Genomic DNA, 72,089 nt, shown 5'->3' with positions numbered 1-72,089 from the left:
GAGGCCAGTGCCATCGTTCAAGGGTCAGTTAAACAGTCAGTGGCACAGCCTTCTGGTTCTAAGACCCCAGGCTCTTCTTCAATGAGTGCAGCAACCTCAGGTAGCAAGAAGTGGGACAGAGGTCCCAGGAAGTCTAAGAAGAACAAGTTTTGGAACAAGGTTAAGTCCAGTCTGGGACTAGGGAGTGGCTCAAGCTCTGGTGTTGATAATGCAGTTTGTGCAAGGTGTGGTAAGCCACACAGAGGAGTATGTCGGTTTGGGACGACGGCCTGTTACAGATGTGGTCAGGAGGGGCATATGTCTCGTGATTGTCCAAGAGCAGCCCCGATGGCACAGTCCCAGCAGACAGCTTCAGGAAGTGTAGCACAGCCAGCAGCTCCAGCCATGACGCAGGCCAGTGGCAGAGGCAGAGGGAGAGGGGCAGCCTCTTCTTCAGCGGGTTTCAGAGGTGAAGGTCCATCAGCTCCAGCACGGATCTTCACGATGACTCAGCAGGAGGCAGATGCATCTAACACCGTGGTGGCAGGTAACTTAGTCATTGGTTGTTCAGATGTGTATGCCTTGATGGACCCTGGTGCATCTCATTCTTTTGTTACACCTAGAGCCGTCCAGAGGTTGGGGTTGATGATATCTGAGTTAGAGTGTCCTCTCTGGGTTAGTGGACCCAAGTGTGATCCATCAGTGGCAGAGTCAGTCTGCCAGTGTAGTCCTGTGTTTGTTGAGGGAAGATGCTTGTCCGCCGACCTTGTGGTTCTAGATTTGACAGACTTTGACGTCATTCTAGGGATGGACTGGTTATCTGTAATACCCGGCTAGACCCCGGTATCGGAATTCCTACTTTCCGGCGGATTTTCCGTTGGAAGTCGGGATTCGAGGATGTCGGAGCTTGCCCTAAGGGTATTTTAGTGTTTTTATCATGTTTACATGTTTTGAGTTAAGAAAATTGAGTTTTGAAATGAAAAGGCCAAGGGGACAAAAGCCAGGTTCGGCCGCCGAAGGTGAAGTTCGGCCGCCGAAAGTTGCATGGTTTCGCATGCACGTTAGGCCGCCGAAGGAAGGGTCGGTTGGCCACTACAAAAGCCCCTTTTGCCCGAGACTTGAGTGTTAAACACTCTGTTTTTGGGTCAAAGGTAGGTTCAAGCTCTCCTTGGTGTGATTTCTCATGTTTTCCTCAAATCTTGCATGTTTTAACTTGATTTGAGCTTTGTTTTAGAGATTTGAGCAAAAGGAAGCAAAGTTGAGCACTTGGAGAGTTTGATTGAGTTTTTTCCCCATCTCCAAGCTTGGATCATCAATCCTCTAGTTCTTCAAGAGGTAAGCATGGATCCTCACCTCCCCTTATGTTTAAAGCAAGTTTTAGAAGTTTTGGAGAGGTTTATGGCATGTTATGGGGTATAAGCATGAGTTTGAGCATATGTTGCTCATATGCGTTTTGTTGTGGTTTTTGGGGCTTGAACTAGTTTTTAGGCCTCTATATGCATGAGTTATGTTATATGTTAGTTGAGAAGTGTTGGTATGCATGTTATGGGTGTTTGCTAGGAGTTTGGAGGCTGAGAGCATGAGTTGTGCTCGGATTCTGCCTTTCTGGAGAATCCAGGTTCGGCCGCCGAAGCAAGGTTCGGCCGCCGAACCCCTTGTGGAGGCAGTTTCGGCTGCCAAACCTTGCCCCCGAAAGCTAGGCTTTTGGGTGAGAAAGAGACTTTCGGCCGCCGAAAGAGGGAGTTCGGCCGCCGAAAGTGCATGAGTTTCGTCTTTGGACGAGGCTTTCGGCCGCCGAAGGTGCCGCCGAACATGCATGAGTTTCGTCTCTGGAGGGAGGTTTCGGCCGCCGAACCAGCCGCCGAAAGTGCCCAGTCCAGCCTTCTTTTACCCATTTTTCCATGCATGCCTATGATGTTTTAGAGGGGTTTTGGGGAGATAGTAAGAGTTATGTTTAAGTAAGGTTGGTCCTCATTTGAGTCCACCTGTGTAGGTACGGACCCGAGAGACCAAGGAGGCCCACAGAGTTAGAGTTACAGAGACTGCTCAGCAATTGACAGAGGTGAGTGGAACAGAACTTTATTTTAAAAGTTAAGAACTGTTTTAGCATGATTCATGCATCATTAATGCCATGTTTATGTAGGATGTTTTGCATTAGTATACACCAAGTTGATGCATTGCATTATTACTTGTATATGGGGATTGGACCGAGGCGATCTCAATAGCCCATAAGTCTGTCATTCTTGTATGACCTGTGTGAGCTCCTTTGGGGCCGGGCATTTACCTTGGATGAGTCCTGTGTGAGCCCTTATAGGGTCGGGCACCATGAGTAGTTAGTGAAAGACCTGTGTGAGCTCCTGGCATGTTTGAGTATGCTTGAAGTGTTGTAGTTGGGGTATTTGATGTTTTGAGGCCCCTAGGAACTTGTATGCATGATTTGGTTGAGGTATATGCATGATTGGTGAGTTTGGAGGCGAAAATGCACAAAGGAGCCAAGTTTCTGCCCTTTGGCAGAAACCAGGTTCGGCAGCCGAAGGCACTTTCGGCAGCCGAACATGGCTGGGGAGGCAGGCCTTTCGGCTGCCGAAGTTGCCCCCGAAAAGAGACTTTCGTCTCTGCCTGGCACTTTCGGCCGCCGAAGGTGCCGCCGAACCTACCTGAGTTTCGTCTCTGTCCAGGACTTTCGGCCGCCGAAGGTGCCGCCGAAAGTGCCCTGTTCAGCCACTTCATGCATATCTCTATGTGATATTTTCAGGATGTTTTAGGGGGTTTTTGGGGTATATATTAGAGTTATGTTTTTGTATGTTTGGTCCCTCATTGGAGTCCACCTGTGTAGGTTCGGACCCGAGGAACCAAGGACCCCAGCAGTGAGCCAGCTGCTACAGAGTTTGTCAGAGTCAGCCAGAGGTGAGTGGAACTAAACTTAACCTTTTTAAATTAAGAAATGAAATGCTTTTATCATGCTTCATGCATCATGATCATATTATAGGTTGTTTGCATTAGAATTCACGACTATGCCGCATTGTATTGTTGTGATAGATGATAGTGGATGGACATTAGGATGATTCATTAGCCTTCTGTATACGAAGTCCTGTGGTGCCCATAATAGGGCCGGGCATTACGAAGTCCTGTGGTGCCCATAATAGGGCCGGGCAATAACTCCGAATACGAAGTCCTGTGGTGCCCATAATAGGGCCGGGCAATACGAAGTCCTGTGGTGCCCATAATAGGGCCGGGCATGGAGTTGAGGGATTTTTGAATCAGTCCATCTGTGGTGTGATTTGTTTGTGCAGTGACGCATCTCATGATAGCATGTTTTAAGTATTCTTTTTATAGTTCTACTCACTGGGCATCTAGCTCACCCCTCTCCCCTAACCCCCAGGCTTGCAGGTACGGGATAGATAGAGAAGGCAAGACGAGAAAAAGTCATATGTATGTAATAGTTAGTTTGTGGACATGACATTTGTATTATGATGATATGTAAAAGATTACAGTATGTATGTAATGAGGTTATTGAGGATAGAGTTGTGCCTGACCATAGTATATTGTTAATCCCTTTTGTATATACATGATCTTATGTTATGATGTTTATGTAAACTAACTCAACACAGGTTGTTTTGCCTTTAAGGCTTGATGAGATCCCACAGAGGGACTATGTTATGTATATGTTCAGAGTATGCACAGGTTGAGTTAGTTGATGATAGTATGCATGAAGAAAAGTTTTAAATTTTTATGCATGTTGTTGATCATGTATGGGATTATACAGGTTTACAGGTTATATGTCAGGCTTGCTACGGGTCCCGGCGGCCTTAAGTCGACCCGGATCCTAGCGCCGGTAGCGGTCTGATTTTCGGGTCGTTACAGAATGGTATCAGAGCCCTAGGTTCATATGGTCGGACCTAGAGTGTCGGGCTCATAGAGGTTATAGAAGGTCAAGCACAATAGGAAGGTCATGTCCACTAGGATAGGATGTTGAGTCCTGTCTTGTATGATGGTGTGAAATGCCATGATTTTGTACATGTGCATTGATGATATGTTATGTATGCTATACTATGTGATATATGTGATGAGGGTTCATGTGTGCCCACATGAACCATATGATACTAATGTTTGCTTGATATGAGCTGTTTTTCAGAAAATAGGATTAGAGAAACTCGTCGATCTGCGCGATTGACTGGAGTGCCACCTGAGGATGAGGGCACGAGCGCCCGTCCTCCTACATTGCCTAGGGCAATGTCTTGTAGAGCCAACAGAGAGAGAGTGTCAAGGGACCCTAGAAGGTCTTTTGATGCTAGCAGAAGGGGGACTGATAGAGGAGGAAGTTCTTCAGATGTGAGGGAGGCTATGGAAGAGGATCAGAGGAGGGATGGGAACCTGGATGTGAGCATGCAGGAAGAAGGGACAGGGGAGTCACAGGGAGGCGTTCAGGCCTCGGGGTATGGTTTTCCACCCCATTATCCACCCTTCCCACAGGGTTCAGGGTATCCGATGGGAGGCACATCGGATTACTCCAGCTTTAACCCCTACCCTACCTACATGCCTTATCCACCTTTCTATCCACCCTATACACAGTACCCAGCTTATCCACCCTCACCCTTCTATCCAAACCCGGCAAACCCCACCTCGGGGAATGCTGCACCTCCACCTCCACCACCTACAGAACCAGCAGCCCCAGTTACTCAACCTCCTAGACCTAGCTCAGTCGATGGGAGCAAGGTAAAGATGACAGACTACCTCAAGCTGGATGCTCCCAAATACAAGTCAGGGGATGACCCCTTTGAGTATCTGAGAGTAGTGAAGACAATAACGGATGAGCTAGGGGCAAGCGACAGCAGGGCCATTCAGATGGCAGGGTTCACTTTAAAGTGCAAGAAGGCACGGGAATGGTTCAAGTGTTATATGGACCCGAGACTAGACGGTATGACATGGGAGGAATTTGCGAATGAGTTCGCTGGATGGGCTTTTCCAGACAGTTCTAGAGAACTGAAGATGATTGAGTTTGAGCAACTGAGGCAGTCAGAGCACATGGGTGTAGAGGAGTTCACGGATAAATTCTTGGAGCTATTGCCTTTTTCAGGGCAAGCTCTAGATTCAGATATGAAGAAAGCCAAGAAATATGTCATGAAGCTGCATTCCAGGTACTCCTCGTTGGTTCAGTCAGCTGAGAGAGAAAGTTTCCACACTGTGGTGGATATGGCTCGAAGAATGGAAGCAAGTGCTATAGTTGAGGGGTCAGTGAGGCAGTCAGTGACCCAGTCTTCAGGGGTTAAGACCCCAAGCAGAGGAGGACCAGGTTTCTCTTCTCAGAGCTCAGGTAAGAAGAGGTGGGATAGCACCACCAAGAAGCCGAAGAAGAATAAGTTTTGGAACAAGTTGAAATCCGGTCTGGGATTTGGCGGTGGCTCGAGCTCAGGCTCAGATGGTACAGAATGCCAGAGATGTGGAAGACCACACAGGGGAGTGTGTCGAGCTGGGACTAATGCATGTTTCAGATGTGGACAGGAGGGACACATAGCTCGGGATTGTCCTAGAGCGCCTTTTATGGGCCAGCCCCAGCAGACAGCTTCTGGTAGTGTGGCACAGCCAGCAGTTCCAGCCACAACTCAGGGCAGTGGCAGAGGTAGAGGGAGAGGGGCAGCCTCTTCTTCTGGTTCCCGAGGTGAAGGTCCATCAGCTCCAGCCAGGATCTTCACCATGACACAGCAGGAGGCTAACACATCCAACACCGTGGTGTCAGGTAATCTCGTCATTGGGTGTTCTGATGTGTATGCATTAATGGACCCGGGTGCATCTCATTCATTTATTGCTCCGAGAGCCGTTGAGAGGTTGGGTCTGATAGTCTCTGGGTTAGAGTGTCCCCTATGGGTCAGTGGACCCAAGTGTGACCCGTCAGTGGCAGTGTCAGTCTGCCAGTACAGTCCAGTTTTTATTGAGGGAAGATGCCTCTCCGCCGACCTTGTGGTTCTAGATTTGACAGACTTTGACGTCATTCTAGGGATGGATTGGCTATCTACCCATGGTGCTACCTTGGACTGCAGGGATAAGGTAGTCAGGTTCAGAGATCAGAACGGGTCAGAGGTCGTCTTCAGAGGAGACAAGAGGGGCACACCTAGAGGTCTGATATCAGCTCTTCAGGCTCGTAGGTTGCTTAGGAAGGGATGTCAGGGGTACTTAGCTCATGTGAGAGAGCTAGACAGTCAGGTCAGGGAGCCGGCCTCGGTGCCAGTTGTCAGAGAGTTTCAGGATGTCTTTCCTGATGAGCTTCCAGGTTTACCACCTGCTAGGGAAATAGAGTTCGAGATAGAGTTGATGCCTGGAACTAGACCGATCTCTATCCCTCCCTACAGGATGGCTCCAGCCGAGTTAAAGGAGTTGAAAGAGCAATTGCAAGAGCTGGTAGAAAAGGGTTTCATCCGACAAAGTACCTCACCTTGGGGTGCTCCGGTCTTGTTTGTGAGGAAGAAGGATGGATCCCTTAGACTTTGTATCGACTACAGGCAGTTGAACAAAGTCACTACCAAGAATAGGTACCCATTGCCTAGGATCGATGATCTATTCGACCAGCTAGCCGGAGCGGGTTGTTTCTCCAAAATAGATCTGAGATCGGGGTACCATCAGCTAAGGATAAGGGATGAGGATGTGCCGAAGACAGCCTTCAGGACCAGATATGGGCATTTTGAGTTCCTTGTGATGCCGTTCGGGTTAACCAACGCCCCTGCAGCATTCATGGATCTCATGAACCGAGTGTTTAGCCAGTACCTGGATCACTTCGTTATTGTCTTCATAGATGATATCTTAGTGTATTCCAGGAATGCAGAGGAGCATGCCCATCATCTGAGGTTGGTCTTGCAGACTATGAGGGAACATGGCTTGTATGCCAAGTTCTCTAAATGTGAGTTCTGGCTGAGGAGCATTTCGTTCTTGGGGCATGTAGTGTCAGAGAATGGTATTGAGGTAGATCCCAAGAAGACAGAAATTGTGGCTAACTGGCCTAGACCCACTTCAGTGACAGAGATTAGAAGTTTCTTGGGTTTGGCAGGTTACTACAGGAGGTTCGTTCAGGACTTCTCAAAGATAGCAGCTCCTCTGACCAGACTAACCAGGAAGAATCAGAAGTTTCTGTGGACCGACCAGTGCGAGGAGAGTTTCGAAGAGCTTAAGAAGAGGTTGACTTCAGCACCAGTTTTAGCTCTGCCATCTAGTGATGAGGACTTTACAGTCTTTTGTGATGCGTCCCGTGTGGGACTGGGTTGTGTACTGATGCAGAATGAGAGGGTGATCGCTTATGCTTCTAGGCAGCTGAAGAAGCATGAGTTGAATTACCCCACACATGACCTTGAGATGGCAGCAGTAATCTTTGCACTCAAGATGTGGAGGCACTACCTCTATGGGGTAAAATGTGAGATCTTCACAGATCATAAGAGCCTGCAGTACATCCTGAGTCAAAGAGATTTGAACTTGAGACAGAGGAGATGGGTGGAGCTGCTGAGTGACTATGATTGCAAGATTCAGTATCATCCGGGTAAGGCGAATGTCGTGGCAGACGCCCTAAGCCGGAAGTCACTAGGCAGTTTATCCCACATATCGGCAGAAAGGAGACCAGTGGTGAAGGAGTTTTACAAGCTTATTGAGGAAGGTCTACAGTTGGAGTTGTCTGGTACAGGTGCCTTAGTGGCCCAGATGAGAGTAGCACCCGTGTTTCTGGAGCAGGTGGCTCAGAAACAGCATGAGGACCCGGAGTTAGTGAAGATTGCCAGGACTGTTCAGTCAGGCAATGATAGCGAGTTCAGATTCGACAGTAAGGGGATCCTCCGCTATGGGAGCAGAATATGTGTACCATATGACATTGGGCTAAAAGGAGACATTATGAGAGAGGCTCATAATGCAAGATACAGCATTCACCCCGGAGCCACCAAGATGTATCAAGATTTGAAGAAAGTTTATTGGTGGCCAGCGATGAAGAAAGAAGTGGCACAGTTTGTGTCCGCCTGCGAAGTATGTCAGAGGGTGAAGCTGGAACATCAGAAGCCGGCTGGAATGCTTAACCCGCTACCTATTCCAGAGTGGAAATGGGAAAATATAGCTATGGACTTCGTAGTGGGGTTACCGGCGACGTCCAACAGGTTGGACTCCATATGGGTGATTGTGGACAGACTCACCAAATCTGCTCACTTCATCCCTGTCAGGAGTGGTTATTCTGTGGACAAGTTGGCGCAGGTGTATGTAGATGAGATAGTCAGACTGCATGGGGTTCCTGTTTCTATAGTGTCAGATAGAGGGCCCCAGTTCACCTCCAGGTTTTGGCGGAGTCTGCAGAATGCCATGGGTACTAGATTGGACTTCAGTACTGCCTTCCACCCCCAGACTGATGGACAGTCAGAAAGGACCATCCAGACTATCGAGGATATGCTCAGAATGTGTGTGCTAGACTTTGGCGGTTCTTGGAGGCAGCATCTACCTTTGGTGGAGTTTGCCTACAACAACAGCCATCATGCTAGCATCGGGATGGCTCCATATGAAGCTTTGTACGGAAGGAAGTGCAGATCACCCGTTTGCTGGGAGGAAGTTGGGGAAAAGGCCTTGGCAGGGCCTGAGTTAGTAGAGATCACCAGCAGGGTGGTACCCATAATCAGAGAAAGAATCAAGACTGTTGCAAGCAGACAGAAGAGCTATGCAGACGTCCGCAGAAGACAGTTGGAGTTTCAGGAGGGGGATCTGGTATTGCTCAAGGTGTCTCCAATGAAGGGAGTGGTTCGCTTCGGGAAGAAAGGTAAACTAGCCCCACGATACATCGGACCCTTTGAAATCTTGCAAAAGATTGGGAATGTGTCGTATAAGCTGGATTTACCTGCTTCGATGGAAAGAATCCATCCGGTTTTCCATGTTTCAATGTTGAGGAAGTTTGTGTCAGATCCGAGCAAGGTCCTTAGTGAGCCTGATGTGGAGGTCCAAGAGGATCTCACCTATGTTGAACAGCCAGTGCGGATCATAGACACCCAGATCAGAAAGTTAAGAAACAAGGAAATCCCGATGGTGAAAGTCCTGTGGAACCACCACAATTTAGAGGAATGCACTTGGGAGACACGGGAGTCTATGCTCCAGCAGTACCCTCATCTCTTTTAAGGTTAGATCCCTATGTGTTTATGTGCCTTGTATATGTGTTATGTTCTTTGCCATGCTATGTGTGCTAGTGAGGAACATTCGGGGACGAATGTTCTTAAGGGGGGGAGAATGTAATACCCGGTTAGACTCCGGTATCAGAATTCCTACCGTCCGGTGGAATCTCGGATGTCGGAGACCCCTAGAAGGGTAGAATCATGTTTCATAAAATGTTTTCATGTTTTAATGGTTTTAAAGTATGAAACTAAATGAGTTTTTGCATGAAAAGTCTTTGGAAGAAAACCCAGGTTCGGCCGCCGAAAGTCAAGTTTGGCCGCCGAACGTGCATGCGTTTTGGAGGCACGTTAGGCCCCCGAAAGCATGAGTGAGGGTAGTCCAGGTTCGGCCGCCGAAAGTCAAGTTCGGCCGCCGAACATTGCATGGATGCGGAGGCACATTCGGCCCCCGAACGTGGCCTGGCCAGCCACTATAAAAGGGTCACTTGGCCGAAATGGGCGAGCTTTCTCCCATTTTCGGCCACAGCAAGCTTCCGACCTTCCCTTTGCAACTCTTGTGTTCTTCTTCCAAATCTCTTCCATTTTTCTTGAGTTTTAAGCTTGCATTGCAAGTTTTGAACATTTAAACCAAGTTTTGGAGCTTTGGGAACTCAGGAGCTCATTTTTGTGGATCTCCAAGTTTAGGTCGTCTCCCTCTCGATCTTCAAGAGGTAAGAGCCGATCTTAAGCTCCTCATGTGTTTTAAGTAAGTTTTAAGTGGTTTTATGGGGTAGAATGGCATGTATAGGGTTGTATGAGTTTTTAAGCAAATGTTAGGTTTTATGTGATTCTTGAACAATGTGGCATGTTTGAGTATGCTTGAAGTGTTGTAGTTGGGGTATTTGATGTTTTGAGGCCCCTAGGAACTTGTATGCATGATTTGGTTGAGGTATATGCATGATTGGTGAGTTTGGAGGCGAAAATGCACAAAGGAGCCAAGTTTCTGCCCTTTGGCAGAAACCAGGTTCGGCAGCCGAAGGCACTTTCGGACGCCGAACATGGCTGGGGAGGCAGGCCTTTCGGCTGCCGAAGTTGCCCCCGAAAAGAGACTTTCGTCTCTGTCTGGCACTTTCGGCCGCCGAAGGTGCCGCCGAACCTACCTGAGTTTCGTCTCTGTCCAGGACTTTCGGCCGCCGAAGGTGCCGCCGAAAGTGCCCTGTTCAGCCACTTCATGCATATCTCTATGTGATATTTTCAGGATGTTTTAGGGGGTTTTTGGGGTATATATTAGAGTTATGTTTTTGTATGTTTGGTCCCTCATTGGAGTCCACCTGTGTAGGTTCGGACCCGAGGAACCAAGGACCCCAGCAGTGAGCCAGCTACTACAGAGTTTGTCAGAGTCAGCCAGAGGTGAGTGGAACTAAACTTAACCTTTTTAAATTAAGAAATGAAATGCTTTTATCATGCTTCATGCATCATGATCATATTATAGGTTGTTTGCATTAGAATTCACGACTATGCCGCATTGTATTGTTGTGATAGATGATAGTGGATGGACATTAGGATGATTCATTAGCCTTCTGTATACGAAGTCCTGTGGTGCCCATAATAGGGCCGGGCAATAACTCCGAATACGAAGTCCTGTGGTGCCCATAATAGGGCCGGGCAATACGAAGTCCTGCGGTGCCCATAATAGGGCCGGGCATGGAGTTGAGGGATTTTTGAATCAGTCCATCTGTGGTGTGATTTGTTTGTGCAGTGACGCATCTCATGATAGCATGTTTTAAGTATTCTTTTTATAGTTCTACTCACTGGGCATCTAGCTCACCCCTCTCCCCTAACCCCCCAGGCTTGCAGGTACGGGATAGATAGAGAAGGCAAGACGAGAAAAAGTCATATGTATGTAATAGTTAGTTTGTGGACATGACATTTGTATTATGATGATATGTAAAAGATTACAGTATGTATGAAATGAGGTTATTGAGGATAGAGTTGTGCTTGACCATAGTATATTGTTAATCCCTTTTGTATATACATGATCTTATGTTATGATGTTTATGTAAACTAACTCAACACAGGTTGTTTTGCCTTTAAGGCTTGATGAGATCCCACAGAGGGACTATGTTATGTATATGTTCAGAGTATGCACAGGTTGAGTTAGTTGATGATAGTATGCATGAAGAAAAGTTTTAAATTTTTATGCATGTTGTTGATCATGTATGGGATTATACAGGTTTACAGGTTATATGTCAGGCTTGCTACTGGTCCCGGCGGCCTTAAGTCGACCCGGATCCTAGCGCCGGTAGCGGTCCGATTTTCGGGTCGTTACAAGTATTATCCGGGTAAGGCGAATGTCGTGGCAGACGCCCTAAGCCGGAAGTCACTAGGCAGTCTATCCCACATCACGGCAGAGAGGAGACCAGTGGTGAAGGAGTTTTACAAGCTCATTGATGAAGGTCTACAGTTAGAGTTGTCTGGTACCGGTGCTTTAGTGGCCCAGATGAGAGTGACACCTGTGTTTTTGGAGCAAGTGGCTTAGAAACAGCATGAGGACCCAGAGTTAATGAAGATTGCCAGGACTGTTCAGTCGGGCAAGGGCAGTGAGTTCAGATTTGACAGTAAGGGGATCCTCCGCTATGGGAGTCGATTGTGTGTACCAGATGACATAGGGCTAAAAGGAGACATTATGAGGGAGGCTCATAATGCAAGATACATCGTTCACCCCGGAGCCACCAATATGTATCAAGATTTGAAGAAAGTTTATTGGTGGCCAGCGATGAAGAAAGAAGTGGCACAGTTCGTGTCAGCCTGCGAAGTGTGTCAAAGGGTGAAGCTGGAACATCAGAAGCCGGCTGGAATGCTTAACCCGCTACCTGTTCCAGAGTGGAAATGGGAGAATATAGCTATGGACTTCGTAGTGGGGTTACCGGCGACGTCCAATAGATTGGACTCCATATGGGTGATTGTGGACAGACTCACCAAATCTGCTCACTTCATCCCTGTCAGGAGTGGCTACTCTGTGGACAAGTTGGCGCAGGTATATGTGGATGAGATCATCAGGCTGCATGGGGTTCCGGTTTCGATAGTGTCGGACAGAGGGCCCCAGTTCACCTCCAGGTTTTGGCGGAGTCTGCAGAATGCCATGGGTACTAGGTTGGATTTCAGTACTGCCTTCCACCCCCAGACGGACGGACAGTCCGAAAGGACCATCCAGACTATCGAGGATATGCTTAGAATGTGTGTGCTGGACTTTGGCGGTTCTTGGAGGCAGCATCTACCTTTGGTGGAGTTTGCCTACAATAACAGCCATCATGCTAGCATCGGTGTAATACCCGGCTAGACTCTGGTATCGAAATTCCTACCGTCCGGTGGAATCTCGGATGTCGGAAGCCTCTAGTAGGGTAGAAACATGTTTTCTTAAAATGTTTTAAGGTATTTCATGGTTTTAAGTATAAAAATTTAATGAGTTTTTGCATGAAAAGTCTTTGGAGGAAAACCCAGGTTCGGCCGCCGAACATGCATGCGTTTTGGAGGCACGTTAGGCCCCCGAAAGCATGAGTGAGGGAAGTTCAGGTTCGGCCGCCGAAAGTCAAGTTCGGCCGCCGAACATGGCATGCATGCGGAGGCAAGTTCGGCCCCCGAACGTGGCTTGGCCAGCCACTATAAAAGGGTCACTTGGCCGAAATGGGCGAGCTTTCTCCCATTTTCGGCCACAGCTAGCTTCCGACCTCCCTCTTCCCAATCTAGTGTTCTTCCTTCAAATCCCCACCATTTTTCTTGAGTTTTAAGCTTGCATTGAAGGTTTTGAACTTTTGAAACAAGTTTTGGAGCTTTGGGAACTCAGGAGCTCATTTTCGTGGATCTCCAAGTTTAGGTCGTCTCCCTCTCGATCTTCAAGAGGTAAGAGCCGATCTTAAGCTCCTTATATGTTTTAAGTAAGTTTTAAGTTATTTTATGGGGTAGAAATGCATGTTAGGATATATGTTGAGTTTATGGGTTTTGATGGCGATTTGAGCAATGTGTGTGGTTTGTGTGTGTTTGAAGTGTTGTAGTTGGGGTATTTGATTGTTTGAGACCCCTAGGAACTTGTATGCATGTTTTAGTTGAGCTATATGCATGATTGGTGAGTTTGGAGGCGAAAATGCTTAAGGGAGCCAAGTTTCTGCCCTTTGGCAGGAACCAGGTTCGGCAGCCGAAGGAGCTTTTGGTCGCCGAACATGGCTGGGGAGGCAGGCCTTTCGGCTGCCGAAGTTGCCCCCGAAAGGAGACTTTCGTCTCTGTCTGGCACTTTCGGCCGCCGAAGGTGCCGCCGAACATGCATGAGTTTCGCCTCTGTCTGGGACTTTCGGCCGCCGAACCTGCCGCCGAAAGTGCCCTGTTCAGCCATTTCTTGCATGTTTCTATGTGATGTTTTCATGATGTTTTAGGGGGTTTTTGGGGAGTATGTTAGAGTTATGTTTATGTATGTTTGGTCCCTCATTGGAGTCCACCTGTGTAGGTTCGGACCCGAGGAACCGAGGACCCCAGCAGTGAGCCAGCTGCTACAGAGTTGTCAGAGCTAGCCAGAGGTGAGTGGAATAAACCTTATGTTTTAAAATAAATGAAATATGAATTTTGAGCATGATCCATGCATCATGAATGCCATGAGATGTAGTAGGTTGTTTGCATTAGTATTCACGAATATGTTGCATTGCATTTATGATGTTGATGTGGATTGGTTATTGAATGATCCTTTAGTCCTCATATGATATGATGATGTTATGGCATGAGATAGTATGGAAGTCCAGGTTGTACCCATTCTACGTCCCTGGCACGATGTAAGAGAAAGTCCAGGTTGTACCCATTCTACGTCCCTGGCACATTGGTATGTTATGATATGTTATGATAAGGGAAAGACCGGTTGTACCCATTCTACGTCCCGGCACAGTTGGACTATGTAGAGGACTATTGGTGACAATACCATCCGAGATGTGATTAGTTGTGATGTGTTGCATTACATAATGGCATGAAGTTTTAATATATGTTTTCATTATTCTGCTCACTGGGCTTTGTAGCTCACCCCTCTCCCCTAAACCCAGATGTGCAGGTACAGGGTAGACCAGAAGGTTAGCTAGAGTTTTTGAAGTATGTGTTTGTAATAGTTAGATTGTGGACATGTGTAACAGCCCGGCCCCTTTCGACCGGCCCTGTTACCGCTCACAGCCCGTGACCTTCCTCTGGGCCCAGCCACTGTGAGCAGCTCTTAACATCCCTTCACCCTCACGGGTTCCAGGCAGGATTTGTCCCTCGGGGAAGCCATTACGGCCCGCCCTAGCCCGAGTGGATTTGGCCCAATTCCTTCCTCTGGGAATTAGGTCGCCTCCCCCACTGCTCGAACCCTTGACCTCCCACTTTAAGGGACTCTCACCAGACTATTCCCTTAAAGTGGGAGGTCAAGGGTTCGAGCAGTGGGGGAGGCGACCTAATTCCCAGAGGAAGGAATTGGGCCAAATCCACTCGGGCTGTGAGCGGTAACAGGGCCGGTCGTACGGGGCCGGGCTGTTACAACATGATAATTGTACTATGATGTAATGTAAGAGATTACAGTATGTTCTGTAATGAGGTATATTGAGGTTATAGATGTGCTTGACCCGATGAGTATTGTTATCCCTTTGATACATGATCTATAGTTATGTTTTATAATGGTTATGAAAGCCAACTCATCTCATGTTGTATTGCCCATTGGGGCATTGTTGAGATCCCACAGAGGGATCATAATTATGTTTATGACTATGCACAGTTTATGTTCAGGTTGAGTTGGATGAATGTAAGAAAAGTTTTAAATTTTTGTGTATGTTGTTGATCATGTATGGGATTACACAGGTTTCCAGGATGTATGTTTGGCTTGTTACGGGTCCCGGCGGCCTTAAGTCGACCCAGATCCTAGCGCCGGTAGCGGTCCGATTTTCGGGTCGTTACAATCGGGATGGCTCCATATGAAGCTTTATATGGGAGGAAGTGCAGGTCACCTGTTTGCTGGGAGGAAGTTGGAGAAAAGGCCTTGGCAGGGCCTGAACTAGTAGAGATCACCAGCAGGGTGGTACCCATAATCAGAGAAAGAATCAAGACGGCTGCAAGCAGACAGAAGAGTTATGCAGACATCCGCAGAAGACAGGTAGAGTTTCAGGAGGGGGATCTGGTATTGCTCAAGGTGTCTCCAATGAAAGGAGTGGTTCGCTTTGGGAAGAAAGGTAAACTAGCCCCACGATACATCGGACCCTTCGAAATCTTGCAGAAGATTGGGAATGTGTCGTACAAGCTAGATTTGCCTGCTTCAATGGCAAGAATCCATCCGGTTTTCCATGTTTCAATGTTGAGGAAATTTGTGTCAGATCCGGGCAAGGTTCTTAGTGAGCCTAATGTGGAGATCCAAGAGGATCTCACCTATGTTGAGCAGCCAGTGCGGATCATAGACACCCAGATTTAAACAAGGAAATCCCGATGGTGAAAGTCCTATGGAACCACCACAATATGGAAGAGTGCACCTGGGAGACACGGGAGTCCATGCTCCAGCAATACCCTTATCTTTTCTGAGATTTGTTCCTTGTGAGTTCTATCTGTTTTATGTGTATGTTATGTGTATGCCATGCTATGTGTTAGTTGAGGAACATTCGGGGGCACTTTCGGCGGCAGGTTCGGCGGCCGAAGCCTCTCACAGATCCGAAAGTCCTGGCATTCGGGGGCACGTTAGGCGGCCAAAGCTGCCTTCCATGCAGGTTTCAGCGGCCGAACATACCTTCGGCGGCCGAACCTGGTCCCCTCTGAACAGCAGGTCCGAATCTGTCACAAGCAAAACCAAACTCCAAACCATCCAAAACTTTACATGCTCTCACCCAAACATACAAACACACTCCCACATGCATATAGGGGTATAAACTAACTTAAAACCCCAACACAAGCATCACATAACATACATTGGGCATAAAACCCACATAAACCCTAACATGCATATCTACCCATACTCAACCATAAAAAATTCTTTAACCTCATTAAACATGAAGGAAAGCAAGGATCTACACTTACCTCTTGAAGATCGAGGGTTGGTGTGATCCCTAACTTGGAGATGTGGAGGAAACAAGCTCCTTGGGTCTCCAAGTTCCAAAACTTCGATCTAAGCTTTAAAACTCTTCAAAACAACCATGAAACTCATAAAAACATGAAGGAGTTGAAGAAAAAGCATGAAAACGACTAGAGGAGGACATGAACACACCTGAGCTCGAGAATGGGGAGAAAACTCGCCCATTTTTGGTCTGAGGGCCTTTTATAGGTGGCCGGTCAACGACCTTCGGCGGCCTAAGCTGCTTCCGCAGCTTCACCACTTTCGGCAGCCTAATGTGCCTCCTAAACTATCCCATGTTCGGCGGCCGAACTTGAGGTTCGGCGGCCGAACTTGAGGTTCGGCGGCCGAACTTGAGGTTCGGCGGCCGAACTTGAGGTTCGGCGGCCGAACTTGATGTTCGGCGGCCGAACTTGAGGTTCGGCGGCCGAACTTGAGGTTCGGCGGCCGAACTTGATGTTCGGCGGCCGAACTTGATGTTCGGCGGCCGAACTTGGTTTCTGCCCTCAAAGCTTTCGGAGGCCTAAAGCACTCCCGAAACAGCCCTATGTTCGGCGGCCGAACCTGGGTCCTTCCTCCTTGGCCTATTCTTTTCAAAACTCAATTCCTTTTTCATTTAAAACCATAAAATCATGTGAAAACCTTTTAGAAACACATTTTACCCCTCTAGAAGACTCTGGCATCATCAAAATTCCAGATTCCAATGGAGATTCCGCCAGAAGGTAGGGATTCCGATGCCAGAATCTAGCCGGGTATTACACGACTCTTATCATCCACAAGCTATCTATTGATAAGAACATCAAACCATTCCAACAAAAGAAAAGAAAGTTCGCACCATAAAGGTAGCAGGTGATCAAAGAGGAGGTTGATAAGCTTTTGAACATAGGATTGATAAAGTACAGTATCCCACGTGGCTGGCCAATGCGGTCTTGGTAACGAAGCTAACGAAAAGTAGAGAATGTGCGTGGATTTCACCGACCTAAATAAAGCATACCCAAAAGATCAATACCTATTACTGTCCATCAACATATTAGTGGACTCGACCTCAGGCCATGCGATGGTCTCCTTCCTTGTTGCCATCTCAGGATACCACCAAATCATAATGGATATCGAGGAAGCAGAGAAGATCACATTCATAACAGATGAAGGAGCTTACTGCTGTAAGGTAATGTCTTTTGGTTTAAAAAACATAGGAACCACGTACCAAAGGTTGGCATTAGGAATCTTTAAGGACATGGTGGGATTAACCGTCGAAATATATGTAGATGACATGATGGTAAAAATCCAATCATTGGAAGAACACTCGGAGGATATCTGGAGAGTCTTTAATGTCTTAGACAAAGCGAGCATGAAGCTGAACCTAGAAAAGTACACCTGGGGGTAAAGGCTGATAAGTTTCTAAGGTATATCATCTCAGAGAGGGGCATAGAGGTGAATCCTGAGAAAATCAACGCTATCCAAAATATAGAAGCACCCAAAACCATCAATAAAATACAAAGATTAAATGGGCAAGTCACTGCTTTGAATCAATTTATATAATGCTCGGCCAGAAGGTATCTCTCGTTCTTCAAAGGCTTAAAAGGCAAAGGTAAGTTTGAGTGGGGGAAAGAGTGTGCAAAGGCATTTGAAAATCTAAAAACCTTTTTATCATCTCCTCCATTGCTAAGCCCGCCTATCGAAGATGAAGTTTTATTTCTATATTATTTGTAATGCAGGAAACAGTTTGCTAGGTGCTCGTTTGCGAAAACAATGGGAACAAAACCCAGTATGTTACACCAGCCAAGTTCACAAAGGAAAAGAGTTGAATTATCCTCCTCTTGAAAGATTGGCATTTGTAGTACTCATGTCGGCCACAAAGTTGTGATCGTACTTCGAGTTACACACTATAGAAGTTAGAATCGATTACCCTCTGTGAAAGGTTTTGCACAGGCCGAAATTATCAAGACGGTTATCCACTTGGATGATTATCCACGTTTAGAGTTTTGGGTTCTGTCAAGCTAGGCCAAAAAGCGAGTTCTGCCAGGCAAGGTCACAAGGTGGGTTCCATCAGAACATCCGAGCATTGGTCTCACTATACAAGGCCACAAGGCGATTCGCATGCCAGGTCACAAGGCGGGTTCCGCTAGACCATTCGGGCATTGGTCCCATCATACAAGGCTACAAGGTGGGTTCTGCAAGGCCAGGTCACAAGGCAAGTTCCGCTAGACCATCCGAGCATTGGTCCCACTATATAAGGCCACAAGATAGGTTCCGCCAGGCCAGGTCACAAGGCGGATTCTGCCAGACCATCCGAGCGTTGTTCCCACCATACAAGCAACAAGGCGGGTTCCACACGGCTAGGTCACAAGGCGAGTTCCACTAGACCATCCGAGAGTTGGTTCCACTATACAAGGCCATAAGGCGAGTTTTGCCAGACTATCTGGGCATTGGTCCCACCATACAAGGCCACAAGGTAGGTTTCGTCAAGTCAGATCATAAGGTCAATTTCACCAGACCATCCGCGCGTTTGTCCCACTATACAAGGCCATAAAGCAGATTCTGCCAAGACAGGTCACAAGGTGAGTTCTGCCAGGCCATCTAGGCATTAGTCCCATTATACAAGACCACAAGGCGGGTTCTACTAGACCATCCAGACACTGGTCCCACTATATAAGGCTAAAATGTGAGTTTTGAAAGGCTAGGTCACAAGACAGATTCTGCCAGACCATTCGGGTGTTAATCCCACTATACAAAGTCACAAGGTGGATTTTGCCAGACCATTCAGACGTTGGTCCCACTAAGCAAGGCATTCGATGCTCCACCCACAAGGCGGGAACCTACTAGTTCATGGTCGGGTGTCAGTCTTGATTAATAAAGAAATATTCTGAGGCAGTTCATGCCCAGGCCATAGGGCGGGCATCCACCCAACTACATGTTCGGGCGTTAGTCCCATTCCACAAATTTACTAAGTTATTTATTTAATGGCCGCTAGTCAGGCCAGTGACCAGACGTTACGATCGGGTGTAAACCTCTTGAGCAAACTTTTAAAGAGATTATTTTCAGAGCATATAAACACTTAGTGGAAATAATAACAAGACATTCTCATTAAAGATCATGGAAGATTACACAAGAGAAGGGTCTTTAGGATTATCCGCCCGAGTCTTCATTACATTGATATTTTCTACATCTATTATATTATCAGTAGAAACTCGATCGGCGGGAGTGTCTACATCACGCTCCCCTTCAAACTCATCTTCCTCCTCGGAGAGAATGTCGTCTATCCAGGAAAAATTCTCAGAAGGAAAATGCTTCTCCTACTCCTTCACTGAGTCTTGGCCCTAAACAAACATCTCCTTACCCTGGGCTACTATCTCCTTAAGCTCTGCCTCGAGCTCAGCAACTTTGGTAGAGGCAGTTCGGTTTCTCTCAGCTTGCGTCTGCATCTCCAAGACTTAGCGTTGTAGTAGGGCCACTTGATCCTCAATCGATTTAGCCCGATTATTAAGGCCCAGGTTGGAAGCGACGACCTCGTCAAGATCAGCTTGAAGCTTGTCCACCAACTCCAAAGGTCTCCTTCATGGTACCCTCGACTTCAGCGACCCAAGCCTTCAATCTTGAACATTCCTCGACCAAAAGCCTCCTATCCATTTCATTTGCACCAGACTCTCACCTCAAGGTTTTATATCACTCCTTGCCACATAGGTGCAAAGGGCACCCTCTAATGTAGAGTGTATGGCATTATCAAACAACTCATCCGTCTTGACCTCATTTAGGTGGCAGCGATTTGCTGGCCTCAAAACATTTTTTATTAGCAAGAGGCCTAGAGAATGATCATCAAGGAGCGAGGGCGCTCGATTTAGCGCCAAGGCCAAAAAATGGATGCTCGGAGGCCAGGAAGACTCGACCCCCACGCTAGTAGGAATGGGTACAGAGGGGGGAAGGGACATCAGTAGGGAGTTCAGAAGCTGGGACAGAAACAGAAGCACCCAGAGTTGAAGATTCAGGCTAAAGAGGGTTTGACTCCTTTGCCAGAGGCGGGGGCGGGGGAGGAGGAAGCATGATCATCTCTTTCATGAGGCGAGCGCGCTTAGCAGGGAGACTAGCAATCCCGATAACAACCTTGCCTTTGCGAGCAGCACGTGCCACCTCAGCAAATTTGCTTGACCCAGTCATATCCGCAAACAAAAAGAAAAGTAAGTAAGAAAGACAGTTCGCAAAATAAAAAAAGACAGACAATTCAAAAAATAAAAAATACGGAAAGAGAAGTACCCCGATCCCGAGCCATGAAATTGCCTTTGCAAAGGCTAGAAAGGTTGGGCAAGTTGGAACCCTAGGTCTAGTTTACCTGCAGATAACTCTGCCAAGGCAAAATGGCGTTCCTCACCACCTGGGTGATGTCAATATTCTTTAAGGATTTAGCCATCATTAGGAGAAAGGCCAAAGTTTCGTCTTCCTCTCTCCTCGAACGGACCCTAACCTTCTTCAACTACGCCCAATAATGGCGGTTTGTTTGAAGACACCCAAAATCCCTGGTGTCTAATGACGAAGGACACAAAATTTATTCTTCTACCGCTTCAAAGAGGAAGGCATCTGGTCAAACATGGTCAAATACTTTTGACTATTGAAGTACCAAAACTCCTCATTTTTATGGGTACCCAGCTCGTATAATTGGGAGAAAAGCGCTACACTTGGTTCAATGTAATTGTTAAGACACACGAACCAAAAAGGCACTAGAATTCTCCAGCTGTTAGGATGAAGTTGGTTAACCGAAAGCTTGTGAAATTGAAGGATCTCCACGAAAAAAGGTCTAGGGGAGAATTAGAGGCCCGCCTTCAACTACTCTTCAAAAACAATGATAGTATCCTCAGTAAGAATCAAGTCATTGACACGAACATGGAGAAAAGGGGCCAAGACTCAAAAAGACTCTTGAGGAATACGATAAGCGTCATATAAACGGTCTACATCACGCTCCGAGAGGACATAGTGACCACCCTCATTTTCTAGAGCCTCCATTAACAAAATGATAGGACTGATGCTTGGATGGGGCTACTAGAGGAGGAGCTAGAGGAAAAACCCTCAATGGGAGAAAGGAAAGAAGAAGTATCACTGTGCATATTGAAGAAAAAGGAAAACAGAATTATTGTAAGAAAAATAAGACTGTAAGGAGTAAAAATGTGAAGAAAGTTGTGGCTGAGCAGATTTCTCTAAAAGGTTGTAGACGAGAGCAAAAAAAGTACTTGGAAAAGATAAAGGGTTTTTATAGGACGATTTTGATAGCGGATTTTAAATACGACATGATAAGCAGTGCAGTTATCATTGAAGGGTTGGATAAGCAAAATGACGTGAGTAGCAAAAAATCAATCTCAGTAGAACGCGTGCCTCAAGTCTCGAGAACAGCAATCTCCTTCAAATCTAAAGAATCCAAGACTAATGGGGAATCTCTAATATTATATAACAACTGCTCAAAGTAAGCCGTGAGCTATCACTACGAGATAGGTCCACGTGATAAGGAGGAAACGCGGTCCAACTCGAGTGAAGGAAGATCCAGACACCATAACATCCGGTGTATCATCAAGACTCACCATTCCCTCGAATGGGTAAGTCTCGACAAAAAGTTACCGTTAATAAGTACAGTTCAGTGTTACACCTATAATTACGGAATTGCCAACTTATTAGTCGGCGATGTCCCTTATTAAGCAGCTGGCCACATCATTGCTCAGATTATCGAGACATTCTATATTCATCCACACTTTTTACAGTATAAAAAGATAAGGATTATAAAGATAAAAATACATTGTTTTCTAATACTATTCAAATTCTAAGTAATTTACTACATTATCTCTATTTTTCAAGATTCTGATTTGAGTGTCAGAGTGTTTACCGTGGACACTCACCACTGCCTCACATTCTCTTCCTTATAGGTACTAACTAGTCACTTTGTAGTTACATTCCGATCAAATCATATCATCAATTTAATCTCAACAATATCAATTAATTTTAAAATAATTTATTAAATCAATAAATTAAATTTTAAAACAGTTAAACTTTATAATTTTATTAAATTAAAAAATATTTAATTTAACACTTAATCCAATCAGAAAAAGTTTAAGTAAAAAATTAATTTAATAATAATAATTATTGTTATTATAATAATATTATTATTATTTAGAAAGCCAAATAAATTTTATCCAAATAAAAATATATATTGATATCATGCATAGCACATGTATTTAGTTTTGGCTCCTTATAAACATAATGTATTTATGTATATAAAATTATAGATTTAACTTTATATAAAAATACACTTAAGAATTTTTATATTAAATATTTATCTCAAAATTTTTATGCTTATGATAAATTATATATGAAGTTTGATATAAATATTTAATTTAAAAAATATTAGATAAGTGGATGGAGAAAATATAAAAATTAATTATAAATTATTATCATATAAGTAAATAAAATATTAATGAAAATTTTTAAATAATAATTATATTAATAAAAAAATTAATATTATTTAAAGAGTTAATAAAATTAAAATATAAAAATAATTATAATTAAAATATTAAATTAAAAAATTTATATCATAAACCTTCATAGCACTGTGTTCTTCTAGTTTCTATAACAAGGGGACGGTCCGGATGAAATTTCTCCCGACCTTGCCAGTAGACCACATAAAAGCAAAACCGCGTCTCGTGCCCGTGCTACGTGAACGATAGCCAGATATTTGGTGGGCTGAATTCTTTATTGCATCTATAACTGGCCGCAGTTGAGCTCACTGCACCTTCCTGCTTTCTTTTTGCTCTGCACTCGCATCCTTTGGCCGGTATAAATACCAACCTCGGCCATCTCGTCTCCTCGCTACTAGCAATCATCTCTTTATTGAGCAAACATATTATGGCTTCATTCAATTCATTAGTCCTTTCTGCAATGTTGCCCATGCTTCTTTGCATCTTCGCTTCGATGGTAGCTAGTGCCGCTGGTAATTTCTACCGAGATTTTGACATCACATGGGGAGATGGTCGAGGTAAGATTCTCAACAATGGCGCGCTTCTCACTTTATCTCTTGACAGAGCTTCTGGGTCTGGATTTCAATCCAAGAATGAGTATATGTTTGGGAAGATTGATATGCAGCTCAAGCTTGTCCCTGGAAATTCCGCTGGCACTGTCACCGCTTACTTTGTAAGCTTTTCTGTTATTAATTTTGCCTCAAAAATCCATGCTATGATCTTTCATGTTGCTAAATGAATGCATATTTGCAGCTATCCTCCAAAGGGTCTACTCGGGATGAAATAGACGTTGAGTTCTTGGGGAATTTGAGCGGAGACCCATATATTCTTCACACTAATGTGTTTAGCGAAGGCAAAGGAAAAAGAGAGCAGCAATTCTATCTATGGTTTGATCCAACTGCTGATTTTCACACCTATTCCATTCTTTGGAATCCCCAGCGCATCATGTAAGAATCCCAATATCTATCCAAAATAATCCTTATTTTAACTTTGTTTTTGTAGTTTTAAGTTTCTGTACTAAACAAACTTTTCCAACTCTGTTTCAGCTTCTCTGTTGATGGCACCCCCATTAGAGAATTCAAGAACTTGGAGAGCAATGGTGTTCCTTTCCCAAAGAATCAACCAATGAGAATTTATTCTAGCCTGTGGAATGCTGATGATTGGGCTACAAGGGGTGGTCTGGTTAAGACAGACTGGACTCAAGCTCCTTTCATTGCCTCTTACAGGAATTTTAATGCCAATGCTTGTGTATGGTCTAATGGGGCATCTTCTTGCAACTCAAATTCACCCTCCACCATTAATGGATGGTTGTCACAGGAATTGGACACAACAAATCAGGACAGGCTCCAACGGGTGCAAAAAAATTACATGATCTACAACTACTGCACAGACAATAAAAGGTTTCCTCAGGGCCTGCCTCCAGAATGCAGCATCCCATAGAGAAGATTCGCCAATCAATACACAGATTCTTTTGCTTTTTGTGTTTCTCCATTCTTTGATTCTTTGTTTATGATATTCATTCTTTTGTATGTAAACTATTACAAGATAATAACACCACTGAGTTAAAAAGATTTTTGTAGTTTCAATTTCTTCATTTTCATTGACTTTTATGTTAATCTAGATAGGATTTGAATTTAGTAACTTTTCATCCCCTCTTCATTACAGTTCATGTTGTTCCTTAGTTTTTGTTGATTTTGCTTTATTCTATTGCTCATTTTCTATTTTTTTTCCTTAAAATAAAAAGAATGGGAATGTTAATCGAATTACATAGATTCAAGGGCCTCTTAATTTAGATAGATTCACTGGTGTTTAGAGAATGTTTAAATTTGGATAACTATGAAGCTATAAAAATAGTAGTAATTCCTTTTTATGAATCTTCTCCTCTATCTTTAATTTGTAAGAAATGGGTAACCTTGAAATTGCACTGTGTTGCACTATGGTATCATGGTTTTGTACTGGTATATTAGCAACCCTAGCACATGATGATGTCAAAGTTGCAGTAATTAAATGGGTTAGCCTCCATTGCCACAACTGATGATAATTTTATATGTGTAGCTTTGGACTGGTGGCCTTCCTCCAAATGTAACTATGACCATTGTCCTTGGGGGCAGGCTGGAATTTTCACTTTGGTATTTTTCTCCCCTCTTTTCTTTTCCTCTTCTCTCTCTCTCTCTCTTTATTCTAAAGGATCAGAAAAATTATTGAGCTGTGTGTTATTTTACAGGATTTGGAAAATAAGGTTTTGTCAAATGCTGTGAAGGGTGAGTTAATTTCTGTAAATTGTTACATACACTAATGTTTTGTTTGGTTTGAGGGAAATGGAGAGAAGAGAAGGAAAAGCAATGAAATTACTTAAATTTCTCTTGTTTGGATATGAATTAAGGAGGAGAAATGAAGAGAAATGAGAGAAAAAGGAGGGGAATTGTGTTTTCCGATTTATTATAAATCCCACAAAATGTTTCCAGGAAATATAAAATATCTAAATGCCTTTCTTTCTTTTTTTAAGGGAAAAATTCGATTTCTCTTGCAAACTCTTCTCTTTAATTTCTCTTCGGTTCTCTTGCTCAATTAGAGATCAAACATGGGGTAAGAATTTAATATTTCTTCTACAAAAATATTTTTCAAATTGAAATTCTTGATTTTTTTTTTTTGAAAAAATCCTAATTAGGGCTTTTGATTCTGGTAAAATTGCAGCATTTAATCCTCTAAGAATCAGGATTGGAGGTTCATTGCACGACCAGTTGGTGTACCAAGTTGGAAATACAAGTTCCCAAAGCTGTCGTCCATTTCAACATAAGAAAGATGGTTTATTGGGATATAGTGCAGGTTACCTCACCATGGAAACATGGGATCAACTAAATCAATTCGCTAACCAAACAAGGTATCTATGATTTAGAGAGCAGCAACCAAAATCTGAATGAAATTGTGATCGTTATGTTATTCACTGCAGAGCTAAAGTCACATTTGGATTAAATGCACTTACTGGGAGGAGAAGTCCTTCTGGAAATGGCTCAATCCTTTGGGTTGGTGCTTGGAATCTGCATAATGCTCTTGATCTTATGAAGTACTCTATCTCAAAAGGATACTAGATTGATTCCTATGAATTAGGTAATTAAATTAAATTTTAAATTGTACAAGTTCTTATGAAATAAATTCAATTTCGCTTTTGATATCAGGAAACGAATTGTGCTCAAATGGGGTAGATGCAAAGGTGGGGGCTGAACAGTACGGCAAAGACATGATTGTGCTAAAGAAACTTGTGAAAAAACTGTACCCAGATCCCAATACAGAGCCAAAGTTGTTGGGCCCCGGTGGTTTCCTTGATGAAAGATGGTTTAAAACCTATCTTACTGTTTTTGGGCGTAGGGTGATCAGTGGATATCTACAACCTTGGTTCAGGCATGTATAGGTAAATTAATGTGTATTTTCTATTTGAAAAAATGAATTTTCTGGAACCAGGACAAAGAACTCTCCATTCTATGGAAAATAAATTTGTAGGCGAGGATGCCACCCTTATTTTGATAAGGTTTATGATTCACAATATCTTGACCAAATAGTATAGATATATGGCTACCTTTTATCGACTATCAAGGAATATGGGCCATGGACAAAGAACTCTCCATTCTATGGAAAATAAATTTGTAGGCGAGGATGCCACCCTCATTTTGATAAGGTTTAGGATTCACAATATCTTGACCAAATAGCACAGGTATATGGCTACCTCTCATCGACTATCAAGGAATATGGGCCATGGACAGATGCATGGGTTGGGGAATCAGGTGGAGCGTATAACGTGAAAGCAAGACGTGAAAGCAAGATTGTTTCACATTCCTTTTCTGATGGGTTTTGGTAATATTCATCAATTTTAATTAATATGTCTTTTACTCTATATCTGTAGGCAAAATTCGCAAAAGAAATAGAGTAAATGAAAAAAAGGAAGAAAAATAGTATTTGGTAGGGAGAAAAAAATATATTCTTTATTCCGTGTACACATTTATGCATGAGGGTGAATAAATCTAGAAAGAAAGAATAACCGAATTTTACCAACTGTTGTACAAGTTGTTGGTCCCACCATACAAGGCCACAAAGTAGGTTCCGCCAAGGTAGATCACAAGGCCGATTTTATCAGACCATCCGAGCATTAGTCCCATTATACAAGGCCATAAGGCGGGTTCTGCCAAACTAGGTCACAAAGCGAGTTTCGCTAGACCATCTGGGCATTGGTCCCACTATACAAGACCATAAGGCGGGTTCTGCCAGACCATCCAGACGTTGGTCCCACTATACAAGGCTACAATGCGAGTTTCACAAGACTAGGTCACAAGGCGGATTCTTTCAGACTATTCGAGTGCTGGTCTCACTATACAAAGCCACAAGGCAGGTATGTAAATTAATGCGTATCTTCTGTTTGAAAAAATGAATTTTATGGAACCAGGACAAATGAACTCCCCATTCTGTGAAAAATAAATTTGTAGGCCAGGATGCCACCTTCATTGATAAGGTTTAGTGTCCACAATACCTTCACCAAATAGCACAGGTATATGGCTACCTCTCATCGACTATCAACGAATATGGGCCATGGACAGACGCATAAGATTGTTACACATTCCTTTTCTGATGGGTTTTGGTAATAATCACCAATTTTAATTAATATGTCTTTTTCTCTGTATCTACAGGCAAAATTTGCAAAACAAATAGAGTAAATGAAAAAAGAAAGAAAAATAGTATTTGGTAAGGAGAAAAAATATATTCTTTATTCCGTGTACATATATTTATACATGAGGGTGAATAAATCTAGAAAGAAAGAATAACATAATTTTATCAACTGTTATACAAGTTATGAGAAAGGCAGAAAAATGTTCTTGAGAACTAAGTTGTAACGACCCGAAAATCGGACCGCTACCGGCGCTAGGATCCGGGTCGACTTAAGGCCGCCGGGACCCGTAGCAAGCCTAACATGCATCCTGTTAATCTGTTTAATCCCATACATGATCAACAAAAATACATAAAAATTAAAACTTTTCTTTCATTCATACACTAAACTCAACCTGTGCATGCACTATACATAATCATAGTCATAATCATGACCCCTCTGTGGGATCTCATCAATGCCCCAATGGGCGATACAACATATGTTGAGTTGGTTTACATAAACATCTAAGATCATGTATTAAAAGGGATAACAATATTCTATGGTCAAGCACACCTCTAACATCTATAAACATCATTACATATCTATACTGTACTTTTACATTACATCATATTCATTTATCATGTCCACTCTAACTATTACATAACCGAGACTTCATTACTCTTGCTGACCTCCTGGTCTACCCTGTACCTGCAAACCTGGGGGATTAGGGAGAGGGGTGAGCTACTAGAGCCCAGTAAGCAGAATAATGAAAAACAACATTTAAAATCTCATGCCATTATGTAATGCAACACATCACAACAAATCACATCTCGGATGGTATTGTCACCAATAGTCCTCTACCTTCCAAAGTGCCGGGACGTAGAATGGGTCAACCGGTCTTTCTCTTAACATAACATAACATAGCATTCCAATGTGCCAGGGACGTAGAATGGGTACAACTTGGACTTTCTCTTACATCGTGCCAGGGACGTAGAATGGGTACAACCTGAACTTCCATACCGTATCATGCCGTAACATCATCATATCATATGAGGACTAAAGGATCATCCAATAACCAATCCACATCAACATCATAAATACAATGCAACATATTCGTGAATTCTAATGCAAACAACCTAATTCATCACATGGCATTCATGATGCATGAACATGCTCAAAACTTTATAATTTATTTGCTTTCAATCGTAAAGGTTTATTCTACTCACCTCTTGGCTAGCTCTGACAATGACTGAAGCAGCTGACTCACTGCTGGGGTCCTCGGTTCCTCAGGTCTGAACCTACACAGGTGGACTCAAATGAGGGACCAAACAACTAGAACATAATTCTAAGAACATCCCCCAAAAACCCCCTAAAAATACCTTGAAACAATCATGCAAAAACTCATTTCCATCTTGTTTAAAACCATAAAACACATTAAAACATTTTATGAAAACATGGTTTTACCCTTCTAGAAGTCTCCGACATCCGAGATTCCACCGGATGGTAGGAATTCCGATATCGGAGTCTAGCCGGGTATTACATAAGTAAAACAGTGCATTTTGATTTTGCTTGAAACGCACCATTTAACTTGGTTCTTGAGAACGTTGAGTATGAAAATGTTTCCGTATGGATGTTTCTTTATTTTCTTCACTCGCCCCGCAAGATGAAGATGAAAAAAACATTGGAAGTCTCATCTTGAAAAACAGGCGGTAGAAATTTGTGGTACCGAGGGGTTTCGTAAATATATTTGCGAGTTGTAATCTCAAAGGGACGTGATGAGTATAGATGAAGCCTCTGGTTATCTGATTATGAACGATATGGCAGTCGATTTCTAGGTGTTTCATGCGTTCATGGAACACTAGGTTGGCCGCGATATGTTGAATGGCCTTATTACCAGTGAAAATGGATGGGAAGGAGGAGATTGACTTGCATGTCTCGGAGAAGGTATGAAATCCACTGTAGTTCACAGAAGGTAGCGGCCATACTTCTATATTCGGCTTCTGCTGATGATCTGTTGACCGTTGTATGTTTTTTATTTTTCAGGAGATTAAGAAGGAGCCCAAAAATATGCAAAATCCTGTGAGGGACTTGCCAGAGCTAGGGCAAACAGCCCAATCAGAGTCACAGTAAGCCGAAACTTGGGAACCATTGTTCACCGGAAAGAATAACCCATTCTGCTGGTTCCCTTTGAGATAGCGTATCACATGTAGAGCAGCATCAAGGTGGGGTTTTAGGGCACCTGAATGTATTGACTGTATGGATTGAGTTGTTGTGTGGAGTATGTAATATTCCATTGGCTTCAGTTTTGTTTAAGCCCATATAGGCTTTTGATTCATTTGCATACTTTCCCTTTAGGTACTATGTAACCCTTTGGAGCTTGCATGTATAAATCTTTTTCTATATGACCATGTAGATAAGCGTTGTTGATGTCTAACTAGTATACCTGCTATATTTTTTAGGCTGCAATAGCTAAGAATACTCTTACTATTATAAATTTGGCAACAGGGGAGAAGCTATCATGGTAGTCTATTCCGGGCAATTGCTTGCACCCCTTTGCCACCAACCTAACTTTATATTTGTCCACTGAATCATTAGAGTTGTATTTTACCATGAAAACCCATTTAGATGCAATAGTCTTTTTTCATGTAGGTAATTCAGTTAGGATCCATATATTGTTGTTTTCTAGTGCATCTAATTTAGTTTGCATGGTATGTATCCAATTTCTATCCTTTCTAACTTTAAAATAAAATTTAGGTTCTGTTATAGTAGATAAAGCAACTACAAAATTAATGTACTCATGATTGAATGTAGGTGAATCTGTGAAGAAATTAAGGGAAGGAAAAGGCATTGTGTCTATTGCAGGACCTAAGGTAACTTCTTTTGCTGATATTTGAGCAATATAGTCTTTTAGCCATTGTGGCTTCACAGTATGTCTGGTACTTCTTCTGACTTCTAGTTGTGTTGTGAATGTTGGACTTGTAAAGATTGATTCTTGTTCTATGTGTTCTTGATTGTCCTCTATGTTGGTATCATTAGACTCTGAGTCTGAGAATGGATTGGGTAATGGTATAGGGTCAGGTAGTAAATCTTCCTGTTAGTGTAAGGAAATGTATTTTCATAAAAAGTCACATCCCCAAAAACAAAAACCTTTTCATTTTTCAAATCATATAATTTGTAAGCTTTAAAACCAAGGAGTAAATCTAAAAAAATACATTTGAAAGCTCTTTCATCAAATTTTGATTTGTGTGGTATTGTGTTTGCTGCAAAATATAAACACTCAAATACCTCGAATTGGAAATAGTTTAGCCTTTTTTTAAACAAAATTTCAAAAGGAGATTTCCATTATTGAATTGTACTGGGTAAAACATTTATGATATGTATGACAAAAAGTATTGATTCACTCTGAATGTTTTGGGTAGTTTGGATTGAAACATGATAGCCCTAACTACTTAAAGTAAATACTTGTGTTTTCTTTTAACCACTCCATTTTATTGTGGGGTATATAGGCAAGACCTTTGGTGCAAAATTCCATTTGAAAAGTGTTGTGCAAAAATTATTTACAAATTCTGTGCCATTATTTGATATGATAATCTTGATACATTTATTGAATTGATTTTAGACCATGATGAGAAGTTCTTTAAGGAGTATGTGAATATTATTTTTTTCTCTTAAAAGGTAAGTTATCAACTATAGTTAAAATGTATGTTGCACCATAAATTGATTTTATTGAGTAGGGTCCCCATAAATGAATTAATTCAAAATTTTCTTCGGTGGAAATGTAGCATTTATGAAAACACATTTTTTGCTGTTTGGCTAGAGAACAGATATAACAAAGATAAGAAGTGTCATAACAAATATTTAAATCATAGATATATAACAGTTTATTTTTAGAAGCATGTCCTAGTCTTGAATGCCATAATGAATACAACTGAGACTTAGGAACTGAAGATATTTGATTATTGAGAATGGGATCAGAACACCCTTGATTAACAAAAGATCCAACACTTAACATATAAAGACCTTCATGCATTCTTGCTACTATCAATAGTGATTTAGTCACTAGGTCCTGCAAAAGACACTTATCAGATAGAAATTGTACAAATATTTGTGAATTCTGCACAAGTTTGCTAATGGACAAAAGATTTTGTCTAAAGCTTGGAATATGTAATACATTGTATAACATAATTGTGGGGTTTAAAGGAATGATCCAATATGCATGATAGGTTGATATGCTTATATACTTATTTGAATTTAGAGAGTAGTGATTTGGATCTTTACTTGCAAAACTTGAAAACTTCACACATCTCTTTCACTCTGGTTAGAGTTTTTCATATTGTTAAATTTGGGCCAGGTCTAACTCACCCCAAAAGCTAGCTCAAGGGGGAGAAGTGCCTATGGCTCATATAAGGGGCACATTACCCCTTTCCACAACCGATGTGAGATTCAACACATCCCCCTCATGCTCAGAATTTTACTGGTGTGTGACATATTTATGGGAGGCCCAACATTGGATGGGGAAGCTCTGATACCATGTTAAATTTATGCCAGACTTAACTCACACCAAAAGCTAGCTCAAGGGAGAGGAGTGCCTATGACTCATATAAGGGGCACATTACCCCTTTTCACAACCGATATGGGTTTCAATACATATATTTCATAACCTCCTGTTATATCATATTTGTTAATTCTCATATTCTATGCTTTTGGTATTTGTGAGTCCATATTGAGGTTCAGGGGTAAATCATTTACAGCAACATTAGCCTTCTCTTTAGTTTTTTTGTACTCACTAAACCATTCTGGGTAACCATGGAGTTTAAAACATGTTTTCTTTGTGTGCCCTATATTTTGATAGTGAGTGCAGAATCTATTTCCTTTGTCTCTTTTTACAAACTCTCTTTTATTGAATTGTGAAAAATCTCTAGGTTCCCTCACATTACTTTGTCCATAACTTTCTTTGATGTTTTCCTATAAACATTTCGCAAGAGTGTATAAACAAAAGCACTAGCTAATTCTTTTGATAAAAAGTTAAGAATCCAAGAAATTATCATATTATCTGCTTTCTGCGATTTTCTGTGCAATGTTGAATTTGGATCTGGTATTATTCCCTTCCCACCAATGAATTCTATTTTGTCTTTGGCTCGTAATGCAATTATGAACGTTCTGCTGCAGGATAGATAGTTTGAGCCATCCATTTGAACACTTACTAGCTGCATACCGGGGTTATCAGAGATCTGGAGTGTCACTATCTCACTGATGACTCTTTCTTCATCGGATTGTTCACTTGTTTCGGCCATTCATTATATGTAAAGCTTTAAAGTGTAGGAAAGAGTATTATCATAGGTTTGTCTTATACCATGAAAAAAGGAAGAAAAATTTAGTGTTTGGTAAGGAGAAAAAAAAAAATTCTTTATTCTTTGTACACATATTTATACATGAGGTAGATGAATTTAGAAAGAAAGAATAACAGAATATTGCCAGCAGTTCCAACTGTAGTACAAGTTGTGAGAAAGGCAAAAAAATGTTCCTAAGAACTAAGTAAAACGGTGTGTTTTGATTTTGCTTGAAACGCACCGTTTAACTTGGTTCTTGGGAACGTTGAGTATGAAAACGTTGCCTCATGGATGTTTCTTTATTTTCTTCGGTAAATGACCATTATGAAATTGTTTCTATGCTCTTGCCATGTGAAAGTTAGGTTTTTGGACCAATTGGGCATGTCATCAAGTTTCAACCACAAAGTCTTTTGCAGACAATCTCTTGTTGGAGGAAACTATGGTCTTCTCAATGCTACAACTTTTGTTCCAAATCCAGATTATTACACTATAAAAATACTTCCACAGAAGCTTTTTGTTTTTTGTTTCTCTTTTTTTGACAAATAAACGAGGAAAGAAACTTGAATTCATGTTTGAGTTTTTGCACAGGTTGATGATAGATGCATTTGCTGCTATGCTAAGATTGCAAATGCATGTTCATGCAGGCTCTTGTTATAGATTTTTTACCGTTCTGTATATTTTGCCTCTGTGTTGGTGCGCTTCTATGGCATCGTCTCATGGGAAAGCAATTGCTTGCTACAAATCGTGTTGACTCCCATATTTGAGAGCCTATTCTCATTGTTCAAAACGAAAGGTATCTGCAAGATCTTGTTATTCTCGGAGATTTTTGTTATTGTTGGACTATTTTGATTCCTGAACGGCAAATATTTAATCAATCAAATTGCAGCTTGTCATTGCTCTACTTCTCATGAACCTGTCAAACTCCACTACCTTCAAAGTTGTTGTTTCCAATGTTGGAAACCCACATGAACATTCTTCTAGAGGTACAACACAGAGAGAAGAATACCATTTGACTCCACGAGATGGCAATATCCGCAGTAGTGTGGTGCGACTGAATGGAACTCCAATGGTGATTACAGATTCACCTAATATTCCTCCCATGAATCCTAAGCTTGTAGACCCTTCTTTGCCCATTACTGTTGCACCGTCTTCAATAGTTTTTGCAATTCTAAGAGACTTCAATGCTCGTGCATGCTCTTAGCAGTTTTGTTTCCTAGTCCTTGATTATTTTTTTCTTCTGTTACTGTGGAGGTAACATATTTTGTAATAGGGTGTAATTATCAATTGACATGTCCCTCATTTGTCCATAGAATAAATTCTGCTGGTCAACAAAAGAAAACAAATCTCCATCCCTCAAATTTGGAGAGCCGTAAAAAAAAAAATCCACTTGCTAGTTTTTAAATTACAATATATTTAAAAAATGCAATTTAAGATGGTCAACTTAATAATTAAGAGGCAAAACTATAACAAAGTAGATGTGTCTTTATAGTAATTTCAAAGGGGAGGAAGGAGAAGAGAATCACTTTTTTGGAAAGTGAATTTTTAAAAAATAACTTAATTAGATTATAAAAAAAATAAATTATTCTTCTGATAAAGGAAAGAAAAAACTCTTCCCCGCTATCTTCCTCTGTTTTCCTCCAAAAATCTCTCTATGTCGCTCTGTCACAACCTCTAGAATTATTCAATCAAAGCCCCTCACTACTACATTACTTGCCCCTACTGAATCACCCCACTCTTCCCAATCCCCTCAACGCCTCCATCTCCAGCTCTCTGTAATTATTCCTCTGCCCATATATTTATTACATACTTAACTTTCATAGTTGCATTGTAACTTTAACTCCTTGTTCTGGGTGCAGGATTGCTTTGATCTTCCGTCGGAGTATTTTGAACAATCACCTCTGATCTTCGATTAGATGTAAAGGAATCTGTAATTTTTTCAAAGTTCTAGATAAAGATAGATTTTGATTTGCGTTTATTTTTGTGTGCAGTTAAATGATGCAGCTTTCGATCCTTCAAATGAGCCGGTTATTGATGAGGTTAATTCTTATTATTCTGCTTCTAGTTGTAATGTGGAAACTATAACTAAGCTTTGTTAGATTTTGATGAAATGGGTCCAAACGAGCTACTTGATTGAAGCTCATTTATTTTATTTTCAGCACTTCATCATTTGAATCATTCTAATGCACCTTTCGTCTAAAAGAATCTTTGAAATCTCAATGCCTATATTGATCGTCATAATCATTTTCAGAATGGTTTGGGTGCTGATGCTGGGATATAAACATTAAGATTACTGGTTGTGCTTTATATAATCTCAGTTGACTTACTTACTGCTTATCATGTTCTTAGAATTATTTGTCTACGCCGTAGCCAATGTGTTGTTTGCTAAACGGGGTCTAATCTTTCAGTTGAAAATATTTTTTTTGGGGAGGGAACTACTGATAGGTAGACTTTTACTTTCAGTGGGTCAATAGCTGGGAGAACTCCTGTTAAATCTCGCTCAAGCATGGAATTAGCCGATACATCAACTTCCCGTGCTTTAGCGAGCAAGCTTCCTACTCTGGAGGGTACTTTGACAAATAAGGCCAAAGCAGGCAAGACTTTAAGCGTAAACATTGATGTAGATGCATGAAAAGAGCTTGTTTTGAAGCTTTCTTCATGGTTTTGTTGTTTAGCGTTTGGTATCTGCTGGAAGGAGGTTCTAATCATTGGGACAGTATGGCCAGGGTGAGATGCAGAAGGTATCGTTCTTTTTTTTTGTTTTTCACATGCCTACGTAAGGTCCGCTGAGTGCATGGTCGAGAACAAGAAAAGAGAGCAATTGTTTGAAAGTGTTAACACTACTACTGAAGATCATCAATAAAAGAAAAAAGAATCGCTGAAAAGACCCAACAGGCTTGAGAGGCTCAATTTTAAAGAACTGGGTTTAGACCTACCACCGAAATGGCCTAGCGAATGGATGAATAAAATAGAAGAATAGGGAGGCATTAATGTGAAGTTGGTGATAATGAAATAGATGTTTCCTACTGATTTAAACTCTCACTATGATCATCTATCAATCCCTTTCAAGCAGATTTAAAGAGGAATCAAAGTAATATAGAAAACAGGATCATCAGGGAATTCAAGCAAAACGACATAGTACAGCTTTGGTCGTTTAAGGTCCATGCAGAACTTCAGTTCGCACTTATTAAGGTTTCCACATAAACATATATAGTGCTGGTGCAAGTGCAAGTGATTATCGTACTGTGCTGAACTAAGTACAAAGATTAGTTAATTGGAGGGTTTCTAATTTTCATTGCAGCTTGGTTAGTTTAATTTATATAATAAAGTTTTATTTGTATTAACAATCATGTGTGCACCCGTTTAGTCTGATTGTAAGTGTATCTAAATAAATTTAAGAGATTTAAGTTTTATTTCTTCAATTTCTAATCTGTAATTCAAAAAAAAATAACAAACGTGTAATATAAAATTTTATCTAGATTACTAATAGTAAATTTTTAGAAAAAACTCTAATTTTATAAAAAATTTTCAGTTAAACATCTATATTTTATCTCATTATAAAATCTTATTTTTACTTTTTAAAAATATATAGATAAATTGAGTTGATTTTTTTAATTTAATATTTTAATTAACATTTTTCATCAAACATCTAATTGAATATATATAATAGTTTAGGGACAAATGAGAAAAAAAAATGAAATTTATTAATTCACTCAAATGATTTGTTTAAGTTTTACTAATAATCTGAAAGTGAATTTGTCATGGCTTGGCTCCCTGGGTTCAAACATGTTGTGTCTCTTGCGAAAAGTGATTTGTAGAGTTCAATAAACTTTAAGCTTCATCGATCGTATTGGAGGGATCCAATAGGTTTGGGGATTATTTATTAAATAGCCTCCATGAGAGAGGTACTAGCTTAAAAAATAAAAAAATATTTTTTAATCCTTAAAATATAACATAATTAATAAATTTATTATTTTATTTTTAAAACTTAACATTTTCGTCTTTAAAATTTAATTATATCAAAATTCATTCGTAACTACTTTCGTCTTTGAATTTTAATCATATCAAAATTCAAGAACTCTCCATTAAAAATTTTGTTAAGTCAATAATTTTCATTACATCTCAAAAATATCCTTATCAATAATAAAATAAAATAATTACTATTTAGTTTCTATAGTATAAAAAAATTTGCTATTTAGTCCCTCAAATTTAAAAAATATATTAAAATACCCTTGACATTTTAAAAAGTCTACTATTTATTTTCTCTATTAATTTTATCAGTAAATATTTTACTATTTAGTCCCTATAGTTTAGAAAAAATCATTAATTGGTCCCTCAAATTATTGAAAAGTTTACTAATTAGTCCCTTCATATGAAGGGTATTTTAAATTTTTTTTTATAATAATTAACAACTAAAATTTATGAAAAGACTAAGTAGTAGACTTTTTAAAATATTAGAAACGTTTTAATGAATTTTTCAAATGGCAAGTAGTGATCGACAATGAGCGGTATCATAAAAACAATTTCTATTGAGTTTTAACTTTTTATTTTTAATAATTTAATTTTATATATTTTAATTTTTATTATTTTTGCTGAATTTAAATATTAAATTTATTGAAATTTTTATTTATTTATGGAGATTGAGTTTGAGATTTTCTTTTTTGAATTTTGACGAAATTAAAATTTAGGGACTAAAGTGTTGAATTCAAAAATTAGAGGCACAAATCTATTAATTATGTTATATCTTAGGGACGAAAATGTATTTTTTTTTTCAATTCTTTGAGAGAGGGACCTATAAATTTGTAAGAATTAAATTTCATGGACTAAAGTGTTGGATTCTAGAAAGGGTAGTTCGATCACTTTTCTTGTCACTAATGGCATTTTTGACGGAGGGACCTTTAATTTTGACGGAACTAAATCTCAGGGACGAAAGTATTGGATTCTAAAAATAGAGGGACGAATTCGTTAATTACTCTATACTTTAGGGACAAAAAAATAATTTTTTCAAATATTAAATTTAAATATTTATAAATTTCTATGATATTTTATTTATTTTATAAAATTATTATTTTTATTTATAAATAATATAAATAAATATATTTATAAACTAAATATTAAAATTAAAAAATTAAATTTATTTATCCAATACGGGTTCAGCTAATCTATTTTTAAGAGCTTAAATATTTAATTTTTTTAATTCGTAAATGGAGAATTAATGGTATTATTAGGGGTGAGCAGTTTTTGGTTCAAACCGAAAAAATTGACCGAACCGAACCGATTTAAAAATTTAGTTCGGTTTTTTATATATTTCGGTTCGGTTCGGTTTTTAATTTTAAAAATTTCGGTGATTTCGGTTCGGTTCGGTTTTGATCAGAAAAAAACCGAAAAAATCGAACCGAACCGATTAGTAATAATAATATGTTTTTTCAATAATATAGAGAAATTAAATCATATTAAAATTAAAATATTTTAATTAAATTTTAAAATACTAAAAATAAAGTGTAAAAGATAAAAAAATTATTAAAATTCGAAACCGATCAAACCGAACCGAATCGAATTGAATCAGACCGGTTTGGTTCGATTCGGTTTCTGACCAAAATCAGTTCGGTTCGGTTTTTATAAACACTAAAATTACGGTTTTCGGTTTATTCGGTTCGGTTCGATTTTGAACCGAACCGACCGAATGCTCACCCCTAGGTATTATCGTGTTTTTAGAGATAAGTGGCTATTTTGAAAAAATTTATGGGTTTAAATAACTATTATATATTAATTTAAGGGATCAAATTGATCATTTTGTTTGATTGGGACTTAAATGACTTTTGAAAAAATTTTCAAGGTCTAAAAAGGCTATTTGCCTTGATTTAGTTAACTCTATACTTATTATTAAATAAAAAAATCTATTTTAATCCATTAAATTAATTTTCTTTGTGGACGGAAAGAATAATAATTTTAAATGTGGGCAATGTAGGTTTTTGCTACTTTGAGTATTTGAAATATGGTTCTCTCTTTGTGAATCAACCTTGACTAACTAAATGGTTGCTTCCCGTGGATGCTATGCAATTTCATGTAGCCAGCTTCTGTAGGACATTGAAGTTATGAACGAGTGTGTCCAAATTTGAAAAATTGACTCAATGTGAACTTTACAAAGACTTGGATTCTTTGACTGAGGTTCTGTTTATCATGGATATCTGTATAGTTAGAGTTTCAAGTCATTTGGAACTATCATAACCTTGTTGTGCCTTTGAGAATAGTTCATTTATTGGACATCTGTTCTGGTGCCTTTGATATGTACTAATTTCCTAATGAGATCAAATCATCTTGTCATTTTCTTTCAATGGCTGAAAGAGGGAAGAATTCTGTTCCTTATATTCTTCCAAATGTACCTGTCATCTTGGCCTTTCTTGTTATTGTCAATGTCTTTCTTTCTTTCTTTCTTTCTTTTTTTTCATTTTCTGTTTGTTTTTTTTGAAAATTTAAATTATAATCCAATTCTAATTTAAATGCAGGCAACTGGAGAAGTGGGTTTTGGCTGCTTTGAGTGTCTAAGTATGACCTTTGTTATTATCTTCCTAAATTGTAAGTATCATAGCTTCATTTTTAACCTCTATCTAGATGGTCATCTATGCGATGAGACTCTTCTGTTTTTGATTTTTGAAAATTTGTGATTAAAAATTGAGATGTGCATATTTGAAAGTGGCTTTAATCCTTCTCTTTCCGGAAATGGGAGATTTAGAAATAACCCTCTATTTCTAGTACTTATTATGGATAACCTTAGTTGTTAGCCTAGGTGCCCTATTTGAAGAGCACCTATTTTCTGCTCTTCCGTGAGCCACAGCCACTGAGAAGAAGAAGAAGAGAAGAAAAAGAAGAAAAATAGAGGAAGGCTTACCTACTGGCTGCTAGGTTCAATTCTCTTATTTTTACTTAATCTCTTTCTTTTTTCTTGTTTTCTCCCTCCTAATCTTTTGCTTTTCTTCTTTTTCTTTTTCTTTTTCTTTTTCTTCTTCTTCTTCTTTTATGGCAATATGGTTTTCCTTCTCTTCCTCATCGCAGCTATTTTTTTTTACCTTCCTCCTCTTGTTTTTCACCTATTTTGCAGTGACTGAGATTTCTGCTGTTTGTTGCAATTATAGTTATGGTGCGTCTGAAATTGCTGCTGTATTTTTTTCCCTTTTCCTTTTCTTCTCCTTTTTTTACTATTTTATTTTTCTTATGCTGTATTGCTGCTTCGACTGGAATTTTTTTGTTTTTGACAGAAATTCCTTATATTTTCTACCCTAATGAGAGTGATAACATATGAACTTGACTGAGATGTATGAATATGTTACTAAGATTTCAGATTCTTAGACTAAAATTTTTTATGAATATGTGCCTAACTTTGCTCAGGCGCACGTTTGCAACTTGCACCCTGCGCCTTAGCTTTAGGACCCTTTGGAGCTTGAGTGCTTTATTATTATTTAGATTAGGATAAACTTTTTGTGGAACACCGAATTAACCACTACAATAGTTTATTCTTGTTAACTTTTATAAGTATTATTATTAGAAGCATAATAATATTTGGTTAGGTTAGATAAAGTATTTTGATGGAATTAATTCTTATTTGAGATAGTATTGTTGTTTATCGGAAGTTTAGTATTTATCTATATTAGTGATATAGATAGAGTTTAAACACTTTGAGTATTTGAATTTGGTAATAGAGAGTTAACTTCAAGATGAGAGGAGATATTCCATACAAAAACGAAGTATTAAGTTATTATTATTGATGGGTTATATTGATAATGGTTAATATATAAATATGTATATATATATATATATAAATTTTGAATAGCATAATGTGATAATATGATTGATTATTAGCAGGAACAAATTATGTTGGTATAAGTTTTATGTTATTATCTATCGTTAAGAGCTATGAGGACCTGATTCTCAATTCGAGGAATGTAGGCGGCCTTATTTAAAAGATTATAAATTAAAATAAAGCCACAAAAGAAAAAGTCTTAATTGCTAAGATATGGAGGAATAACTTTTATGAAGAGACCATAAGTGAATTAGACCTTTAATATTGTCAAAACTTGACTATAATTTAAAAGCCATTGTTGCAGTCTAGATATATAACATAAGATGACATTTGAAAGACTGTTTCAACCACCCCAAATCCCCATTCAATAACAGACTAAATGAAATTACCATTTGAAAAAAAAAGGGATAATGACATAAAAATCTAAAAATTTATTTCTTGGCACAATAAATTAAGATTTGAAAATATTTGGCTATTTTATATATAAATTTAAATTGAAAGTGGGGGAGCATTTGTTGGTGGCTAATATGGCGTTCCATCTGTATTTTTTTTATTACTTAATGGTGGATTCTACGCTACACTTTGGATAACCAAGGTGAGATATTAATCCTTAGTTAGTTAATTTAAAATTCCTAAATGGTGTAGAAAAACCTAAAATACTCTCGTCGAAGCTGTCACTCGCTGTCGAATTTATTTCCCCGACTTAGTCCTTCACACCAAAAACTTTGCCTTCTCACTTCACCACCATCTTGGCTTAAGAAAATGAGATATGGGCTTCATTCTTTCTCTAACTATATTCATATTTCGATGCTTTACTTCTTGCTCTTCTCTCTTGGTGTCTTGGCAAATCAATTACCTTTAAACCTGAGATTCTCTACCAAGTTCAGCTGTCGAAACATGTAATCACGTTCTTCACGTCCGATGTTGCTCATACAATTTCTAATCTCAAAACAATCATACTCGAATCTCCCAAGTTTGAATTGTTGATGATGAGTCTAGCTCACTCTGGAGAAATGGAAGGAGAGAAGGTTTATCAATTGGACCCTGTTAATAGAGTGGTTTTGACACATTAAAATTTCCATATATGGTGGCTGTAAGTCATGTGGTTCACTCGAGAGTTGGACGACAGCTGCAGTTTGCTTATGTTTGATGCCTTATTTTCATGTTTATGGCTTATGTTATTTCGTGAGGGCTTTAGCTGTGGGAGAGACGATGATGTCCATAGATAGATTTGATATGAAAACAATATTGACAACGATTTAGGAGTTTAGGATCACTCACATAGTACTAGTTGCACTGGCGGTAGTGTTGATGACTAAGGATCCAGGGTTGCTAAACAACTATGAATTGAGTTCTCTAAAAGTTGTAGGTTGCAGTGTTGCTTTGCTTGTTTAAGGCATAGTTGAATTGTTCTAGCAACAATTTCCACATTTGACTTTAAGTTATGTTAGTTAAATATCAAACTTGGATTTTCACTATTAACCAATGGTTAATTTCTCACATTGGTTATCCAATGTGCAGCGTAGGATCCACCATTAAGTAATAAAAAAATACAGATGGAATGTGTCGTTAGCCACCGGCAAATACTCCCCCACTTACATTTCAAATTTGGATAAAATCGCCAAATATTTTTAAATCTGAACTTATTATGCCAAGAAAGAAACTTTTGAATCGCCAAATATTTTTAAATCTGAACTTATTATGCCAAGAAAGAAACTTTTGAATTAAAACGCAAAAACCCACAAAGGTTTGGATTTTTTATGCTCTTACCCCCAAAAAAATTACTAAATAACATGGTCACTCAATCCATTATTCCTTTCTCATTGTTGACACTTGATACTTATAAAGTACTGATTTGAGTTGAAAATTGTATTTGTGATTGAAAAAAGTTTGGAAGTTAAGATTGAGAGTTTATTAAATTGAAATTTTATTATTCACAAATGAAATTAGGATCAATATACAGAGGAGACTCTGCGGAATTTTCAGCAACAAAAACTTTTGGATTAAAACGCAAAAACCCTCAAAGATTTGGAATTTTTATGCCATTGCCCCCCAAAAATATGACTAAACAAGTTACACTCATTCATGATACCTTTCTCACTATTGACACTTACATAATGAAAATTGTATAAATATGGCATGTACATAATAAATATGTGAGTAGTAATTAATATTGCATGAGAAGAATTTTATTTTGGGATAATTACATAGAAGCGTTGATTTGAGTTAAAAATTGTGTTTGCAGTTGAAGAAAGTTTGGGGGTTAAGGTTGAGAGTTCATTAAAGTGAAATTTTATTGTTCATTTATAGAGGAGATTCTACCGTATTTTTAGCAGGAAAAAAATATCATGAAATATACGATAATAGTAAATTGAAAAATAAGAGAAGCACCACAAAACATGACATCTCTATTTTGGTTAGTTAAATAACTTGGTAGGGGTATTACAGTTAGTGGTATCCGAGCTAAGGTTTAGGCGGTTTTAGGTATTAAGGAGAAGGAACAAGTATAAGCAAATGTATATACCATAGAAGTTAAGGTCATGATGTAACTCTATTATAGGATTTTGTAAGTTGATTAAGAATATTATTTGACATTCAACATATGTTAGAAGATAGAGGTGATAGTCTAAAGTCATGATCACAATAATCTATTCAATACTATAAATGTGTGTACTGTAAGCTACATATTACATTATAGACATTGGAGTATTGAGTGGAAATTATGTGCATCACTTTTAGGAATATACTAGGATATAGTAGATGTCTTGTATCCAATGCAGTTGTACAATGACATGTTTCTAATTACTAGAAAGTAACTCCTAATAAAAATTTATGTCCTTTTAATTAAAATACTAGATATATTAGACATAAAATATAGAAAAATTCTATAATAGCGACAATGCGGACAAAAAAAATAATTTGTTTTGTGTTGTTTCTCATTAAAAAGAGAAGGTTTATAATTGATAAGATATAAGATAAATGAAAAAAGGAGAACCATAAGTCGATGAAATAAACTAGAACATGTTAATGACCAATCTTTTTGTTCACATTTTATTCTAATGATTGTTTGATATCAGAACATAGTCATAACCTTCAAGATAAATAAATTTGAATTATCATAATAGCATATTGAAGGGTTTTAAAGAAAGATGAGTTCTTTAAGCATTATGTAAAAGTGAATCGAAGAGAGAAGAAGAATATGCACATAAAATATGTTGGAAAACCAAATTAATCACTACAATAGTTTATTCTTTTTAACTTTTGAGAAGCATTATTATATTTGATAAAGGTAGATAAAGTGTTTTGGTGGAATTAATATTATTTGAGATAATATTTTTGTTTATTGAAAGTTTAGTTCTTATATATATTCGTGATATAGTTAGATTTTAAATACTTTAATTGGTAGAAGTAATTATTATGGAAAAATTACTTTTTTTGTCATTGAAGTATAGCGTAATTAACATATTCATCCATATATTTTTAGAACCCAATACTTTTGTAACAGCCTGGAATCCGATACCCCTTTGTAACGGCCCGAACCGCTACCGGCGCTAGGATCCAGGTTGGCTTAAGGCCGCCGGGACCCGTAGCAAGCCTATCCTGAACTCTGTGTACCTGATAAATCCCAAACATGATCAAAGATAAACATAAAAACTAAAAACTTTCCTTCCACTTACCAAGCTTGACCTGCATGCACTATGTCTGAAAACATAGAACCCACTCTCCTAGGGTCAGCATATCACAAGTCAGCCTTAGTTCAACACATTTCTCATTAAGAAACGTAAAACAGGATTGTAATACCCGGCTAGACTCCGGTATCGGAATCCCTACCGTCCGGTGGGACCTCGGATGTCGGAAACCTCTAGAAGGGTAAAACTATGATTTTATGAAATGTTTTCATGTATTTCATGCTTTTAAGTAAGAGATTAAATGAGTTTTTACATGAAAAGTCTTTGGAGGGAAACCCAGGTTCGGCCGCCGAAAGTCAAGTTCGGCCGCCGAACATGCATGCGTTTTGGAGGCACGTTAGGCCCCCGAAAGCATGGGTGAGGGAAGTCCAGGTTCGGCCGCCGAAAGTCAAGTTCGGCCGCCGAACCTTGCATGCATGCGGAGGCACTTTCGGCCCCCGAACGTGGCCTGGCCAGCCACTATAAAAGGGACCCTTAGCCGAAATGGGCGAGGTTTTCTCCCATTTTCGGCCGCAGCAAGCTTCTGACCTTCCCTTAGCAAATCTTGAGTTCTTCCTCCAAATCTCTTCCATTTTTCTTGAGTCTTAAACTCACCTTGCAAGTTTTGAACATTTAAACCAAGTTTTGGAGCTTTGGAAACTCAGGAGCTCATTTTCGTGAATCTCCAAGTTTGGGTCGTCTCTCTCTCGATCTTCAAGAGGTAAGAGCCGATCTTAAGCTCCTTATGTGTTTTAACTAAGTTTTATGCAAGATCTATGGGTAGAAATGCATGTTAGGGTATATGTTGAGTTTTTGGGTTTTGATGCTTTGATGAGCAATGTATGTTGGAAATGTGTTGTTTGAAGTGTTGTAGTTGGGGTATATTATAGTTTGAGACCCCTAGGTGTGATGTATGTGAAGTATGCATGGTGTAGATCAAGTTTATGCATGATATATGGTTTTGGGAGGCAGGAGGTTCATTTGAACCAAGTTTCTGCCGTTTGGCAGAAACCAGGTTCGGCAGCCGAAGGTAGTTTCGGCCGCCGAACCCCTCTTGTGGAGGCAGCATTCGGCTGCCGAAGGTGCCCCCGAAAAGAGACTTTCGTCTCTGTCTGGCACTTTCGGCCGCCGAAGGTGCCGCCGAACCTGCCTGACTTTCGTCTCTGGAGGGACTTTCGGCCGCCGAACCTGCCGCCGAAAGTGCCCTGTTCAGTCATTTCTTGCATGTTTTCATGTGATGTTTTCAGGATGTTTTAGGGGGTTTTTGGGGAGTATTTTAGAGTCATGTTCATGTATGTTTGGTCCCTCATTTGAGTCCACCTGTGTAGGTTCGGACCCGAGGAACCGAGACCCCCAGCAGTGAGCCAGCTGCTTCAGAGTCTATTCAGAGCTAGCCAGAGGTGAGTGGAATAAACTTTAAGTTTTAAAGCAAATTAATGAAATGTTTTAGCATGATTCACGCATCATGAATGTAATACCCGGCTAGAATCCGGCATCGGGATTCCTGCCTTCCGGCGGAATCTAGGGTGTTGGATCTCTCTAGAAGGGGTAAAATGTGTTTTCTAAAATGTTTTCCCATGATTTCATGGTTTTAAATGAAAATGAATTGAGTTTGAAAAGGAAAAGACCAAGGAGGCGTTTGCCAGGTTCGACCGCCGAAAGTGAAGTTCGGCCGCCGAACATGGGAAGGCTTCGGGAGTGCTTTTGGCCTCCGAAAGTCTTGTTTAAACAAGCCAAGGTTCGGCCGCCGAAAGTCAAGTTCGGCCGCCGAACATGCATGAGTTTAGGGGGCACGTTAGGCTGCCGAAGGTCTTCGACCAGGCCACCTATAAAGGGCCCTCAGATCGGAAATGGGTGAGTTTTCTCCCCATTCTCGAGCTCAGGTGAGTTTATGCCTTCCTTTGGTCGTTTTCATGTTTTCTCTACCCATCTCTCAAGTTTTTCATGATTTCTACCCTTGTGTTTGAAGATTTAAAGCTTAAAAGGAGTTTTGGGAGCTTGGAGCTTTTGGAGCTTGGATTCTCCACACCTCCGAGTTAGGGGTCACACAACCCTCGATCTTCAAGAGGTAAGAGTAGATCCTTGCTTCCCTAGTGTTTTCATGAAGTTTTAAGTAAGTTCTATGAAGTTTTTGATGGTTGAGTATGGGTAGATATGTATGTTTAGGTTTATGTGGGTTTTATACCCAATGTATGTTATGTGATGTTTGTGTTGAGGAGTTTATGTTAGTTTATGCTCCTTCATGCTTGTGGGAGTGAGTATGCATGATTGGGAGAGAGTATGTAAGGATTTGGGGTGTTTTGAGTTTGGTTTTTGGCTTGGCAGAATCGGACCTGTCGTCCAGAGGGGACCAGGTTCGGCCGCCGAAAGGAGTTTCGGCCGCCGAACCTGCATGGGAGGCAGTCTTTAGGCTGCCGAACGTGCCCCCGAAGGAGGGACTTTCGTTTCTGTCCAAGGGTTTCGGCCGCCGAACCTGCCGCCGAACCTACCCGAGTTTCGTCTCTGGAAGGGACTTTCGGCCGCCGAAGGTGCCGCCGAAAGTGCCCTGTCCAGCCGTTTCTTGGGTGTTTTCCATGCATGTTTAAGTGATGTTTAGAGGGGTTTTAGGGGGTATGTTTATGAGTTGTTAGAATGTGTTTGGCACCTCATTCGAGTCCACCTGTGTAGGATCGGACCCGAGAGACCGAGGAGGCCATCAGGGTTAGCAGTTGCAGAGTCAGTCAGCGTCTGCCAGGAGGTGAGTAGAACTAAACTTAATCTTTTATGCACAAAATCTAATGCCTAAAGCATGTTCATGCATCATGATTATGTATAGTAGGTTGATTGCACTAGTTCACGAATATGTTGCATTGCATTATTTCATGTTGATGCTGAGGTAGGGTGGACCGAGGCGACTTCAATAGCCCATATCTGTCACGAGTCTTGTCTTAGTCCTTTGAGAGCCGGACAAGTACATGTAGGAAAGTCCATGTGAGCTCTCTGTGGACCAGACACCATGTCATGTATGTTACAGGCCTTTGTGAGCTCCTATGGGGGAGCCGGGCACCGACAGAGGGATTTTTGATGTCATGTCCATCCTCTGAGAGGAAAGATGCATGCAAAAAGTCAGACTCTCAGAAACCAGGGTCCGTGGGGAATACATATTGCATAAGCCCCCAAGACGGACAAGATTATGTGATTTCTCTGTGTTATGACGCATTTCATGAAAGCATGTAATTAATGAACTGTTTTCTCTGTTTCTACTCACTGGGCTTTTTAGCTCACCCCTCTCCCCTAACCCCAGTGCTGCAGGTTTAAGTCAGAGCTCAGAAGTCAGCAGGGTAAAGATTAAGAGACGTGTGTTTTATGTAATAGTGTATGTTTATGTATCAGTTGAGTAGTTTTAGAAGAGGACATGTAATATAAGTTGAGATAATGTATGTAACTGATTGGAGAGTTAATGTTTATGGATTAGAGTGTGCTTGGCCCTATAGATTGGTTAATCCCTGTTAATGCATGGTTATGTTTATATTATATGTTGAGTTGAGAACCAAACTTGAAGCATGTAATGTTACCCCATTGGAGTATATGATGAGGACTCCAGTGGAGGTTTTTATGATTTTATGATGTATGTTTCATGTCAGGATTACATGCACAGGTCAGGTTTGGGTTCAACAGATGTTCAGGATTTCAGGTTTTATGTTAGAGTTTTGATCATGCATGGGATTTTACCAGGTAATAGTATGTATGTTGGCTTGCTACGGGTCCCGGCGGCCTTAAGCCGATCTGGATCCTAGCGCCGGTGATGGTTCGGGCCGTTACAGAGGGGTATCGGTTTCCGGGCTGTTACAATGAATGCCATGAGATATATTAGGTTGTTTGCATTAGAATTCACGAATATGTTGCATTGCATACTTTGTTGTTGATGTGGATGAATGTTGAATGATCCATTAGCCCTTGTATGTCATGATAGCCTATGTGAGTCCAGGTGTGCCTGCTACGGCTCTACGCCCCTGGCACTATGACAGATTATGGAAGTCCGGGTGTGCCTGCTACGGCTCTACGCCCCCGGCATGTTTAAGCAAGAAAGATAGGGGCTAAATGGTGACAAGTTCATCCTTGTTGTGAAATGTTTGTGTTATGGCGCATACATGAAAGCATGATTTAAATTGATGTTTTATTATTCTGCTCACTGGGCTCTAGTAGCTCACCCCACTCCCTTTATCCCCAGAGTTGCAGGTACAGGATAGATCGGAAAGTCGGCTAGAGTGAAGTTAAGTCATGTATGTTGTAATAGATAGTAGTGGACATGAATATGACGTAATGAGTAATTATGACCATGTAATGTAATGAATAATTTGATGATGTATTGAGGATTATAGTAGTGCTTGACCTAGAGGTGTGTGAATCCCCCTTTATGTACAGAGTGTTAATGAGTAATGATGTTAATGACCATGATTATCCAAGCTGATATGTATGATGATGATACCCCATTGGAGTATTTGATGAGGACTCCAGTGTGGGGTTTATGTATGATTTGTGCATGCACAGGTTTTGCTTGGATAAGAGAAAAGAAAAATTTTTACAGATCATGTATATGTTATTATGTATGGGATTCCACAGGTTTACAGGAGGTATGTTGGCTTGCTACGGGTCCCGGCGGCCTTAAGCCGATCTGGATCCTAGCGCCGGTAATGGGTCGGATTTCCGGGTCGTTACAGAGTGGTATCAGAGCCCTAGGTTCATATGGTCGGACCTAGAGTGTCGGGCTCATAGATGTTCTAGAAGGTCAAGCACACTAGGAAAAATCATGTCCACTAGGATAGGATGTAGAGTCCTGTCTATATGATGATATGATATGCCATGATAATACGCATGTGCATAAATGCTATGTAAGTGATGAGGGTTCATGTGTTTCCACATGAACCATATGATGCTAATGATTGCTTATGCTATGTGTTGTTTTTCAGAAGATAGAATGAGAGGAACTCGTCGATCTGCACGATTGACTGGAGTGCCACCTCAGGACGAGGGCGCTGATGCCCGTCCTCCAGCATTGCCTAGGGCAATGTCCAGTAGGTCCAACAGAGACAGAGTAGCAAGAGACCCTAGAAGGTCTTTGGATCTGGGTAGAAGCAGATCAGTAAGGGGAACAGTGCAGGGAGGAATGTCTGAGGATATGGAAGTAGATCAGAGGAGGGATGGCAGTCTCGGTGTGAGCATGCCGGAAGAGGGCATGGGAGAATCAGAAGGAGGCACTCAGGCCTCGAGTTATGTCCAGCCACATCACTACCCACCCTACTCACACCATCCAGGGTATTCGATGGGAGGTACATCGGATTACCCCAGTTTTAGCCCTTATCCTCCACATATGCCATACCCACCTTACTACCCACCATACTCTCAGTACCCCACGTACCCACCTCCACCTCCCTATACCAGTACAGCAAACCCTACCCCAGGGGATGTTGCACCTCCACCACCACCAGTACCTACTGTCCCGGAAATGCGAGTACCCAAACCTACCTCATCTGGAGGGAGCAAGGTCAAGATGACCGATTACATGAAGTTGGGTGCTCCTCAGTACAGAGCAGGTGATGACCCATTTGAGTATCTGAACAGGGTCAAGACTATTACTGATGAGATAGGGGCTGATGACAGTAGAGCCATTCAGATGGCTGGGTTCACACTGGAGTGCAAGAAGGCACGAGATTGGTTTAAGAACTATGTGAACCCGAGAGCGGACAGTATGTCCTGGGAGGAGTTCGCAAATGAGTTCGCAGGATGGGCTTTCCCTGAGAGCTCTAGAGAGCAGAAGATAATAGAATTCGAACAGTTGAGGCAGACTGAACAGATGAGTGTGGAGGAGTACACAGACAGGTTCCTGGAGTTGTTGCCATATGCTGGGCAGAATTTGGACACAGATCAAAAGAAGTCAAGTAGATATATTATGAGGCTACACTCCAGGTATTCCTCTTTGATACAATCAGCAGAGAGGGAGAGTTTCCATGCCATAGTGGATATGGCTAGGAGAATGGAGGCTTGTGCCATCGTTGAGGGGAAGGTAAAACAGTCAGTGGCACAGTCTTCTGGTTCCAAGACCCCAGGTGGGGAAAGGTTAGACTCTTCTTCTCTGAGTGCAGCAGTTGCAGGCAGTAAGAAGTGGGACAGAGGCCACAGAAAATCTAAGAAGAATAAGTTCTGGAACAAGATCAAGTCAGGTCTGGGTTTAGGCAGTGGCTCAAGCTCTGGCGCAGAGATTACAGCATGTATGAGATGTGGGAGACCACACAAGGGAGTGTGTCTGGCAGGGACAAACACATGTTTCAGGTGCGGACAGGCGGGTCATTTGGCTCGAGATTGTCCTAGAGCAGTCTTTGCAGCACCGTCTCAGCAGACAGCCTCCGGCAGTGTAGTGCAGCCAGTAGCTCCAGCCGCAACACAGGCCAGTGGCAGAGGCAGAGGGAGAGGGTCAGCCTCTTCATCAGCAGGATACAGAGGTGAAGGTCCATCAGCTCCGGCACAGATCTTCACTATGACTCAGCAGGAGGCCAACACATCCAACACCGTGGTGGCAGGTAATCTCATCATTGGTTGTTCTGATGTGTATGCCTTAATGGACCCGGGTGCATCTCATTCTTTTGTTGCTCCGAGAGTCGTGGAGAGGGTAGGATTGATGGTCTCTGGGTTAGAGTGTCCCCTATGGGTCAGTGGACCCAAGTGTGACCCGTCAGTGGCAGAGGCAGTCTGCCAATGTAGTCCAGTTTTCATAGAGGGAAGATGCCTTTCCGCCGACCTCGTGGTTCTAGATTTGACAGATTTTGACGTCATTCTAGGGATGGATTGGTTATCGACCCATGGTGCTACCTTGGACTGTAGAGACAAGGTAGTCAGATTCAGAGATCAGGATGGGTCAGAGGTAGTCTTCAGAGGAGACAAGAGGGGTACACCTAGAGGTCTGATCTCAGCTCTTCAGGCTCGTAGGTTGCTTAGGAGGGGATGTCAGGGGTTTCTAGCTCATGTGAGGGAGTTAGATAGTCATGTCAGAGAGCCCGCCTCAGTGCCTGTGGTGAGTGAGTTCTTAGATGTTTTTCCAGACGAGCTGCCAGGGTTACCACCTGCTAGGGAGATAGAGTTCGAGGTTGAGTTAATGCCTGGTACCAGACCGATCTCTATCCCTCCCTACAGGATGGCACCAGCTGAATTGAAAGAACTGAAGGAACAGTTGCAAGAACTGGTAGATAAGGGTTTCATCCGACCGAGTACTTCACCTTGGGGTGCTCCGGTTTTGTTTGTGAGGAAGAAGGATGGATCCCTCAGACTTTGTATCAACTACAGACAGTTGAACAAGGTCACTACCAAGAACAAGTACCCTTTGCCGAGGATCGACGATCTATTCGACCAGCTAGCAGGAGCAGGTTGTTTCTCCAAAATAGATCTGAGATCAGGGTACCATCAATTGAGAATAAGGAATGAAGATGTACCGAAAACAGCTTTCAGGACCAGGTATGGGCACTATGAGTTCCTAGTGATGCCGTTTGGGTTGACCAACGCCCCTGCAGCATTCATGGACCTCATGAACAGAGTATTCAGTCAGTATCTGGATCACTTCGTTATTGTCTTCATAGATGATATCTTAGTGTACTCCAGAAATGCAGAGGAGCATGCCCATCACCTGAGGACAGTTTTGCAGACCTTGAGAGAGCATGGCTTGTATGCCAAGTTCTCCAAGTGTGAGTTTTGGCTTAGGAGCATTTCATTCTTGGGGCACATTGTGTCAGAACAGGGTATTGAAGTAGACCCCAAGAAGGTAGAGGCTATAGCTAACTGGCCTAGACCCACCACAGTGACCGAGATCAAGAGTTTTCTGGGTTTAGCAGGTTACTACAGGAGGTTCGTTCAGGACTTCTCAAAGATTGCTGCTCCTATGACCAAATTGACAAAGAAGAATCAGAAGTTCGTATGGACCGATCAGTGTGAGGAAAGCTTTGAGGAGCTTAAGAGGAGGTTGACTTCAGCACCGGTGTTAGCCCTGCCAAAAAGTGATGATGACTTCTCAGTATATTGTGATGCGTCCCGTGTGGGACTGGGTTGTGTGCTAATGCAAAATGAGAGGGTGATCGCTTATGCTTCTAGGCAGCTGAAGAAGCATGAGCTGAATTACCCCACACATGACCTAGAGATGGCAGCAGTGATCTTTGCACTCAAGATGTGGAGGCATTACCTTTATGGGGTAAAGTGTGAGATCTTCACCGATCATAAGAGCCTGCAGTACATCCTGAGTCAGAGAGAACTGAACATGAGGCAGAGGAGATGGGTAGAGCTGTTGAGTGACTATGATTGCAAGATTCAGTACCATCCGGGTAAGGCGAATGTTGTGGCAGACGCCCTAAGCCGGAAATCACTCGGCAGTCTATCCCACATTTCAGCAGAGAGGAGGCCGGTGGTGAAGGAGTTCCACAGGCTTATGAGTGAGGGATTACAGTTGGAGTTGTCTGGCACAGGTGCCTTAGTGGCTCAGATGAGAGTGACACCCGTGTTTCTGGAGCAGGTAGCTCAGAAACAGCACGAGGACCCAGAGTTGGTCAGGATAGCCAGAACGGTTCAGTCAGGCCAGAGTAATGAGTTCAAGTTTGATGATAAGGGGATCCTCCGCTACGGGAACAGATTATGTGTGCCGGATGACATTGGTCTGAAGGGAGATATTATGGGGGAAGCCCATAATACCAGGTATAGTGTTCACCCTGGAGCCACCAAGATGTATCAGGATCTGAAGAGAGTGTATTGGTGGCCAGCTATGAAGAAGGACGTGGCACTGTTCGTGTCAGCCTGCGATGTGTGTCAGAGGGTGAAACTAGAGCATCAGAAGCCGGCTGGAATGTTGAATCCACTACCGATTCCAGAGTGGAAATGGGAGAATATAGCTATGGACTTCGTAGTGGGGTTACCGGCGGCGTCCAACAGATTGGACTCCATATGGGTGATTGTGGACAGACTCACCAAATCTGCTCACTTCATCCCTGTCAGGAGTGGTTACTCTGTGGACAAGTTGGCGCAGGTGTACGTAGATGAGATTGTCAGACTGCATGGGGTCCCGGTATCTATAGTGTCAGATAGAGGGCCCCAGTTCACCTCCAGGTTTTGGCGGAGTCTGTAGAACGCTATGGGTACCAGATTAGACTTCAGTACTGCCTTCCACCCACAGACAGACGGACAGTCAGAGAGGACCATCCAGACAATAGAGGATATGCTCAGAATGTGTGTGCTAGATTTTGGCGGTTCTTGGAGGCAGCATCTACCTTTGGTGGAGTTTGCCTACAATAACAGCTATCATGCTAGCATAGGGATGGCTCCATATGAAGCTTTGTATGGGAGGAAGTGCAGATCACCAATCTGCTGGGAGGAAGTAGGAGAGAGGACTCTTGCGGGTCCGGAGTTAGTAGAGCTTACCAGCAGGGTGGTACCCATAATCAGAGAGAGGATCAAGACTGCTGCTAGTCGGCAGAAGAGTTATGCAGATACCCGCAGAAGACAGCTAGAGTTTCAGGAGGGGGATTTGGTTTTGCTCAAGGTGTCTCCTATGAAAGGAGTGGTTCGGTTCGGGAAGAAGGGTAAGTTAGCTCCACGGTACATCGGTCCTTTCGAGGTGCTTCAGAGGGTCGGTAATGTGTCGTACAAGCTAGACTTGCCTGCTTCGATGGAGAGAATCCATCCGGTTTTCCATGTTTCTCTGTTACGGAAGTACGTGTCAGATCCAAGCAAGGTTCTTAGTGAGCCTGATGTAGAGATCCAAGAGGATCTCACCTATGTAGAACAGCCAGTGCGGATCCTAGACACTCAGATCAGAAAGCTGAGGAACAAGGAAATCCCGATGGTGAAAGTCCTTTGGAACCACCACAATATTGAAGAATGCACCTGGGAGACACGGGAGTCTATGCTCCAGCAATACCCCCATCTGTTTTGAGGTGAGTGTTAATTGTTTATGTGTTGCATGTATGATATGTTGTATGTTATGATTGATGCCATGCTTTGTATGTTAGTTGAGGAACATTCGGGGACGAATGTTCTTAAGGGGGGGAGAATGTAATACCCGGCTAGACTCCGGTATCGGAATCCCTACCGTCCGGTGGGACCTCGGATGTCGGAAACCTCTAGAAGGGTAAAACTATGATTTTATGAAATGTTTTCATGTATTTCATGTTTTTAAGTAAGAGATTAAATGAGTTTTTACATGAAAAGTCTTTGGAGGGAAACCCAGGTTCGGCCGCCGAAAGTCAAGTTCGGCCGCCGAACATGCATGCGTTTTGGAGGCACGTTAGGCCCCCGAAAGCATGGGTGAGGGAAGTCCAGGTTCGGCCGCCGAAAGTCAAGTTCGGCCGCCGAACCTTGCATGCATGCGGAGGCACTTTCGGCCCCCGAACGTGGCCTGGCCAGCCACTATAAAAGGGACCCTTAGCCGAAATGGGCGAGGTTTTCTCCCATTTTCGGCCGCAGCAAGCTTCCGACCTTCCCTTAGCAAATCTTGAGTTCTTCCTCCAAATCTCTTCCATTTTTCTTGAGTCTTAAACTCACCTTGCAAGTTTTGAACATTTAAACCAAGTTTTGGAGCTTTGGAAACTCAGGAGCTCATTTTCGTGAATCTCCAAGTTTGGGTCGTCTCTCTCTCGATCTTCAAGAGGTAAGAGCCGATCTTAAGCTCCTTATGTGTTTTAACTAAGTTTTATGCAAGATCTATGGGTAGAAATGCATGTTAGGGTATATGTTGAGTTTTTGGGTTTTGATGCTTTGATGAGCAATGTATGTTGGAAATGTGTTGTTTGAAGTGTTGTAGTTGGGGTATATTATAGTTTGAGACCCCTAGGTGTGATGTATGTGAAGTATGCATGGTGTAGATCAAGTTTATGCATGATATATGGTTTTGGGAGGCAGGAGGTTCATTTGAACCAAGTTTCTGCCGTTTGGCAGAAACCAGGTTCGGCAGCCGAAGGTAGTTTCGGCCGCCGAACCCCTCTTGTGGAGGCAGCATTCGGCTGCCGAAGGTGCCCCCGAAAAGAGACTTTCGTCTCTGTCTGGCACTTTCGGCCGCCGAAGGTGCCGCCGAACCTGCCTGACTTTCGTCTCTGGAGGGACTTTCGGCCGCCGAACCTGCCGCCGAAAGTGCCCTGTTCAGTCATTTCTTGCATGTTTTCATGTGATGTTTTCAGGATGTTTTAGGGGGTTTTTGGGGAGTATTTTAGAGTCATGTTCATGTATGTTTGGTCCCTCATTTGAGTCCACCTGTGTAGGTTCGGACCCGAGGAACCGAGACCCCCAGCAGTGAGCCAGCTGCTTCAGAGTCTATTCAGAGCTAGCCAGAGGTGAGAGGAATAAACTTTAAGTTTTAAAGCAAATTAATGAAATGTTTTAGCATGATTCACGCATCATGAATGCCATGAGATATATTAGGTTGTTTGCATTAGAATTCACGAATATGTTGCATTGCATACTTTGTTGTTGATGTGGATGAATGTTGAATGATCCATTAGCCCTTGTATGTCATGATAGCCTATGTGAGTCCAGGTGTGCCTGCTACGGCTCTACGCCCCTGGCACTATGACAGATTATGGAAGTCCGGGTGTGCCTGCTACGGCTCTACGCCCCCGGCATGTTTAAGCAAGAAAGATAGGGGCTAAATGGTGACAAGTTCATCCTTGTTGTGAAATGTTTGTGTTATGGCGCATACATGAAAGCATGATTTAAATTGATGTTTTATTATTCTGCTCACTGGGCTCTAGTAGCTCACCCCACTCCCTTTATCCCCAGAGTTGCAGGTACAGGATAGATCGGGAAGTCGGCTAGAGTGAAGTTAAGTCATGTATGTTGTAATAGATAGTAGTGGACATGAATATGACGTAATGAGTAATTATGACCATGTAATGTAATGAATAATTTGATGATGTATTGAGGATTATAGTAGTGCTTGACCTAGAGGTGTGTGAATCCCCCTTTATGTACAGAGTGTTAATGAGTAATGATGTTAATGACCATGATTATCCAAGCTGATATGTATGATGATGATACCCCATTGGAGTATTTGATGAGGACTCCAGTGTGGGGTTTATGTATGATTTGTGCATGCACAGGTTTTGCTTGGATAAGAGAAAAGAAAAATTTTTACAGATCATGTATATGTTATTATGTATGGGATTCCACAGGTTTACAGGAGGTATGTTGGCTTGCTACGGGTCCCGGCGGCCTTAAGCCGATCTGGATCCTAGCGCCGGTAATGGGTCGGATTTCCGGGTCGTTACAAGGATCATGCATAACTAGGGATAAATCATATACTAGGGCACAGCACAACTCTATCTATTACATGACATTATATCTCTATACATTACTTTACATACTAGTCTTTTAATTTACATCATGTCCACTACTCTATTACATAGCCAAAACTTTTACCCTTGACGTCTTCCTGGACTACCTCTGACCTGCAAAACTGGGGTTAAGGGAGAGGGATGAGCTAAACAGCCCAGTGAGTAGCAACAATGAAAACAGTTCATTAATAACATGCTTTCATGAAATGCGTCACAGCACAAACATTTCACATCTCGAATTGGACATAACCTCAAAACTCCCTCTGTCAGCGCCCGGCCCCCCTTAGGGGACTCACACAGGTCTTTCCTTACTTAACAGATCGTGGGTTATTGAAGTCGCCTTGGTCCATCCACATCAACAATAAATAATGCAATGCATCATATTCGTGACTACTAATGCAATCAACCTATGGCATACTCATGGTGCATGAAACATGCTAAAAGCATTTAACTTCTCAATTTAAAACATTAAGTTTAGTTCCACTCACCTCTTGCAGACGCTGGACTGACTCTGCAACAGCTAACACTGATGGCCTCCTCGGTCCCTCGGGTCCGATCCTACACAGGTAGACTCGAATGAGGTGCCAAACACACTCGAAACAACTCATAAACAACTCCCCAAAAACCCCCTAAAACATCCTTAAGCATGCATGGAAAACAAGCAAAGAAAAGCTAGACAGGTCATCTTCGGCGGTACCTTCGGCGGCCGAACCCTCTCTCTAGAGACGAAACTCGGGTACTTTCGGCAGCATCTTCGGCAGCCGAAAGTCCCTCTCCAGAGACGAAAGTCAGGCACTTTCGGCGGCCGAAAGTCTGCTTTCAAGCCAAAACTCAACTTTCGGGGGCAAGGTTAGGCGGCCATCACAGCCTTCCTAAGGGGTTCGGCGGCCGAATCCTTGCTTCGGCGGCCGAACCTGAGTTCATCCAGAACTCAGCTTCATGCACAAGCAAGCCACCCAAACCTTCCAACACCCAAAACATGGAAACCACAATACCACAACCTGCATATACTCAAGTATAGGCACAAAGGGGTCCAAAACTAACTTACAACCCCAACAAACAACACATCTAAACATATAAGCATGCTTTGACCACAAATCAGCCAAAAACCCACTTTCACCTAAACATGCATCTCTACCCATAAACCTCCATAAAACTCACTTAAAACTTCATAAAAACTAAGGATCTACACTTACCTCTTGAAGAACAAGAGTTGGTGTGACCCCAAACGTGAAGATATGGAGATCCAAGCTCCACAAGTCTACAAACTTCAAAATCGTGTTCAAAGCTCACTCCTCTTCAAAATAAGGAGAAAACTCATGAAACCCTTAAAAGATTTGAAGAGAAACCATGAAAACACCCCAAGGAGAGCATGAACCTACCCTTGCACAAAAAGAGAGTGAAAGCTCACTCCATTTCCGGTCAACGGGGCTTTTATAGGTGGCCAACCGCCTTTCCTTCGGCGGCCTAAGCTGCATGCAAACCCATGCAACGTTCGGCTGCCGAACTTCACCTTCGGCGGGCTAAACCCTGCAATGTTCGGCGGCCGAACTCATCCTTCGGCGGCCGAACCTGCCATTTCTCCCCTTGGTCTTTTCCCTTTCAAAACCCAATTCCTTTGCATTCAAAACCATAAAATACTTAAAAACATTTTGAAAACCTCTTTGTAAACCCTTCTAGAAGGCTCCGACATCCTCAACTCCAGATTCCAACGGAACTTCCGCCGGAAAGTCATAATTCTGATGCCGGCGTCTCGTCGGGTATTACAACTTTTGTTTCTGAGGTTTAATTCCGTCAAAATTAGAGGTTCTTTCATAAAAAATGTCGTTAGTGACAGAAAAAATGACCGAACTATCATTTTTAGAACCTAACACTTCAGTCCCTGAAATTTAATTCTTATAAATTTATAGGTCTCTCTCAAAGAATTGAAGGAAAAAATACGTTTTTGTTCCTAAGATATGACATAATTAATAGATTTGTCCATCTATTTTTCGAATTCAACATTTTAGTCCCTGAAATTTAATTTTGTCAAAATTCAAGGAAGAAAATCTCAAATTCAATCTCCATAAATAAATTTAAGATTTAAATTTAGTAAAGATAATAAAAATTAAAATATATAAAATTTAAATTATTAAAAATAAAAAGTTTAAACTCAATAGAAATTACTTATATGATGCCGCTCGCTGTCGATCATTGCTTGCCATTTGAAAAATTTATTAAAACGTTTTTGATATTTTAAAAAATCTAGTAGTTAGTTTTTCCGTTAATTTTAGTCATTAAGTATTATAAAAAAAATCTAAAATACCCCTAATATGGAGGGATTAATTAGTAAACTTTTTAATAATTTAACGGACTAGCTAATATTTTTTTCTAAAATATAGAAACTAAATAGTAAAATATTTAGTGATAAAATTAATAGGAGAACTAACTAGTGGACTTTTTAAAATGTCAATGATATTTTAATATATTTTTTAAATTTGAGAGACTAAATAATAAATTTTTTCATATTATATAAACTAAATAATAATTGTTTTCATTTTATTATTGATAAGAATATTTTTGAGATTATATTTATTTATTTTTTTGATGAAGTAAAAATTATTAATTTAATAGAAACTTTTATGGATTAATCTTGAATTTTAATAAAATTAAAGATTTAAGAACGAAAATGTTAAATTTTAAAAATAAAAAAATAAATTTATTAATTACACTATATCTTAGAAATTAAAAATTAATTTTCTCTAAAAAATATTCAGATAGAGGCTAGTTAAGTCTTTTTAAGTTTGACTAACGGTAAAAAAATTAAAACTAATAATTGTGCTATTTAATTGATTAATTAAATTATAAAAATATTTTAATATAATTATAACAATATAAAAATATTTTAATTAGTTAGTCAAATATCCTACTAAAATTTTCTATTATATTTCTGGAATTAACCCAGTGTAACCAGACCTTCGCTATTCCTAACACCGCCAGCATGCCTGACCGCACGTCTGCAACCCGACGATAGAAAAGTTGTAAAGCCCTTAAAAGCCCTCTTACGCCATAATCCTCCGTGTGACCCGAATTGCCATGGAAATCGATCCTCCGAAGCAAGCACAACTGCAGATCAAAGATGAAGACCTCTTCAAGGCCGCAGAGGCGGGCGATTTTTCGATCTTCAAAGCCCTTTCATCAGAACATCTCTCTAAAGCTCTCTCTCTCCAAAATGATGACGGCCGCTCCCTCCTCCATGTCGCTGTCTCTTCGGGTCACCTGGAGGTATCTAGCACTTCCTATACTTTATTTGAGCAAATATTTTGCCATTATTTAAGAAATGTTTGTGTTCGTGATTTGAGTTCGTATGTGTTTGTTTTAATGGAATTAGGTGGTGCGAATACTAGCCAATGTGGATGAGTCTAGAAGTGTTGTAAACAACAAGGATGAGGAAGGTTGGGCGCCACTTCACTCTGCAGCCAGTATTGGGAATCTGGAAATTGTGGAGATTCTGTTAAGTAGAGGTAAGGAGTTTCTCATTCTTTCACCTTCGAAGGAGCATATGCGATTTGGATGATGTTGTATAGGTAATCAAGACTATTCCTGTTATATGGCTTCAATTAAACCTCTTAATCTGGATTTTCTATATAAATAATCATGTTGGTCGATTTTCTTCTGGAAGAGAAGCCATTTCTGATTGTTTCCGCATTCAAGAATGCCTCATTATTTAAATCATAGGAACTGTTGTACATTTTACACTCTGATTTGATTTGAGGGCTTGCGTGTTTGTTGTATTTGAGATGTAAACGCTTTCTACAATCGATGTCTATATTCATTTGTCACTCTTTTTGTTGTTAAAGTTTGGGAGAATTCAACATAAGATTTACTGTATCTGAGTTATGCATTTAAACTAGCTATAAAATGTTATTGTAGGAGCTGATGTTAATTTGAAAAATAATGGTGGTCGTACTGCTCTTCACTATGCTGCCAGCAAGGGATGGTCAAAAGTTGCTGAACTTCTGATATCACATGGTGCAAACATTAATCTGAAGGACAAGGCTTGTAACTTCGCACAACTGTGATGTATTTTATATTAGTAACTTTGATTTTAACCCTTTTTTTTTTTTTTTTTGGAAAGAAAAAAGGAAAAAGACTTACGACCTGAACTGCATTCACATGAGGGTTATTTTTAAATAGACAGTTGAATGACATTTCTTGTGAAATTCATATTCAGGTTGGTTGTACCCCATTGCATCGAGCAGCAAGTACAGGGAAGTCAGAGTTGTGTGAACTTTTAATTGAGGAAGGAGCTGAGGTTGATGCTGTTGATAAAGCCGGTCAAACTCCACTCATGAATGCAGTCATATGCTATAACAAAGAGGTAAATTGTCTAAAATTTAATTAGGTTAGAAGTGCTTGTTTCTATTTGGAACCTCTTATTGCCTTTGAGTGATTATACCCGATTTCTTTGTAATTTGTATATATCTTTTTGGCCTCCATAATTTAGATTAGGGTTTGTGATCCATCTCCACTATATTATTAGTTATTTGTTTCTCATTAGATTTTTGCAAAGTTTAGATTTTGAATTTGTAAACAATAGGCCTATTGGACAAAAAAATTAAAACGCTTACCACTTTTCATACCTCTTTTCATATTTATATTCTAACCTTAAAATCTTGAACAATAAAGTCAATCTTGAAACATTTGCCTCAATTTTATCCCATTTGCCTTAATTAATTTTGACCAAAAAATTTTTAGTCCATGTGTCATGCCACCTAAGATTATTCCTTAAAACACCTATTGGATAAAAAATCAAAACGTTTACGTTAATTCATGTTTATATCCAAAATTTTAAATTTTGTATAATAAAACTAAACTTTTTTCATTTTGTCTCAATTATAACCAAAAGGACTAAATTGAATTTGAAAATTTATCAAAAAATTACAATATAGTCCCTAAAATTTTATTTAACTAATAAAATAGTCTTTAAAATAAATATTTATTTCAATAATGCCCTTTTTTGTTAATCCCGTTATTTACTTTTCATTCTCATTTTTTTTACACATATTGTAGTTTAATAAAAATTTAAAATATAATAAATTTATAGTATAAAATGTATAATATTTAATTTTATTTAATATTATTGATATGAAATACAGTTTTTTATCAAATCAGCCAATAAATTAATATACATCACAAATTTACTTGTTATATAGGTGAACAAAATAAAAGTATTAAATATTTCAAATAATTTATAAGAGACGTGGTTAATATATCTAAATTTTTATAAAAATCATAAAGGGGTGACTTTACATACTAAATCATGTAATATTTCATTTTATTTAATATTATTAATACAAAATATAATTTTTCAAAAATATATACATAATTTATAATGGTGAGTATAAACCTTTAATGAAATACTTTAATATATAATATTTATACGTGATATTTTATATAGAGAAAAATTTATTTGTAATAAATGTTTATTTAATATTACATATGATAAACATAAAATAAATGTACTTTCAATATAAAATTTAAATTAAAGGACTCTACGTTTATTAATATAAAACTTTAGACCATATTATAATTTGCCGTTACCTGTTTCAGATTCAATTTAGTCTTCTTGGTTATAATCATAGCAAATTGAAAAAGGTTTAATTTTATTATCTAAAATTTAAAGTTTTAGATATAAATATTAATTAACGTAAAAGTTTGGGTTTTTTTATCCAATAGGTCTTTTGAGAAATAATCCTACGTGGCATGACACGTGGACTATAAATTTCTTAGTCAAAATTGATTAAGGCAAATAGTTAAAATTGAGGCAAATGTGAAAGGATTGGCTTTATTGTCGAAGATTTTAAAGTTGGATATAAATGTGAAAAGTAGTAAACATTTGGATTTCTTTGTCCAATAGGCCTAAATAATATCATACTCAATGCCCTTTTTAAAAAAAAATAAATAAATAAATAGCGACTGCAATTATCACAACAATCTTGTTGACCATGGATCATTCAAGCCTTAAAAAGAAGAGGTAGTTGCAGAAATCTCCCTCTAGAATAATTTGATTAATATGATTGAGGAAAGGGAAATCAAGGTTGGGTCAACATCAGGTACACTTGATTGCAATAAATATAGGGCAACCAGACGGAACAAGATTGTAGTTGGATGTATCAGTTTAGAAATTACAGGAAAATAAGATTTCATTAGGTCTAAGCTCAGTTTTGTAAAATAAAATATTAAAGAGCCTTTTGCCCATGTAATATTCTTTCCTTTTTATTGTTTCAAAGTTTAAGCCCAAACACATGTATACTTCTATAATTAGTATAGATTGTTCTAGAAAAAGTATGAGGGATGGCAAGATAGTTTTGCTCCCACCAAAATGCATACTAACCTAAAATGCCTTATGCGTCATATATATATATATATATATGTATATATGCCATTTTGTTTAAGCATCTCACATTTGGGGATATTTGTAAGTCCAACTCATGGGTCTGAATTTCTACGGGAAGTTGTAGAAATGTCTGTGTGTAACATACCAACGGACTTGTAAGAGGAGATTTTGCTAGCAACATTAGTAAATCGTTTGTATGCCCTGAACAGGCCAATAAACTCTATATGATAATGAGTGTGTAACATTGCCTTGCAATGCAAATAGTGATTTAGTAAGCCATATTGAGTTGTGATTGGTTGATAGGTTGCTCTCCTTCTTATAAGACATGGGGCAGACGTGGATGTGGAAGACAAGGAAGGGTACACTGTGCTTGGTAGAGCATCTGATGATTTCAGGCCAATGCTGATTGATGCCGCCAGGACAATGCTTGAAGGATGAGTTATGAACTAGTTTTACAAAGTTCAAATTTAATTAAGTAGCTGGATTATCAATGAGGTTTAGGCAGTTGCATTTTGATGTATTTAAGTGTTGCAATGCAGGAGCCGGTATTTGCAGCGATCATTGCCCTTGTGTTTGATAAAGTTGGTTCTGTTTCTAATACTTAAAAAGGACGGTTATAAAGGTTGTTTTAAGTTGTGGGTCGCATTTCATTTTCTTGTTTTCTTTTAGTTAAAAACCATAAGCATGTTTTAGCCATCCAAAATGTACATAGTAATCAGCTTACGAGGAAATCAATATTCCAGCAATTTTACATTACAATTGTTGTTTTAATTATGACCATTTTATGTTGATCTTTCATCAGTTACAAATGCATTAAAAAGCTTCTAGGGAGCATCTGGTCCATATGAAGCATGTCATATTTTGACAAACAAATCCATCCACATCCAAAAATGTTATCAACGATGCCTTAGTCACAACTACAAAATTAAATGGTTAGGAAAGGACTTGATGGAAGACAATTACAGTTTGCAGTAGTTGGCGTTTGTGGCCAGTATTCACTTGTTACGCCAAGGAATAGATAATGCTCATGTTGGATTCTATAAAGGCGCACCAATCGACTCCGAGTATATAGGCTTAGAAGCAGAAGAAAGTATCCAAATGAAGGACATGATCAACAGCATGTCAAATACCGGCAAGCAAACCCAGCCTCATGCAGTTCTCAGTAGCTCCAGCGCAGGCTATCTTATGCCCCTCCTTCGACTTGCCGGATTACTTCTCCGCCATCACTGTCACGTTACTCTCATCACATGCCACCCCATTTTCTCTAAAAATAGTTGCATATCCTCCCTCCTAAACCACATTCCAAATATCTTTCACACTCCAATACCAATGACCGTTTTCTACTCCAGTGGAACTATGCTCGTCACTCAATTATTCATCTTCTTTCCCCGCTTCTCTCCTCATTGGCTCCATCCCCCTCTGCTCTTGTTTTTTATGTCACTTTAGTTTCCTCAGTCATTCCAGTTACTGAAAGCTTGAATATCCTAGTCTCCGTTCTCTTCACGTCTTGTGCCTACAGGTTCTCTCTTAGCATACTATGTCATAGCAACTCCATAGCAGGTCCAAATTTTTCTCAATCTATTAATGATGTTATCAAAACTCCTGGTTGATGAACTGAGATTCAGCAGAGTGTCCAAATGATGTCACCTGGACAAAGACTCGATTCAATGGGTTGATTGTTGATTCATGATCAGTTCCGTTAGGTCTCTCCATGTTTGATCTTGAAAAAGGGGACTTGTAAGATAGGAAAAGATGGTCAGGGGTCCACCGGAGATGCTCCTGGTGGAGACCCTCCGACGCTCAAGTTAGATCAAGCGTTATTTGAGATTCATTAATATAAGGAGAAAATAAATAATAAAACCTTTAAAGGAATTTCCAGAGAGCCACCATTTTTAGGGTTCTTCGGTGAATATATGGGAGAGAGAGATTAACTTCTTAGGGAATTAATCCCTGTAAGAGAAAAGAAGTGAGAGAGAACCCCCAAGAGAGGTTGATTTAGGGATATTTATACTCTGGTTCCCTGCTTTACGTCCCATCAAATTGGATGGTGGCGTGTTGTGGCAGGTATGTCAGGCGGCTAGCAATTGTCCAATCAATGCAGAGCCGGTTCGCCCATACCCTTTGGCAAGTGTGTCAGATGGCTAGGCAGCCTTTTCGCATGAGCATTTAATACATCAGAGATGGCTTAGAAAGGTCGACCATCTCGTTGGAGGTCAGTACCTTGCTCTGGTTTCATCAAGTTGTGCCCGGCTTATTCGACCTATACAAATGCAGGTTCCTTCCAGTCATTGATGTCGATTGTTCCTGTATTCAAATGCCTCATTTATAGTGTGAGTCTTGAAATGGTCGGTCAGATCATTTCGAGCATTAGTGAAGTTCTAGGGAGCTGAGGTCTGATCTTCAATATCTATTGGCCAGGCTTTTCTACTGTTTGGTCAGACTGGATGGCCTGGCTTTTGGATCCTTCTCATATTCCTTGTACATGTGTCACGATCTAACGGGTCCTATTTTTTATGTATTATCAGATGCCTTTTTGCTTCTCCAAAGGTTATTTATGATGGTTAGAGAAGCGAATCGTGTTCAATGCTTTATTGCCATGTGTGCGTCTATTAATTTCCTTTGAGTTACGCGGAGTTGCCATAAGTACACATGACGCATGCATATGTCCTCCCAGACGTGTCTTGATAGTTGTCGTCATTTGGATCATCAAAATGCAGCACTCTAGGTGCTCATAAATTCCTGATTTCGAATATAAAAATAGGGTTGTACCTTTAGTTTTCCACTTTCGCTACTCTTGTTGCAATTGTCTGCTATTTTAGAGTCATCCTCGTGTCTTCCTTCTTCTCTCAAGTTTTTCGAATTTCAAGTACGTATCCTTCTTCCAATGGCTTCTCTACCATACCCTCGGGTGGAGAAGATAGTTTCTAGGGCTACCCCCACCTCTCTTCAGGAAGCTTTCCCCTAATCCTTTCTTTTTGCGGAGACCCATTACATTCGGGCTCTGAATTCCAATGAACGGATTGCCTTGTTCTCTTTCCTCCTCCTCCCAATCAAATGGACGCCTAGTCCGAGAGGAGGTTGGTCTTTTATTTGAAATAGATAGACTATGGCCTCTCTTTCCCCTTCTCTGAATTTGTCCACTCCATTTTTCAGTTTTATTGCGTCACACCTCGGATGCTAACCTCGAATTCTAACTTATTTATGAGTGCCTTTGAGGTAGTGTGCTGGGGTTAGGGTTTTGTCCCTTAAATATATTTCGGGTCTTCTTCAAGATTTTGAAGGCCAACAATGGCTTCTTGAGCTTCTGTGGCAGGAACGGTCTGGCCATTTTCACCTGTCATAAAGAATCCATCAAATATTGGGTGGAAAGTTTTGCTATAGTCGGAGCTAAAGGGAGCTTCGACTGGGGCTTAGAGTTAGGATGGGGGATTGTTGATTCTTTCTATAATGCTTTTCACTTTCTTTCCGAGTGGGAGCAGTTATACTTTACTCGAATATCCTCTTTTCCTTTCGAATATGATGTTTTCAAGTATTTGGACATCTACCCGGGGGAGGGTTGTTATTCTGCCGGTACTGTTTCTTTTGGTTGTTGCTCTTTTGTTGGCTTTGTTATTCTGTGTTCTTATGCGTGTTTGGTACCTTTTTGCAGTTTCTATAATTCCTATGGAGAAGATCTCAACTCCCCAGAACTTTTCCCTCAATTGGGATGCTATCCGGAGTACTATTGAAGCTTTCAAAACCTGAAAAACTATGAATGTGATGGCAAAGATGTTAAGGTTGGAGCCCGTTTCAGCTCAAGCCACGCCTCCCTCGTTTTCCACCGGGGTTAATATGGAGCTGGCCTTAGTCAGCTCTGACCATATTGAAGTTGTGCCTACAGTGGTTGAGGGTGCTTCTACTCTCGGGAGTAGCTCAAACGTTGCTATAGTGAGAGCGGTGGTCAGCCTTAACAGGTCTTCTCCTGTTGAGGAGGCCGGTGAGAGGTTGAAGCGAAAGAATTATCCCTTGAGTCAGGGGACAACCACTACTACTGTAGGGACAGCTAGAAAAAAGAGAAGGCTGGTGAAGGAGTCTGAGCTGATCTCCTCTCAAAAAGAGACTTCATCTTCCTTGCCCCCGAGGAAGCCCTCCTCGAATAAAGTAAGCAAGGGCAAGGGTAAGGAGAGCTCGTCTCAGGGGGTCATTGGTGATCTTCCAACTTCCTTGATTTCTAACGAGTCGAGGGTTCATTTTCAACTGAGCCTTGACTCCTCACCTACTTTAATTGCTGAGCTTCTCAACAACAATGTCTTTGAGATGTCCTTGAATCTTGTTGATCCTCGATAGGTGGGCACAATTTGCCGAATAGTTGGGTCCACTGAGCAGTTTGCTTTGTTACTGACCGAGCTGAAGAGGACTGTAATACCCGGCTAGACTCCGGTATCGGAATTCCTACCGTCCGGTGGAATCACGGATGTCGGAAGCCTCTAGTAGGGTAGAATCATGTTTTTATAAAATGTTTTAAGGTATTTCATGGTTTTAAGTATAATGGAAATGAGTTTTTGCATAAAAACAACCTTGAAGGAAAACTCAGGTTCGGCCGCCGAACATGCATGCCTTCGGGAGCGCCTTTAGGCCCCCGAAAGCATAAGTGAGGAAAGTCCAGGTTCGGCCGCCGAACCTCAAGTTCGGCCGCAGAACATGGCATGCATGCGGAGGCACGTTCGGCCCCCGAACGTGGCCTGGCCAACCACTATAAAAGGGTCCCTTAGCCGAAAACGGGCGAGTTTTTCTCCCCGTTGTCGGCCAAGGTGAGTCCTCCGCCACCCCTCACCGATCTCGAGTATTTTCCTTTAGATCTTTCAAGTTTTTCACTAGTTTTCATCTTGTTTTGAAGATTTCCGAGTTTTGAGCAAGTTTTGGAGCTTTGAGGTTAAAAAACTCAAATCTCTTCCAACTCCAAGTTAGATCGCCTCCACCCTCGATCTTCAAGAGGTAAGAGTCGATCTCTAGCTTACATTATGTTTTAAGCAAGTTTTATGCAAGTTCATGGGGTAGAAAATGCATGTGTAGCTTATGTTGAGTTTATGGGTTTTTGATGTGATTTTGAACAATGTGAGTTGCTTGTGTGTTGTAGTTGGGGTTTTGATGGTTTGATGCCCCTAGGAACTTGTATGCTTGTGTATGAGTGTTGTAGAATAGGTTTATACATGTTTTGGTTGAGCTAAATGCATGTTGGTTTGAGTTTGGAGGCATTTGTGCATGTTTGAACCGAGTTTCTGCCCTTTGGGAGAAACCAGGTTCGGCAGCCGAAGGGACTTTCGGCCGCCGAACCCTCTTGTGGAGGCAGCCTTCGGCTGCCGAAGCTTGCCCCCGAAAGGAGACTTTCGTCTCTGTCTAGGACTTTCGGCCGCCGAAAGTGCCGCCGAACATGCATGAGTTTCGCCTCTGTCTGGGAGTTTCGGCCGCCGAAGGTGCCGCCGAACCTGCCTGACTTTCGGCTCTAGAGGGACTTTCGGCCGCCGAACCTGCCGCCGAAAGTGTCCTGTTCAGCCATTTCTTGCATGTTTTTCTATGATTATTCCATGATGTTTTAGGGGGTTTTTAGGGAATAGTTTAGAGTTATGTTCACGTATGTTTGGTCCCTCATTTGAGTCCACCTGTGTAGGTTCGGACCCGAGGAACCGAGGACCCCCGCAATGAGTCTGTTGCCCCAGTGTCTGGTCAGAGCTATCCAGAGGTGAGTGGAATAAACCTTTATGTTTTTAAGCAAACTGATTATATAGTTGAGCACGTTCATGCATCATGAATGCCATGTGATGAATTAGGTTGCTTGCATTAGAATTCACGAATATGTTGCATTGCATATTTTAAATGTTGATGTGGATGAATGTTAGATGATCCATAGCCCTCGATCTATGATATGACGATGTGATATGTACGGTACGGAAAGTAAGACCAGTGGGACCCATTCTACGTTCGCTGGCACTATGTAAGGGAAAGACCAGGACCCATTCTACGTTCTGGCACAGTTGGACCATGTTATGTTATGATATGTAAGGGAAAGACCAGGACCCATTCTACGTTCTGGCACAGTTGGACCATGTAGAGGGCTATTGGTGACAGGTTCATCCTTGATGTGATTTAGCTGTGATGTGATGCATTCCATGTTACCATCTGTTTTTAAGTGTTTTATTATTCTGCTCACTGGGCTCTAGTAGCTCACCCCTCTCCCATTTTCCCCAGGATTGCAGGTACAGGGTAGACCAGGAGGTTTACAAGAGTAATGAAGTCTGGTATATGTAATAGTTAGTGTGGACATGATAAATGATAAATGTATTAATGTTATGTAAAAGTACAGTTTCAGTCATGTAATGATATTGAGGATTAGATATTGTGCTTGACATTGTGTATGAGGTATCCCTTTTATTACATGATCAAAAATGTTTTATTATGTTTATGAAAGCCAACTCATCTTATGATGTATCGCGCATTGGGGCATTGAGGAGATCCCACAGAGGGATCATGATTATGATTATGGCTATGTGCAGTGCATGTTCAGGTTGAGTTGGATGTATGAAAGAAAAGTTTTAAATTTTTATGTTTTTTTTCTTGATCATGTATGGGAGAAAACAGGTTTTCAGGATGTATGTTTGGCTTGCTACGGGTCCCGGCGGCCTTAAGTCGACCCGGATCCTAGCGCCGGTAGCGGTCCGATTTTCGGGTCGTTACAGAATGGTATCAGAGCCCTAGGTTCATAGGATCGGACCTAGAGTGTCGGGCTCATAGATGTTCTAGAAGGTCAAGCACAATAGGAAAGATCATGTCCACTAGGATAGGATGTGGAGTCCTGTCTTGTATGATGATGTGTAATGCCATGATTATATACATGTGCATTGATGCTATGATATGTTTATGAGATGAGGGTTCATGTGTGCCCACATGAACCATATGATGCTGATGTTTGTGTGATGTGTACTGTTTTTCAGAAAACAGGATGAGAGGAACCCGTCGATCTGCAAGATTGACTGGAGTGCCACCTGAGGATGAGGGCACGAGCGCCCGTCCTCCTACATTGCCTAGGGCAATGTCTTGTAGAGCAAACAGAGAAAGAGTGTCAAGGGACCCTAGAAGGTCTTTTGATGCTAGCAGAAGGGGGACAGATAAAGGAGGAAGTTCTTCAGATGTGAGGGAGGTTATGGAAGAGGATCAGAGGAGGGATGGGAACCTGGATGTGAGCATGGAGGAAGAGGGGACAGGGGAGTCTCAAGGAGGCGTTCAGGCCTCGGGGTATGGTTTTCCACCCCATTATCCACCCTTTCCACAGGGTTCAGGGTATCCGATGGGAGACACATCGGATTACTCCAGCTTTAACCCCTACCCCACCTACATGCCTTATCCACCTTTCTATCCACCTTATACACAGTACCCAGCTTATCCACCCTCACCCTTCTATCCAAACCCGGCAAACCCCACCTCGGGGAATGCTGCACCCCCACCTCCACCACCTACAGAACCAGCAGCCCCAGTTACTCAACCTCCCAGACCTAGCTTAGCAGATGGGAGCAAAGTAAAGATGACAGATTACCTTAAGCTGGATGCTCCCAAATACAAGTCGGGGGATGACCCCTTTGAGTACCTGAGAGTAGTGAAGACAATAACTGATGAGCTTGGGGCAAATGACAGTAGGGCCATTCAGATGGCAGGGTTCACTTTAAAGTGCAAGAAGGCACGGGAATGGTTCAAGTGTTATGTGGACCCGAGACTAGACGGTATGACATGGGAGGAATTTGCAAATGAGTTTACTGGATGGGCTTTTCCAGACAGTTCCAGAGAATTGAGGATGATTGAGTTTGAGCAACTGAGGCAGACAGAGCACATGAGTGTAGAGGAGTTCACAGATAAATTCTTGGAGCTATTGCCTTTTTCAGGGCAAGCTCTAGATTCAGATACGAAGAAAGCCAAGAGATATGTTATGAAGCTGCATTCTAGGTACTCCTCGTTGATCCAGTCAGTTGAGAGGGAAAGTTTCCACACTGTGGTGGATATGGCTCGAAGGATGGAAGCGAGTGCTATAGTTGAGGGGTCAGTGAAGCAGTCAGTGACCCAGTCTTCAGGGGTTAAGACCCCAGGCAGAGGAGGGCCAGGTCTCTCTTCTCAGAGCTCAAGTAAGAAGAGGTGGGATAACACCACCAAGAAGCCGAAAAAGAATAAGTTTTGGAATAAGTTGAAATCCGGTCTGGGTTTTGGCGGTGGCTCGAGTTCAGGCTCAGATGGTACAGAATGCCAGAGATGTGGAAGGCCGCACAAGGGAGTGTGTCGAGCTGGGACTAATACATGTTTCAGATGCGGACAGGAGGGACACATAGCTCGGGAGTGTCCTAGAGCACCTTTTATGGGCCAGCCCCAGCAGACAGCTTCTAGTAGTGTGGCACAGCCAGCAGCTCCAGCCACAACTCAGGGCAGTGGCAGAGGTAGAGGGAGAGGGGCAGCCTCTTCTTTTGGTTCCCGAGGTGAAGGTCCATCAACTCCAGCCAGGATCTTCACCATGACTCAGCAGGAGGCTAACACATCCAACACCGTGGTGTCAGGTAATCTCGTCATTGGGTGTTCTGATGTGTATGCATTAATGGACCCGGGTGCATCTCATTCATTTATTGCTCCGAGAGCCGTTGAGAGGTTGGGTCTGATAGTCTCTGGGTTAGAGTGTCCCCTATGGGTCAGTGGACCCAAGTGTGACCCGTCAGTGGCAGTGTCAGTCTGCCAGTACAGTCCAGTTTTTGTTGAGGGAAGATGCCTCTCCGCCGACCTTGTGGTTCTAGATTTGACAGACTTTGACGTCATTCTAGGGATGGATTGGCTATCTACCCATGGTGCTACCTTGGACTGCAGGGACAAGGTAGTCAGGTTCAGAGATCAGAACGGGTCAGAGGTCGTCTTCAGAGGAGACAAGAGGGGCACACCTAGAGGTCTGATATCAGCCCTACAGGCTCGTAGGTTGCTTAGGAAGGGATGTCAGGGGTACTTAGCTCATGTGAGAGAGCTAGACAGTCAGGTCAGGGAGCCAGCCTCAGTGCCAGTTGTCAGAGAGTTTCAGGATGTCTTTCCAGACGAGCTTTCAGGTTTACCACCTGATAGGGAGATAGAGTTCGAGATAGAGTTGGTGCCTGGAACTAGACCGATCTCTATCCCTCCCTACAGGATGGCCCCAGCCGAGTTGAAGGAATTGAAAGAGCAGTTGCAAGAGCTGGTAGAAAAGGGCTTCATCCGACAGAGTACCTCGCCTTGGGGTGTTCCGGTCTTGTTTGTGAG

At 41.1% G+C, this 72,089-nt stretch overlaps 2 protein-coding genes and 1 pseudogene across 3 annotated transcripts; all 3 read left to right on the top strand.

Annotated features, from left to right (window-relative positions):
• Window positions 1-22,863: 22,863 nt before the first annotated feature.
• On the top strand, window positions 22,864-24,235 carry LOC110615049 (probable xyloglucan endotransglucosylase/hydrolase protein 23). Its single transcript, XM_021756755.2, has 3 exons — window positions 22,864-23,331; window positions 23,412-23,605; window positions 23,705-24,235. Exons 1-3 carry the CDS (start codon window positions 23,047-23,049, stop codon window positions 24,096-24,098), a joined length of 873 nt encoding a protein of 290 aa, XP_021612447.1. The 5' UTR covers window positions 22,864-23,046; the 3' UTR covers window positions 24,099-24,235.
• Window positions 24,236-24,365: 130 nt separating this feature from the next.
• Window positions 24,366-33,822, top strand: LOC110615355 (annotated as a pseudogene).
• Window positions 33,823-59,363: 25,541 nt separating this feature from the next.
• Window positions 59,364-63,443, top strand: LOC110614425 (26S proteasome non-ATPase regulatory subunit 10). Of its 2 annotated transcripts, none has more exons than XM_043956351.1 (5): window positions 59,364-59,683; window positions 59,790-59,922; window positions 60,332-60,456; window positions 60,633-60,779; window positions 63,122-63,443. In XM_043956351.1, exons 1-5 carry the CDS (start codon window positions 59,495-59,497, stop codon window positions 63,173-63,175), a joined length of 648 nt encoding a protein of 215 aa, XP_043812286.1. In that variant the 5' UTR covers window positions 59,364-59,494; the 3' UTR covers window positions 63,176-63,443. The 2 variants fall into 2 exon arrangements, with proteins under 2 accessions (XP_043812286.1, XP_021611645.1); XM_021755953.2 differs by having other exon boundaries at window positions 59,365-59,683; window positions 63,102-63,443.
• The last annotated feature ends 8,646 nt before the right edge of the window (window positions 63,444-72,089 follow it).

Source organism: Manihot esculenta, chromosome 5 (assembly GCF_001659605.2).
Source record: "Manihot esculenta cultivar AM560-2 chromosome 5, M.esculenta_v8, whole genome shotgun sequence".
NCBI lineage: Eukaryota > Viridiplantae > Streptophyta > Magnoliopsida > Malpighiales > Euphorbiaceae > Manihot > Manihot esculenta.
Note: the sequence above shows the minus strand (reverse complement) of the source record. Positions and strands in the feature narration are given on the sequence as shown.

Bases quoted from the DNA above. Each gene is read 5' to 3' on its own strand.
- LOC110615049 (XM_021756755.2), top strand. From the start codon at position 23,047: ATGGCTTCATTCAATTCATTAGTCCTTTCTGCAATGTTGCCCATGCTT. The intron at 23,332-23,411 runs GTAAGCTTTTCT...GCATATTTGCAG, and splicing joins GCACTGTCACCGCTTACTTT to CTATCCTCCAAAGGGTCTAC. The intron at 23,606-23,704 runs GTAAGAATCCCA...ACTCTGTTTCAG, and splicing joins TGGAATCCCCAGCGCATCAT to CTTCTCTGTTGATGGCACCC.
- LOC110614425 (XM_021755953.2), top strand. From the start codon at position 59,495: ATGGAAATCGATCCTCCGAAGCAAGCACAACTGCAGATCAAAGATGAA. The intron at 60,457-60,632 runs GCTTGTAACTTC...ATTCATATTCAG, and splicing joins ACATTAATCTGAAGGACAAG to GTTGGTTGTACCCCATTGCA. The intron at 60,780-63,101 runs GTAAATTGTCTA...ATTGGTTGATAG, and splicing joins TCATATGCTATAACAAAGAG to GTTGCTCTCCTTCTTATAAG.